The 60,948-nt window shown below is 37.5% G+C and overlaps 5 protein-coding genes across 11 annotated transcripts; 2 read left to right on the forward strand and 3 right to left on the reverse strand.

Moving 5' to 3' along the window:
* Positions 1–6,343: 6,343 nt before the first annotated feature.
* Positions 6,344–7,811, forward strand: LOC131332880 (uncharacterized). Its single transcript, XM_058367189.1, has 3 exons — positions 6,344–6,858; positions 7,012–7,192; positions 7,624–7,811. Exons 1-3 carry the CDS (start codon positions 6,655–6,657, stop codon positions 7,809–7,811), a joined length of 573 nt encoding a protein of 190 aa, XP_058223172.1. The 5' UTR covers positions 6,344–6,654.
* Positions 7,812–9,092: 1,281 nt separating this feature from the next.
* LOC131332214 (histidine kinase 5) lies at positions 9,093–21,250 on the reverse strand. Its single transcript, XM_058366296.1, has 13 exons — positions 21,045–21,250; positions 18,984–19,730; positions 17,449–17,505; positions 17,085–17,312; positions 16,269–16,362; positions 15,961–16,167; positions 14,912–15,042; positions 14,333–14,382; positions 13,081–13,406; positions 12,885–12,988; positions 11,556–12,371; positions 9,535–9,711; positions 9,093–9,351 (listed from the first exon to the last, which is right to left on the reverse strand). Exons 2-13 carry the CDS (start codon positions 19,698–19,700, stop codon positions 9,229–9,231), a joined length of 3,030 nt encoding a protein of 1,009 aa, XP_058222279.1. The 5' UTR covers positions 19,701–19,730; positions 21,045–21,250; the 3' UTR covers positions 9,093–9,228.
* Positions 21,251–38,897: 17,647 nt separating this feature from the next.
* LOC131332218 (uncharacterized) lies at positions 38,898–39,644 on the forward strand. The gene is made up of 3 exons (XM_058366302.1): positions 38,898–39,023; positions 39,122–39,337; positions 39,428–39,644. Exons 1-3 carry the CDS (start codon positions 38,940–38,942, stop codon positions 39,611–39,613), a joined length of 486 nt encoding a protein of 161 aa, XP_058222285.1. The 5' UTR covers positions 38,898–38,939; the 3' UTR covers positions 39,614–39,644.
* Positions 39,645–44,088: 4,444 nt separating this feature from the next.
* On the reverse strand, positions 44,089–46,045 carry LOC131332881 (uncharacterized). The gene is made up of 2 exons (XM_058367191.1): positions 45,724–46,045; positions 44,089–45,148 (listed from the first exon to the last, which is right to left on the reverse strand). Exons 1-2 carry the CDS (start codon positions 46,043–46,045, stop codon positions 44,745–44,747), a joined length of 726 nt encoding a protein of 241 aa, XP_058223174.1. The 3' UTR covers positions 44,089–44,744.
* Positions 46,046–48,617: 2,572 nt separating this feature from the next.
* LOC131332216 (histidine kinase 5) lies at positions 48,618–60,672 on the reverse strand. 7 transcript variants are annotated; one of them, XR_009201619.1, is made up of 7 exons: positions 59,844–60,672; positions 55,756–55,827; positions 53,531–54,248; positions 52,065–52,127; positions 51,638–51,849; positions 49,999–50,092; positions 49,500–49,542 (listed from the first exon to the last, which is right to left on the reverse strand). XR_009201619.1 is itself a non-coding variant. In XM_058366300.1 (6 exons), the coding sequence occupies exons 1-6, from the start codon at positions 59,861–59,863 to the stop codon at positions 49,505–49,507; spliced, it is 999 nt and encodes a 332-aa protein (XP_058222283.1). In that variant the 5' UTR covers positions 59,864–60,672; the 3' UTR covers positions 48,618–49,504. The 7 variants fall into 7 exon arrangements, 4 of the variants coding, with proteins under 4 accessions (XP_058222283.1, XP_058222282.1, XP_058222281.1 ...); XM_058366300.1 differs by lacking the exon at positions 51,638–51,849 and having other exon boundaries at positions 48,618–49,542; positions 52,071–52,127; XM_058366299.1 differs by lacking the exon at positions 51,638–51,849 and having other exon boundaries at positions 48,618–49,542; positions 49,924–50,092; positions 52,071–52,127.
* Between the last annotated feature and the right edge of the window lie 276 nt (positions 60,673–60,948).

The raw sequence follows: 60,948 nt of genomic DNA on the forward strand, positions 1-60,948 counted from the left end.
TATTAGTATGAAATATTGCTAGGTGTATACTTGCTTGAGAGCAATGGACAAAATATTGGATAAAACTCATTCTTATAAAGAATGAAGCAAAAGAATAAGGTGGTGGATAGAATTGAAGTGGTACATTTACCGTTTGGTGGAACTTTTTGTCTATCGTGGTAGTTCACCAAATCACTACACCTTATTTGCTTCAAAACTATGGAGTTGTTAAAAGGCTAAATCTTGCCTCAGAGGCTATGATTGATGCTATGTTGATGGAGTGAAGCATTTCTCTCTACATATGAGGGCCTTAATGAGGTACCATGCAAGAAAGTTGATAAAACCCTAAAGTTATGGGGGTCAATCCCTTCCTATAAATTCTCACGAATGTGGGGGTGTCTTGCAAAAATTGGTTGTACCTACACCGAAGAAGGTGAGAATAGGCCTAACGATTGTTGATTGTGTGCGCACAATAGCAACTTGTATTATGTCTTAATGTGAGTATTAGATATTCACAAGAATAAGACCATGGAATCTAGGAATGTGTTGTTCTTTGAACACATATTTTCAGATAGATTCATAAAGGAGTCGAGTTCGGTTAAGCGAACTTTGAAGACTGTTGGTGAAAGCAGTCAAGATCAAGAGGAAGAAGTTGATGTTGAGCCTAGCTAAAACTTCAACATCCTTTGGTCCAGACTTCTGAATTTTTATGTTAGAAAGTAAGCCTCAGACATTCAAAACAATAGCGAGCTCTCCTGAGGGTCCTTTGTGAAAGGAGGCTATTAAGAGTAAAATTGACTCCATTCTGCAGTAAACCAATGAGCTACGTATGAGTCAGATGGATGTCAAGTACCTTTCCTAAATGGCGATTTAGATGAAGGAATCTACATGTAACAACCTGAGGGTTTTTCCGCGCCATGTTAAGTAAGGAAAGTATGTAGGCTTGTTAGATCTCTGTATGGTCTAAAGCAAACACCGAAACAATGACATGAGAAATTTGACAATGCTATGTTGTCGAGTGGGTTCAAAATCAACGAATATGACAAGTGTGTTTATGTCAAGGACACAAACGAAGGGTACGTCATTTTGTGTCTCTACGTTGATGACATGCTCATTGTTGGTAGTAATGAAAGGGTCATTCAGTCTACCGAGGATATGTTAAACTCAAAATTTGACATGACGGATATGGGCCTTGCATATGTCATTCTGGGTGTCAAGATCACCAGAACATATGTCGGACTTGTGTTGTCTCAGACTCATTATGTTGACAAGATTTTTGAGAAGTTCAACCCGTGTGTTTCAAGTGTCGCAAGAACCCCTGTGGATTTAAATCTCCATTTATCCAAGAATTGGGGGGGGGGGGGGGGGGGGGGGGGGGGGGGGGAGGCGTATCTCAATTAGAGTATTCTCGGATAATTGGGAGCCTAATGTACTTGATGAGTTGTACAAGGCCCGATATAGCTTATTCAGTCAGCAGACTGAGCAGATACACGAGTAATCCAAGTCATGATCACTGGAAAGCAATAGTCAGGGTTCTGCACTATTTGAGGTATACTCGTGATCTGGGGTTGCACTACATTAGATATCCAGCAGTACTTGAAGGGTATTGTGATGCAAACTGATATCAGTTATGAAATACTCAAAATTCATAAGTGGATATGTCTTTATACTTGGTGGTGCAACTGTTTCTTGGAAATCTTCCAAACAGACATGTATAGCACGTTCTATGATGGAATCAGAGTTTATTGCTCTAGATAAAACATGTGAGGAGGCCGAGTGGCTACGTTAGTTTTTGGAGGATATTCCAAGATGGCAGAAACTTATGCCAGCGATTAGTATCCATTGCGACAGTCAATCTGTGATTGGTAGGGCACAAAGTAATATATATAATGGTAAGTCTAGATATATTCGACATAGACATAATACCATTAGGCAACTACTCTCGAGTGGGGTTGTCGCTATTGACTATGTAAGGTCAAAAGACAATATTGTGGATCCGCTAACCAAAGGGTTAAACCGAGAGCTAGTTGAGCAAGCATCGAAAGGGATGGGGCTAAAGCCACTACGCTCATAGTTACCGCGGGGGTAGCCAACCTAGCTGACTGGAGATCCCAAGATCTAGGTTCAATAAGACTATCTTTCGCGAGTACCAGAGAACAATCACTGAGGAGACTCGGTCTCCTGCTCATTCTTATGGTGTAGAACAGTGAAACCTGCAAATGGGAAGAGGTTAAACATTGCTTTTAATGACTCCTATGCGTTGGGTTGCCAGGCGGGGTATAGCAGGATACCCTTTATAAGAAGGTCACCTATGTTAGTATGAAGTGGGGCCACTTCTTTGAGAATGGTGGTAAAATTCTCGAGAAAATACTTGCAGAACCAGGAAGGGGGTGTCATGGCTAAAATGAACCCAACAGTGAGAACTGAACTACGTCAGGAGAAGTCCTGTGTGACGTATGTTGTCTCGGTTTACATTGGTGGTGGAACAGTTCAAAGCGGGACTGCACACTGGTCTGCCAGTAAACCCGATAGGCTAACACAATGGAAGGTTCTAGGCCAAAAGCCACCTATCCTATGCAGGGATTATCCGTTGTCTCTCTATCCGGGTCAGCTTTGTACTCTGCGTTAGTATGTCTGCCAATTTCATTCATGGGGGGATTGTTGGAAATTTTTCAGGAAAATCAGATGAATAAAATCGAGGCATACGGAGGGTCTCTCGAGGCAACCGATAGGCCTCTATTTGGTTCAACGAATCTGGACGTATGTTAAGGACCAGGAGTTACAACCTGGTTTACTCCTCCCCATTATGAGGTTAATGGCAGATTTGAATTCTCAAATTCATTGTGGGAGTTACATGCAATTCAATTCCCGAATTCATTATAGGAGGTTTCCTTCCTTTATATTGGTGAATCATGTCTTGGTAGAGAGTACTAGAGATTCCTATTGTTCCATATACTCTGAATATTGTTCTTGTGAGAGAAAGACAGACGGTTGTTCAGTTCGCCAAGACAGTCGACGGTGGTGTTCTGACAGCTTGCGGTTTAGCCGAGCCAACCCTAGGAGAAAGACGCCAACACATCCTACAACACCCACGGTAGGCGGTGAATCTTTCTTAAGGAGACTGTGGTATCACACAGGACTCGGTTCTTGATCCGAAAATTCTGTTTGTATCTCGTACTTACGATTTGTCTACTGTTATGTACTTTGTAACTTGATTCATTCATGTAATCATGTTGTAAGCAATGAGATTGTTCTCTAGAATTTCTGTTATTGCCGAATTCTTCCCAACACATAGTACTGTGGCCGCTGCAGGTAATACGGTGGAGGGTCTTGGTAATAGCTACACGAGTGTTGGTTGAAATACTGGAGGTGTGGAACACCATTCATGGGGATCTCTCTATGAGGTTGATCTTCGAAGCCACGGCCTCAATGTTGTTTTTGTGCTAAAGCCATGACCTCATGATTGTTTAGGTAGCCATGCAATCAGCTTCACGTTAGATTCTAGAAGCTGGTTTTTTTTATGATCTGGCAGTTTTTTTAAATCGACAACATAACTTATATTAAGGCAAAAGGAGTACAAGAGTGTTAGGCAACAAGAGGAACTATTGTTCCTCCCTTCTGAGACAAAGTTGATAACAAAAAATCGGGAGCAAAACTATGCAAAACAAAACCATCCTGAGAAATTGCTGCATGCTTGGCTAACAAGCCAACTACACCGTTAGTCTCCTGATAGCAAAAAGTTACCTACACCGAGGAGAAATCAGAAAGCAGAACCTGAACGTCTTAGAGCATTCTCCTGAGATGACCCGTTTGGACCTACTTCCTACGTAAGGCATTATACACAAAGACAGAGTCAGTCTCGATAATGAGATGAGGAAACCCGAAACCAACGAGCACCCCATAATCCATAGCGTACAGCCCCCACAGTTCTGCCATTAATTATGTTGGAATTGACATGAAGAGCTCGCTCATAGCCCAAAACAAACTCACCCATCCAATTACGGAATACATCACCCAAACCAGCATAACCAGGATTTTGAAAGGAAGAACCATCTACATTTAATTTAAAATAACCATAACATGGAGGAGACCAAGAGACCCGTATCAGGAATTAATGGAGGAGGACTGGAGCAGGGGCTGCTCGGTGCCTCTTCGAACAAAGCCGAGGCAAATGCAGAAGCTACGCACGCAGCCTTTTGAGGGAGCACTGGTGCGCGCGTTATTGAAAATTACATCATTGTAGCCTCGCCACATGAACCACAATAATGCAACCAGTTTGAGATACGCATATGTTCATCCAACAAAGGCCACACCTTAGCCAAAGAAACCAGAATATGTTGGTTCGGATTCATGAGAGACAAATTTATACATCGCCGGATGCTACCCCAAGTTGGACATTCCCATACAAAATATGCTGCTAAGATTCTGTTGTGTCTCCGCCCAATACATACCTTGCCGATCGAATTAAGAATGTGTTAGGTGATGCAAAAACTCGTTAGTTGGCAAGGCGTTGTGGCAAATCAAGCAAAGGAATAACTTTAATTTTGGTGGTAGCTTCAGACGCCAGATCAAATGCCAAGGGAGACTAGGCATGCATTTGAGGGTTGAGTGTGTGATGCCTGCTCTTATGATCCGGCAGTTGCCTGCTCTTATCCCATATATCCTTTATTTGTTTATTGTTTTCGTCGCCAAAAGAGGTTGAATCAAAATGTCCGTGCATAATTAATTTCTTATAAACATCCAAAGGCACTAAATAGAAAAATATAGCGCACCTTTTGGGTTGGGGCGAATAGAGGTGCCTAACACTTGCCCTACCCCTACTCCCAACTTTAATTAAGAATTTCAATATGGTTTCTTTGTTCCTTAAACCAAGTGGCGACTGCAAAACTAAAAGATACACCGTGCTAACTCGTAAGGAGTGATAAAAAAGCCGCACAGGACCATACGCCGCAGCGGATGTGTATCCACACTATCAATTTTCAACAATAGAGAGGCTATAACCCAAACAGTATTTGTGATCAAATAGTAAAAGACATTGGGGACATAGTATTTTCTTGGACTAATATAGGGAAGAAGTTTTTTTTTTTTGTTCAACTGGTAAGGTTATGTTAATAGAGACCATTGTATTAGTGCATGAGTATTTTTTAGGGCAGAGTCCACTTTCATCCCTGTGGTTATCGCCATATGCGGATACCTCCCTCATGATTTCAAACTGACCACATAATCTACCTGTGGTTTCGAAAATGTGCGGATAGACCCCCTGCAGTCATGTTTTCCATCCATATTAATGGAGGTGTATCTCACACGTCTTTAGAATGTAATATGAGTCATTCATAATGTATTAAATAAAGAATAAAGTATCTTTGTAAAAAATCATCTCGATTAGGCATCAATAACTCAGTAATCTAACTTTTAGTAAATTCAAATTTGAAAATTTAATTTCATAACAAAATCGATTCGACCATGAGTTTTCCATTTTTTGATTGATTTGAATTTTGGTATCGATGTAGTACTCGTCAAAATTTACAATATCCACACTATCAATGTAATACTCCTCAAAATTTACAATATCAATGGTTTGAATTCAATTTTTGGTATAGGAGATAGTGTGGTTAAATTTAAAAAAGACGAAGAATCAAGGGACATGATAAGAGTATATCAGTCTTTTAATGTTATGTCCATTAATATGGATGAAAAACATGACGGCAGGGAGTCTATTCGCACATTTTCAAAATCACGAGTAGGTTATGTGGTCAATTTTGAACCATGAAGGGAATATCGACATTTGGCGATAACCATATGAGTCAAAATGGACTTTGCCCTATATCATAGAGGATCCCAAAGAGATAGCTTTTGGTCTATATTAGCAGATTGATTTAGTTTTTTGCTTCTGATGTGGTGCTGTGCTTGTTCTTATTTGTTGGTAATAACATCAATCTTTACCACAAAATTTTTTAAAAAGGTTAATGTTATGAAATTAAATGAGGAAAAAATATTTTTATTTTGTCATATTTTTTGGTAATGTTCAAAACATAATCCATTTTCAATGTAAGGTCGTATAGATATTCTTGGAAGGTGGTAAAATACAACTCAATTACTTAGAAAAGTTCGATTAAATAAACTAAAAACTAGTTAGACTTTAGTTAACAATAGCGATCGGAACACTCATTTGTACATCAAATTATCCATTTGCAATGCCAACTCATTGTCACAATAAAATTAGATTGTCTGACAAAGTCTATCCTTTTCATACATCTTCAATTGAGCGACCGTAAGTCATCTCTCTCGATTCACATTTCCAAAGAGAGAGATATATATACCCTCTCATTCGCTTCTAAATTTCATTCTTTCACCAAACAAGAAAGATGTGCCGTGAAATTTTGCCCTCCCCCTCTCCCATAGGGTACATCCCGGTCGGAAACCACCGACATCGATTCTGCCACCGACCAAGCCACCGTGGGGTTCCCCACCGCGAAAGCCGCCGCCACCATTACGGTAGAAGCCCCGCACCTTGAACCTTCCACCTCCTTTCCAACCCAACCACCATTGTCCCAACCGCCCCAATCTCGACCCATCGCCGAGCAAGAGCCGGACTTCTTGTCTGTAATTGTTGGTCTCTTGCTATTGGTTGGAGCTTCTGTCATCATATATAAGGCTTTGGGCGCTCTAACCTAGATGATGACATATGGATTCGATCCCTACGTCCCAGAAATCAACGTCCAATCGGTTTCGTTCTCCGTCCAAAATATCTCCTCAGCTCACATAACTACGGAAGGAGAAATCAAATTCAACATTACAAAGGCTGCAGATTGCGCAGTTTCGATATATGACGACATTGTGGTGTCGATTTTTTACAAGGAAAAACCTCTTTCCATGACAGTAATGGAACCCTTTACCCAGAAGGGAATGAACCATACAATGGTGAAAGCAATGTTCCCGTCGATAGTTTCCCCGATCGATTCCCGGGTTTCGAAAAGAATGGCTCTGTATTTTATTCAGAATTCTTCTTTTGAGTATTCATTTGACGTGAAGGCGAAGGGGAGGCTGTGGCCGAACGAGTGGATGGGACCGGAGGATTTGGCCGATGCGCAGACGCTAAATATCTGGTGCCCCAATGTGAAAGTTGAGATTGTCGCAAAAACAGGGCTGGGGACAATGGCCGGGGGGGGGGGGGGGGGGGGGGGGGGGGGGTTGGGGGCCATTGAAATGCAAAGTTCGGGCCCAGAATAGGATATGATTGCTTCAAGGAAATCACATAAATGATGTTCTATGGTTTTACTATCAAAAGTTTTACTCGCATGAATGTTTCAAAAGTAAATTGTACGGTGTGGTTTAAAAGAAGATACTTAGTATTACTCATTTGTTATACTTTGGAGCATTTATGATAAGATTGATTAAAATGAAGCCCAATCTTCGGGCTGTTGTCTAACTTCTTCATGCACAAACAAAAAGAGACTCAAATACCTTCAGATTTTGCGAGCCTTCGCAAAATCTACGCAAAGTATGCATAGTTTCACATGATTCAAACCTGTGACATCCAGGTCACAATAGAGCAACTTTACCATTGCGCCAAGCCCGCCCTTATTTAGACCCCGCAATGATGAGAGCCTCGTGCACTGGATTTACCCTTTGTTGTTTACATAGTACCAGATGGTGGGAAATGGCATACTCCACAATGGCCTACGTTACAATTGCCAGTTGTGTCACACTATTACTCACCTCACAGCCATGTGATGTTGTTCCCTCCCTTCGCGGCGAAGGTGGGTGCAACACTTTTTAGACCCAAGCGGTTGATTGCAGAAGTGAAGGCTCGGATTGCTATCCGAGTGTGATAGGAGGCACGAGTGCCTTGATCTGACTTCTAATTCAAGGTACGTGTGTGCTGCCTTTGGGTTAGACCACAATTGGTTCTTCTGTTGCCCCAATGAGGTAGACTTCTAATTTCAACTGTTGTTGAAAAATGCAAAATATACTGAGTGGCTAAAAAGCAACTACGGAGTTGCCATTTAACCGGAAGAAACAACTTCATTGCTGTAGCAAGAACAAAGTTGAAACAGAAATGATATGGAAATTACATAAAAGAAACTAAGTGCTGGGTAGACTAGGCTTTCATAGAAATGAAAACTCAATTAGATTGAGTACAAAATGAGAGAATTGTAAGACCGACGTGCTGCACCAAATGAAAGATAACGAATGCTAGATTCATGGCGTGGGAGCCCGAAAAATGTCTTCAGAACTTGTATTTATAGGCACAAAGCAGTGATTCGGGACTTAAAACAGGTTCTGGGCCTGCCTTACGTGTTGACACCAGCTCCATGATCTTCTTTGAATGTAGGCACTCCTCAATGATCCCAGATCGCGGGCTTTGGAAACTGGTTGACTATCGCCTGAAAATGGATCGCCTCAATAGGGGCTTCAGCAAGTTTCTCTTGAGCAACAAAGGCCCGCCAAGTGCCCCTTGTAACGGCCCATGTTATGTATTATTCAGGACCAGATCAACCACCTCCTGTTATTCAGGGTATGCTTCCACTTTTGTAGTAAACACCAAATATCTCCCCAACAAGCTCATCCATCCGATGAAATGATCCGTGTGGGGAATAATGCAGTGTACCGTGTCCTTATCGAACTTCAAACTTTGGAAGCTTGATCAGGCCTGAATTCGAACCTTCCTTTCGGAAATAATCTCTTCCACGTGGCAGCCCCTGGTTGGGTGTCATTTTTTGGTGGAAATATAGCCCCAAGACCTTGATCCCTTTTCCTTTAAGATTAAGTTCTGAGTCTTCCAGATCTTGATCTCTCTTTTTCCTCTCTTTTATTTTCCTACCTTTCTATTCCTTTTCTTTTTATCACTTCTTTTTTTCGCAGTTATAGATAGCAAGTTGTATACCGCATATTGTATTTATCAACTCAAATGAATTGTACGCAAAGCCCATCCATGAACCTCAACAAAAGCTATTTTCTTTCCCTCCTAAACTCGATTTTTACTTTTGGTTTTCTTTTCATATGTCCTTTCTTTTTTTGGCATCTGAAATGTGAGTAAGCGTTTTTCTCCTCTGTCGTATCTTTAGAAAGATAACAAACTATGGTAAATTCCTTAGGAAAGGGGAAAAAAATGCAGCAAAATATGGCATTTATATACACAAGTTAACAGAGACTCTAATCTGAGCAGAAGATGTTACATTGATTACAAAACTTTCCTAACACACATTTCCTTTTTTATACAGATGCAAACATTTACAGGAGATCATATCATGTTACATATTGTTCAAGGCATTCTTTCAACTTTTGAAACGTAACAGGTTTCGATACAAAAGAGTCCATACCATTTGCAAAACACTCATCTGCACTCTCTGACAATGCGTTTGCGGTCATCTGCATTTATTTCCAACAAGTTTCATCAGTAGATACACTTGCACATGCATGCATACATGTTCACGTATTAGGAAAAGAAAGATCTACTTGTTTACTTGTTTTTTTCAGATGTGCATTGACATGAAACAGAATATCAGAGGCAAAGGAGAGAAGAATAAAAGACTGTAAGACTCAAAAGCTCACAGCAATAATAGGGATCCTGTTTCGCGACGAGTTAAATTGTGGATCATTTGATGCTGAATTCTGTGGCATTTGGTGTTCAATTCCAGCTTCAACAGCAGCGTCCCAATTTCCCGTTTCCTCGAAAGAACGAATGAGTCTTGTTGCTTGAAGGCCATCCATTACTGGCATGCATACATCCTGCACATGGAACAGAGTTCCAGCACGTTTAATCACTCTCAAAACCAAAACCAATCCGAGCCTTAAGTTCCAAATTTAATCATTACATGAAAAGATAAAAGCTATTACGACATTTTTTCTGCTTCTCACTTTCTTCCACACACACACACAGAGAATAAAAGAAAATACATTTAATCATTTGTGTGCTTGTTTCTGGACTGTTTTGCACAATGAGCATGAAAGAATATTGTCAACCTAGCAAAACCTGGATCATCTGTGCGTTCACACACACTTTCACACTACATAGTTCAACGGGGAATATGCAAGAGAAGGCAAAGTGAACAACTGACTTAAAGGATTCCTTTCATTGCCTTAGCAGGTGGGGTTTTAGGCTGGTGCTATGGCTCCAAGTCATGCTAGAGAGAACATGTTTCCATGCACCATGATAACAAATTTTCGATCAAATATCACCAAATGCAGATAGGAAAACAAGTGAAACTGCAGTTCAGTGTACAAAATTGGAGACGGAGGGAAGTATGATCACGGGGGAGGTGGCAGATGGTGTTTTGAGGGCTGTTGTTACCTGTTGACAACGCAGATGTACTTGATCATACACATCACTTACGGAAAAGAGCAAATAGACATATCAGTGCACATAAAACTGAGAACCTATGGATTCAAAGCATAACTCCCTCGGAATGTCCAAGAGAAGGGCCGTCTATGATTTGCATATGATATAGTTTTCGTTGACAAAACAAGAGGGGTAAAATTAAAGCTAGAATGGAGGAGAGACACTTCAAAATCTATCTACTTTGGTTTAGTCAGGGCAAAGACAGATATTTTTTGTGTACTTCAGCTAAACTTGAAGTAGGGATGACGACAAAGGAAAACTCGATAGGCAAGAGCAGAGTGTACAGGCCCAGAGGGTCAAGTACACTCAATTTCTGAAAATTACTGTTGCAGCTACAGTTTGCAAGATATCTTTCAACTTGATGTTTATTATTTAGTATTTAGTATTTGTGCACCTAACTGTTTGAATTTATCCTTTCTCTCGTTTCAACAAACATCTTTCAGTTTACCCTTCAGAGTGTACTTTGCTATAATGTTCAATATACGTGTCACCTTCCACATAGACTATCAACAGATACAATCCTTTATACCCCTTCGATTAAAATCAGAAGAAATTTTATGTAGATACATACTAAAATTATGGGCACTTCCACCATATAATTGGTAAGAAGTTAGGTTAATGAGCTAAGTCTAAGTAGCTTGTAACTTTGCATGTTCTTGCTTTCAGTGCATAGCTTCACCATTATAAAATCCCACTCTAAATTCGATTCCTGACTCAACCACTGCAAAATCAATACATAATACCAATACTTTTCAATAATCTCAGGCCTGTTAATCCCAAAGAGGGAAATACTGTGGTTGATGTGACCCATAGAATTAGAGCAAGATGGACGAAATGGAAGACTGCATTAGGATCCACCAGAATCCTAATAATTTACAGGCAAACACTTGTAGGACTACTGGAGGATGTGCGAATTGAGGTCATTTCTCTTAAGGAAAAACATTAGTAGAAATGATTGTAGCTGAAATGAGATTGTTGTGATGGATGATCAACGTTACAAGAACGTTAAACAAGGAATGAATCTGGTAGGACAAGTTAGAAGTGGTTCCAATCAAAAACTAATTGGAGGGAAAATAGACACATATGGTATGATGATAGACATTGTACTAACAAGAACAGTAAAAATGCAAACAATACGATGATTCTACATAACTAGAGCCTACAATAATTTTACGAAAAGATAGCACATCGAGTCATGAAAATTGACAGCTAAATCATTTATAACAAAACTCACCATCAGAATGAGATCATAACTACAGGACTGAACTGCACGCACAGCTTCAACTCCGTTATTCACGACATCTATGTTGTGACCAAATCGAGTCATCATTGACTGTGCCACCATCACATTAATCTTGTTATCTTCCACAAGAAGGATCTTAGGTTTCAACTTTGATCTGATAATTTCTTGACCTTTGCTAGAAGAGCACTGAGAACTTCTCTCAGATCTCTCCTGCATCTCTACTTCTTCTTGAGAGTCTTTTGGCCTTACTTTTTCACTTGCTTCTTCACTTTCCACCCTTGAGGAACAAGTGGAAACCATGAAAGGGTCCTGGAATTGACCGTTTTCTTTATGCTGAGACTGTATCTCACTACAATTCGTGACTTTGGAATTAGAATCTGAGCTTTGTCTAATTGAAGTTTCCTGTTGACATGGTGTCTCGGCACCATCAACAGCTGAACATGCATCCTCTAATGATGTCACCTCTCTTGATGACATGCAACTACCGGGAAATGGATTGGGATCTTCTGAAAACCCATTAAGTTTGTGAGAGCCATTAAGAGCAACACAGTTCGGTAAGAAGTTTTGAGCTCTGCTAGAGCTACTTGAAGAGAAAAGAGAACCTAAAGTGCGTGGTCCAAATATGAAAACCCCAGAACTTATATCTTCGTCATGGGGGTCCACTACATGACCATCCATATCTGAGAACTCGTCTGGATCATCTGAATTATCGGATTCAGGTGAAACCTTGTATGGTAGACTAAATGTAAATGTGGAACCATGGTGTTCTCGGCTGGACACTGTCAGCTGACCTCCCATGAGCTCGACCTGTTCCATAAGCATACAAATATCATGAGTTTACATGACAAATCCAAACTGTACATCAGATTAACATTTCTTATAAGGAATGAGACAAAATCATAGTTGATCAAAATTTCCATACTACCAAGTGTCCTAATTCTAAATTAATTCTGACTTGGAAGAAGAGGCAGATTACAAAATGATTCATCGCTTGGATGCCCATTTCAGTATTATTTCACTTGTAAACTAGCTACTGTCCTATACATTTAGGATTTCTAGGAACTTCTCAGAGCAGGGACTAGTGTTGCACGAAGGAGAATATTGTCGAGTGGAACGGACTTTAAGCACATGTATTTAAGTACTTGTCAGTCACATTATTGACCCAAATATTCCTTCCAATGCATTTTGCATTTTCAGCTTGAAAACCAGAGTAGTAAATAACCCCAAAAACATCAGTATCCCTCGTTTGTACTCAGTAATGGGTGTCTGGGAGGACAATTAAAAAGACAAAAAAGGAATATGATGGATAAAAATTATCACCAGCTGTTTGCAGATCGCTAGGCCGAGTCCAGTCCCACCATACTTCCGTGCTGTGTCTGCACTTACTTGCATGTATTTTTTAAATAGAGTTGGCAAAGCATTCTCTGTCGCAACACAATGGAAAGTGTGATTACTTCAACTGGAATTCAATTAGCTAGGTAATGTAAAATTAAAGCACCTGAAAAAAAAAAGATACCAGGTATTCCGATCCCCGTATCATAAACATCACAGCGTATCCACACGGTTGTTTCACTTGCATGAGGATGGTTCTCTTCACCTCCATCCATCGAGGTTCCATTTTCAACTGGGGTTTTTGCCTCATCAATAAGTGAATTTTTGCAAGGACCTTCCGGATGTATTGGCTCGTGATACACGTTCAGATCACTTTCACTTTGTGACAAAGATGAGCTTTTATCTGGTTCCTGTAACTCTTTAGATCCTTCTCCCAACCCACGGGATACTGCTGGTACCACATAGAGCTTTATTCCAACCTTCCCTTCATGGGTGAATTTGATTGCATTGCTGGAGATAATGAGATAATTAATACTACTAAGCATAATCGAACATTTTTGTTAGCTAATGCAAGTAAGGCAATAACACAGAAAAGCAGGTCACATATTCATTTTAGTATCGAGATAACCCAGCCGCTAAATCAATATTTCCTTCGGGGAGGCATTTGACCATCACTTACAAATCCAATTCAAATGGGAATTCCTAGAGAAACAGCTAGGGACACAATATGCTGCATATGGATCATATTGCTGGAAAGAAAAAAGCATTTGCACGAGGCTCTGGATAAGTCCACAAAGGCATGGATAGATGTAAAAGGTGAATTATCAATCGAAGGCATATTTGTAAAAACATAAACATTAGTAATTCCTCAGTGGCTGAGAATTGAAGGTCGCGCATCTATCATGGAAAAGTTATTAAAATGGGTTCAGTACCACAACCGAAGGGTGATTTTTGGTTTCCTGAAATCCAAACTTTTGGATCTCTGCCCTTATGATGAATGATCGCACAGTAATGATGGAAGATCGTTTATACATGGACATGATCCTGCAGGTTACCATGCGTAAAGTGCTCACAGAAATAACCCCAATAGTTTTCAAAAAAAATTGTCCATGCAATATGTATCAATGATTCAATTTCCTACTGCATATGGAAAAACCTCAAAACAGATTTTTCAAAAAATCTGATGCTTTATGAAAAAATAATTCAATTCCTACTGCAGATGGTTACAACTGTTTTGCCTCTGTATAGAAACTGTTAAGGCCCTCACGGCCTCACCAAAAAAGAAGAATGTGATGATAGCTGTTGAAAAACAAAATTACTTAGGTACTAGCTTGGCAGAAAAAAGTTAATTTATCTTGCACCTCTACTGCATAAAAAATAGAAGGAACCACCAAAATAATTGACAAGGAGATTCTGAGTCCTGTGGAACACAGTACCTAATCAAGTTGGTGAGAATTTGTCGAATCCTTAAAACATCTCCAATAACCTGAAAATGATAGATATTGGTTAGAATGAAGTGCATAGTTTGGAAAATGGGAATTGTTAAATGAAACAAGACATAACGTTATGAGGACTTCTAAACTTTAAGAAACCATTAGAACTTATCCGAAGTGCTTCAAAACTGCACATTGATAGTGTCATTAGTTACATCTTACATGTCAAGCTAGACACTGACCAGGCTTTTGTCCAATCTACATTAGCATAGGAATCACTACCTGAATGTCAACTGAGATACTGCCTCGTTGAGTTCTTTCATCTGAGCGGCTTATCACATATCTATGATTAGTAATATAGTACATAATCATCAAATATTATTTAAGGACAAATCCATGACATTGCTTGTTCATAGGTTATGTTTATCATGTCAAAAGTCTATCATCATAGAAAAGAAGGAATATTACTTATTCTTATCAGCAGAAAGGAAGGAACATTGCCAACAATACAGCATTCAGCATGCATCTAGACCTTGTTATAGTTTGTAAACAAAGGTAACAATATGCGGTAAAAGCTATCACCTCCACAGGAACATCGTCAGCTACATGACCTTCCAAGATTAGTACCCTTTGCAATGACGCTGCAGCAGTCTGAAGTACATGCCTTACTACCTCTCTTGGCCTAAATTTTGTAGCTTCCAACTTCATAACTCCTAAAAAAAATGGGTAAAATTAGTTGTTAAATCATCCAACTCAAAATCAATTAGAAATGGGTGGAGAGGCCGCCGAAACTTGTATTCTAGCTTTGGAGGTTACATCTAACCAATGTGGGACAACCACTAACACTCTCTGCACGTGCGACCCCTCACCCGCACATGGAGAGGTAAACAAAGGATTCATAACATAGGGATTGCAATGAACAATGGTGCGCTTAAAGTACAAACAATGGGGCAATCAATTAAAAGACTCCTGTCCAAAAGCCCCCGAAAACCTAGCTCCGATACCATGTTAAAGCATACAATCCAAAATCAATTGGCAATGAATGGAAAGGTTGCCCAGGCTCATATACTAGTTTTGGAGGTTATAATTAACCAATGTGGGACAAGCTCTAACATTAAAAATCCTAAGTAATGAAAATCAAAGGAAATGAGATTGTTTGAACTTCATGGCGATTATAATCAAACAAGGAATAAATATTAAACAATAGATAAAAACGAAAAACAAATAATTTCACAAGAATGGACGTAGGGTGCATATTGTATGACCAAGACACCACTTTTACATAGACTAAAGACAGAGTGGCCCCTGTTGCGCAGACAGAAGCCACAGGACTATCACCCTCACTCTCTCACTCACATGCAACCCCCTCTTGCTTGTAGAGTGGTAGCCTAATACACAAACTGCACGAATATGCTCAGAACATAGTGAAAGTAGCATATGTATTGACAAGAAACAAAGAAGATAAAAGCTAAACTTAGACCCAAAAACCTAAGCTTTTGACACCTCTCAGTTTACCAATCAAAAGAAAAGCATTAGCTGCTTAAACTGGGCGCAACAATGTAAATCAAGCTCTCACATAATGGTTTGAACAAGGACTTCAAATGTAAACATTAAAGGATGAAACATCAAACCTGACTCTACTTTAGAAAGGTCAAGAATGTCATTTATAAGTTGAAGAACTAAATCTCCTGAAGATAGCATGACTTTCAATAGTTGTCGTTGCTCCTTTTCAAGTTTTGTGGTGGATAGAATTTCCGCCATGCTTACGACTCCTGCTAGTGGAGATCTTATCTCATGAGACATGGTTGCAAGCATTTGTTTTGCTCGCATTGTTTCCTCTACAAGAAACACAAAAAGATAAAAAGTGAATAACCTTTATTTTCTGAAGCTAATTCATGACACATTTACAATCCACCAAGAGTTGAGCAAAGAGATAGACCTGTTATATGAATGGTCTTGTTAAGTTCTGTCTCCCTTGCTTTTTGAACTGCTATTTCCTCTCGAAGTTTTACCATCTTTTCCCGTTTCCTCACCTGTTACGTAACATGAACAAGTTTTATCATTTCTTCTCATATTTTCTAAAGAACTAAAGGATTACTCAAAACTAAAACAAAAAGCAAAATAGTAATCGGTGGGAGTGGGAAAGGAAGCAGAGAACAAGTATAATTCTATAGTGACAGATCGGGCTGAAAGAGCTCAGCGGTGGATTTATTGAGATGGTGATCTGCTTAGTCCTTATGGCTGAAGATGGAGAATTCCCTAGTTTTGGGGCCAGCTTCGAATGGGACCTTTGCGGTAGCATCCTTTGTTTTTCTCTCTTAACCTATTAGCGAGTTCCGTCCTGTTTTACAAGTGCTTCATACCCATTGCTGATTGTTTTACCCACCAAACGGGTTTGGTGTTCTAAGGCCTCTCCAAGGTGGCTTTCTCTGCTTTGACAGCTACTATGGAGGACATTCTTACCATTGACCTTTCGAGGAAGTGAGAAAAGTTCTTGTTGGATTGGTGTTTTATGTGGAAAGGTGCAGGGGAGCGAGTGAATCATTTGCTGTTGCTCTGTCCGATGGTATCTCATCTTTGGGTTTAGTTCTTGAAACTTTTAGGCTTACTCATGTCATTCTTCTCTGTTCTAATATATATTCCTTTGATTAATATAAAAGAATTTAACAAAATCCATGATCAGTTTGCAATAAAAAAAACACGGTTAATGTTTTGTACAGAACAGCTATGGCACAAGATAGCCGATTTTGCTCACCTGATCAGTTACTTCCATCCCCATGTAATTCACACCAATTTTATCTCCTGCTTTGCTGAACACGGGTTCCACATATATCAAAAATGTCTTTGAGCCAAAAAGTTCTGTCTCAAAAGTAAATTCCCTTTTTGCTGGTAATCCTCTTTCCAGAACTTCTCTTTTGAAGTCTTGAATTTCCTTAACACCAGCGCCAGTGAATATCTCCACGTCTGTTTTTCCTATAATTTCCTGAAAATTCATAAAATTGAGGAACCCCTGAGGTAGATTGTGTGAACAGTGCCTTGAAGAAGCAAAATGATTAAGAAAGCAAAAACTTTAATACGAATAATCAACCCTGGAACAAAAATTTTATTTGCAGAATTACCTCCTCATGCAAACTCGGATAGGGATTATAGATGAAACGATACCGCAAGTCTTTATCCTGACGGAAAACAAAATGGAAGACTGAGATATGAATGATTAATGCATCAAGAGAATCATTGTACACGATAAGGAAGCATTATTAATGACTGTCACAAAGTGGAGAGAAATGTACTCATATACTGTAACAACTAAGTTAGTGCAAGGAGTGAAGTGTATAGACTATAGAACAGTTTCAGAGTTCAATCCTGAATTACTGCCTAGTATATAATCTTTCCGACCAACTTGCTTTTTTTCTGCACTGATGCATCACGACATTGTACCAATACCAGAATGCTCCAAGAACTGTTCAACTATAACTACAAAGACCCTACTCCAGTTCATTTTTCTTCAACGAAAGAATCTAGGTGGTTTCGCAACAACGGTTGGGATTCTTGGGGATGATTTTGGTTTGCTGACTTGGTATAGCTAGTTATTTGATTTCAGGAATGGTGACAAGACTTAAGAGTGAAATTGTACAAGTTAAAGGAGTTAAAATAAGAAAAGGTTAAACTTGAAGTGGTATACCATCAATAGAACAAATAAGATGGGAGCGCAACTTGTCGCAATGGTCAGCATTATACAACTTCCACGTCATTTGCAAGACTCGAGTATAAAGTTGCATGAGAGTATGTTGAAGCTGTCTCTACTACAATCAGATACTCTTTAGATTCACAAAAGCCATCCCTAGTACGATCAGCTTCCTCATCCACATTCCTTTTGGCGAAATTCAGGTCATCTTATGTTTCTAGCTTATAACAAAGTCTGATCTTAGGTAACGGTAGAACCTATATAGAAGGAAATATGTTGCACTAGATCCAAATAGAGAACTGAGAATGAAAAGGTAGAAAATTAACAGCACTGCATCATATGAAGCATGTTTAGGTGTACGGCTATGAGTATGAGTACTGGTACAATACAGGTATGATAATTTGGAAAAACCTAAAACACTGTGAGGTACATGAACGTCTGGGGTGCTGCTAAAAATTAGTATAGCAAGCCTGAGTAACGTATGACTTTGTATAGCTAATCCATCATAATTCGGAGTAATGGATGACATAAATAAAGGACATTTTGGATGACTTAGGGGTCTAAGAATCCATCATAGAAACAATAATTTAACGCCAAATTTGAGGTACAAACCAGAGTTTAGACATCATATTAAAGACTTAAGAGGCCAAATCTCAATTCTATGATCATGATAAGCACAGGAAAAACATCTTATCAATCTAGCTTCTAGTCCTTATAAAATACAATTCTATGTTGATTGGATACAGCTTGAATATACATTGGGGTTCTTTTGGAGTATAGAGAAAAATATAAAGGAAAATATTGGTTCATACTTCCCGTATGCGGTTCCTTGCAGAAGCAGCATGCAAAGTACTCATACCCAGTGCATTATGGTTGCAAGTACAACATGGTTTTAGAAGTACCCATGCTTCATAGACAGAAGCAAAGCAGCAAACGAAAGGATGTAGTATGACATGTGGCATATATTACCTGGTGACCCATGACTACCGGTGCAGTTTGAAGAATAAAATGCAAGTAATGATCAGCTCTTTTCAAAATCTGGGACAATTCTTCGACTGGTGAGGACTGCCTTTCCAAATTCACTATGCTTTCCTGCAACTTTTCCATGAGTATCTGCTCCCTCTGGATGCTAGCCTCCAATAATCCCTCAAAATGCCTGGCGCGCTGCTTCCAGTAAATTATGGTATCATACTCGGCTTCTATTTCTAGTCCTTTGTTTTCAACCACTACATCCTTTATCTTCCGAGGAAAATCTGGCAATATATCATACACCTCATCCAATACAGATATTGGACGTTTATCACCACCATAACTACCGTCCTCAAAACGATGTTCCTCCAAAATCTCCAAGTGCTTGAGCTCAACTTCCTGCTTTTGTTTGCTGAGGTTGTCAAGCTCTTCTTTGAGAAGTCTCACAGCATTAGCCTGTCTATATTCCCAGTTCTTTACGAGGTATGCTAACTGAGAGGAGCCCTTCTCGCTGTAATTTGTTAGCTCTACGAGGCACTTGAAATCAACAGCTCTAGGCTCCTCAGTGATTATAATTTCCTTCAACATATCTTGATCTGCTCCTGGCTTTTCTATGTGTAATTGCTTTCTAGCGTCGTTTATATCTTCAGGCCACATTGAAGAGAGGCCTTCAATGTCCATCTCTTCCACATTGTCGTTCTCCATTTCACAAACCATTGAGGTCAATATCACGTTCACTTCAGATACCTGTGACGCAGATGGGAATCAAAACGTAATTCACTATCTTGTCTGAAGTTGCGGTTATCGCTAAGTAACATTTTGCTCATCAAAAGAGTCAACCGAAAAATAGCCATATATTTGGAAGTGGGAGAGAAGTTTCAAATTTGATTGAAGGCAGAACAACATGGCAAAGGAAAAAAATCATATATATTTAAGCAGAAGTTGGAAATCTGGTAATACATCATAGACAAATTGCACTTAGGTGACTAACAAAGGTCAACATCAAATGAGAACAGCAGGCTTTGGGATTCTTTCCTTAACAGGGTCTCAGAACCAACCTACATACTAATTACTAAGAACCTTCCTTATCGAACCAGTGCTCGTTTTATTTGCAGTAATGCTTCTGGCTGTCTTGTGCCTCTATGTGGGTAGGTTTATGTACTTCAACTTCATTGAGGAGTAGAGTTTTCGGTAGGCCGAAAAAGGAACCTCATTGTGGATGGGTATGTAGTATGCACATATATGTTCTTGTCACATCCGCTAAAGTGCACATCGAAAACTAGTAGATGTCACAGATGCTAGATTAAAACCACCATGTCCACGAATTGACATAGGAAGACTCTTATGACAAAAAGAAAGTTCAGTGTCCAATTTGCCCTTAGTTCAAATCAATAAAGTTTTTGGGGTTGCCTTTTAGTGGAAAAACCAGCCCGACTTAAGGAAGTTCTCTTTTGTCTCATCTGCATCAACCTTCGGAGTACTCTTTTACATTGACAACAGTAAAATCGCTGCAGAGCTACCATAACAAACTTGAGACGTAGCTGATCATAAAGTAGCTTCAAATCTTTCCAATTGTGAACAAATATTGAAAAATTCAGCTATTTAAACCAGTTCCATATATTCTACAAAATCAACAGAAAATTCCCACACAAAAAAGGTGACAAAATTTCTTGAAAAAATATGTTCTCATAGTGAGGTACTCATTTAAAATTCGTCAATTGGAATATGAGAAAAAGCTAGGTAGCCACATTCATTGAATGAGAATATCATAAGTCATGGAATCCCTAAAATCAGTACATTCAACAGACCATTCCTGATCGGAAAACCAAAAAAAAAAAAAAAAGACCATTCGAACGTATAAAAGCAAACTCCGATAGAATTTGAAAAGAAAGGATTGAAACCGAAGCCGAATTCGAAGCCATATAGGAAATGCTCAGGAACCAAAACGAACTAAAATTCATCGATTACGGGTGATGAACCAACCATAATGCAGTTGCTAAAGAGATGTTCGACAAAATAACCCAAAAAACAAAAACATTGCAAAGCCAGAGGAAAGCTAACCTGGGTAATGGAAAGACTGTTGGGCTCTCTGTTGTTACAGCAATAATGGATTTGTGATTCAGCTTTCTTCTTTTTACACTGTAGATCTGAAAGAATCTCTTGAGAAAGTGGTCGGTCAATGAAGGAAAATAACTAGCAAAGTTTTGGGCGATAACACACTTGCGTTTTGTATAATTTTGTATAATGAGAGAGAGAGAGAGAGAGAGAGAGAGAGAGAGAGAGAGAGAGAGGGGGAATGCATGTGAGGGAAAAGGAAAACAAATGGAGAGGAGAGGAAACTCAACTCAAGGAGCCATGTGCGTTGGAGGTCAAAATTTTATTAAACTGTAATCCAATGCTGGTGGCCTCTTTGTTGCTTCAGAAAAACACCTTTTTAATTATATTTCTCTTTGTTTTTACAGGTTAGATTCACTCTCTCTCTCTCTCTCTCTCTCTCTCTCTCTCTCTCTCAATATTGTTGTAGTCTGTGTCTATATACACCTTATGCTTCCTTCACAGTTCACAGAGCTTCTCTCTCTCTCTCTCTCTCTCTCTCTCTCTCTCTCTCTCTCTCCAAATGATACTAGACGGGGGGGGGTTTTAAAAGGAGTTGCTCCCCGCCATTTACGAGGTCGTGAATATTTTGTCTGCGCGTGAGACGACGCGCAAGGCATGTGAGTTTTGTTTCTTTACAACCCCTCAAGTTTCGCAAGGGAAAATTATTGAGTGCATCCTACCTGCATGCTCTCTCTCTCTCTCAAGTCTCAACCATATATTGGTGGTCTAGGGCTCACAATAAATGCTTCAGTCTTTACGGCCTCTCTCCATCACTCATGTGTGGTGAAGAGAGAGCGGAGATCATTGAATAATGGAGTATCTCTTAATGTTTCCTTGGTCCTAAAATGGATGATAATTTTTGCACGGAATGGGATCGGATTCGGGGAGGTCTGAACAAGACCTCGTTGAAATATTATGTATGCAGAAAATTATGTTAATCGGATATCGTTTGATGTGTTTTCAAAATATATTTATGTCAAGATGAATGGATCTTTAATTAATTAGCTAGTGTTGCAATGTTTTCTAAATCTATGTTTTGGAGATATTGTCCTGAAAATATATTAAACGACATCCGATTCATATGAAGTTTGGCTTGCCCAATGTTCTTAACGAGGTCTAAAGTATCAACGGTCTTGATTATCAAAAACGAGCTCAAAGAGTACCTGGAAACGACCCGGACAATAGATGGCTGGCCTTTTCCGCATTTGTGTCTCCCACATATTTTTCTATATTTTAGTTTGGGGCGGTTCAAGGGACACCAAAAAAAAAACACCTAAAAAAACACCCTAAATCTCAATCTCATAGTTTCCGATCAAATTTTTATGATCCGAACCGTTCAATGTGTGCAGAATGTGATTTTAAGGGTGCCGAAAGAAATTAGCAAAAAAATGACCGGAAAATGCTTGATTTGAGCAGTTTTTATTTGAACCGTTCAATAAAAAACTGTTCGGATCAAGCCCTTTCCGGTCATTTTTTTTGCTGATTTCTCGCGAGAACCCTAAAAAATCATGTTCTGATCACTTTGAACGGCTTGGATCATCAAAATTTGATCGGGAACTATGAGGTGTTTTTTTAGGTGTTTTTTTTGGTGTCTCCGGAACCGCCCCGATTTTAGTTATTTAATTATGATGTCTTTAATCAATTTAAAAACTTTGACTAGTATAATCGATTGACGTAAATCAAAGAAACTCCCAATTGTATATAAAAGTATAGTGTAAATTACGAATCTATAACATTTTGAAATGGCCGAAATAGTGAAATTTTGTCATCCATTGTGGGAGGGAATGTAGAGATGTTTTCCAGTTTGGATATTTCTAATATTTATATATGGATGTTTGGTGTCATTCTGGTGTAATTCAAAGCAGTGTTGGTTGTTCGGCATAATTTTGCTCTAGTTTTATGGGCCAATAATTATAAAATGTTTTTTTTTTAAAGTAACTTTTGAAGCTCTATTCCAGCAGGCTGTTTTTTGCCTCTACTTTCGAATAATAAACTTTCATTAGAAAAAATGCAACTACAATTCAATACCCCCAAAAGTAATGTGTAGAATCTTTAGATTTTGCATGTAAGTATATATCTAGTTAACTCCAAGTGGTTGGTCAAGTGGTTTTGGCCAACCGGCCACTTGGATCAGGACTTAGGTGTGGCTCCATCCTAAGGTATTACGTTTGAATAATACAATACCCCAAAAAGTAATGTGTAGAATCTTTAGATTTTGTAAGTATATATCTAGTTGGCCAAGTGGTTTTGGCCCGACTGGCCACTTGGATCAAGACTTAGGTACTTACTTCATCTTAAGGTATCAGGTTTGATTCTTCTCAATCATCAACAATTCTTAGGGCCACCTCACCCTCACGTGAAACGGCTATAGGAGCGGCTGTAGGGATTAATCTGAGATACGCGCATTCTGACCTGAGACACCCTGCATTACCAAAAAAAATAACATGATGGTTACTATGATAGTTGAGTACTACGGGTTATTTGGTAGAATCACACATGCACTACCTAGTACATTTGCCTCCCTCCTATGGATCGAAAAGATGAGCATATATAATGCAAGAAATGAAATCTCGTAATGTGGCCTACATATATATCACTTTCTATTTATAATTATTTGATGTTATTATGAGTGATAAATAAATTGCCCGATTATATCAAGTACATGTCTAATTGTGAAAAGGTGTCTTATAATGGAAGGATATACATATACATACATATATATGCGTGTGTGTGTGTGAAAAGGTATCCTATGTACGAAAGGGAAACCAAATATACATGCATCAAAGAATCATAGTATATATTTATTGTTTAGGAAAAGAGACACATCAAGAGATATACCTTTTCAAGACAACGTATCTTCTTGGATGGTAGAAAATATGCTGTCTTAGGTTAGGAAGATCAAGCCGGCGTTTCCATTCGTTACTTTACTTGGGTCTTAGGTTAGAAAGATATATCCCTCTCATTTGTTCCATCACATGAGCAAATTATGCATGGCTCAAGGATATCTTTCACATGACACATTCTTTCTAGTTCCTTGACTGGTTTAATTTTTCCCTCCGTCTTTAAAGAGACCTGCTATTGGCATGACACCGACAAGTGGGATACATACGGTGTCCATATTTTGTGTGGAGCTCATTACGGATCTCACATGCACAAATGATTGAATCAGTTGATAAATTTTAGAATAGTTTTTTAAGTAGGCCCGTAAAAAGTCAACTTAATTGAATATGTGTAAGTACTTAATCCAATCTTCTAACTTTTCATTCAGAATCTAATTCTGAATGAAAAGTTAGAAGATTGGATCAAGTACTTACACATATTCAATTAAGCTGATTTTTTAAAGGACCACTTGAAAAAATATTTTGAAATTAATTTTATTAATGGATCAAATCATTTACTATGGGACCCGTCATGCGTGTACATCGTATGTATCCAAATTGGTCGGTAGCCACAACATTAAGGGTCTTTAAAATAGCAAACCAAAGTAAACTAAGCTTCTTCTTTTTTTTACAAAAGTGAGAAGTTGTATTGATGTAAGCCTAATGGCACTTACAATACGGATTTTATTACAAATACTTTGGATAAAATCAAACTAATCATCTAACTGATGCAAAACGAGAAAAATACAATGCGATTGATGTCTTTCACCCTAACCCAAGCATCGCCTGACACACATTCTACTGAAATTTCATATTTTTTAACAATCTCAAAAAGAGATAAAATTGTAGCCAAGAAAAAAAACAACAAATACCCAGACGATCAGACGAATTCCAACCAAGTGTGAACACGAGCCAATGAACTCCCAAAATTACAGATCTAGCAAGCCACCATGAGTTGTTCCAACAATACATCATACTGGGGTAGTAGACCATTGTTGACATGGATGCCGTTGTGAAGCAACATCATCTGAAAGAACCCGATCTGTAGACGTAATATTTGCCCAAAGACGAAACTATAAAAAAAACTCTCACAAAAAGGAGAGACAAAACTCTCACAGATCAAATGATAAGTCATTAATATGAAAATATGCAATTGAGAAAAATAAACCACAAACTAGAAAACAAAAAGGGAGATTGAGAACTAATATCATGACCTTCCCCTCCTACTGCCGTATTAGGACTGTGAAACCCTAGGGGGGAGGGGATGGGAGAACAAAGGTATATGTGGTGAGTAGGGTTTCAGGAGAGAGAGAGAGAGAGAGAGAGAGAGAGAGGTAGAAATAACTAAGCTATTGTTTACTTTGTCTAAGAGCATCCGTAGTGGAATAAGCAAGAGTGAATAATCAAAACTTGTCATATCAGATTTTGATTATACATTTAGAAGTTGTTAAAGTTAGCAATGTCAAGTTCCACATTGGTTATTTTTTGCCTATAATCAAAATGAGTTGGCAAAAATTCAAATCTAACGATCAGTTTTTTCTTTTTCAATGATCTAATGGTTTACATTAAATGGCATTCTAGTAAAATTTTAAGTGAAAGTAGAGAGTATTTGTTAAAACTTATAAAGTGATCAATATTGTTAAATGCACAATCACTTGCCAAAGTGGAAAGTGAGTTTCACCTACCAATCGATAAAACATTTGTTTTATGGAGAGCGAGTTTCACTTTCCTATGATGGTTGTACTTCATTAAAAAAATGTGGGGTCTAACAAATTTGGTTATTGGTAAAAAGTTGCTAATTTTGATTAGGCTTTTGATTTTGGTGCCTCACTTTTATACGCATGCGCTCCACTTTTAACGTGAAGTAACTTCACGTACAAAGTGGAGCATCTGCGTACAAATGTGGAACGTGAAAATCAATTTTTTTTTATTATCCAAGGGCCAAAATTTAATGAGTTGCTAAGTTTGATTATTCTAATATGAGCTCTTTTTTTAGCAAATATTGCTAATTTTTGCAACCTTTTGATTTTGGTTATTCTACTGCGGATGCTCTGAAATCCTTTTTTTGTTATTATTATTCTTTGTTCCTGTGTGATTCTTCACATTTTTCTTGCCTAAACATTTTATTTTTAGATTCTTCTTTAATGGGAGAATCAAAAATGTAAAAATATAAAACAACATTCAAAAAAATAACGTCCATGGACCACCAATTAGATAGGCAATTTTCCATTTATATTCCCTTTTCCATTTTCTCTTTGGTGTGTTTTATTTTTCAAATAGATTCTCCTTTATAAACGTTCCCTGAAGTGATCAAAGTTACCGAGAAAAAAAGAGAAAAACACTTGTGTCACCATAAGTTTCTACTTCTAGAATGAAAGTATTTCCCAAACTGTTCTAGTTCCAAAGTACTTTTACTCATTTTAGTCCAACAGGCATTGAGTGCCAGTATTCCAGTCTACAGTATTTCAGAGCTGGCTGGCTATATATCTTTGATTAAAATATGAAAATTGATATCTACACTCTTTTTATAATATTCACACTTCCTTTTTTGTTTTTAATGTTGAAAGTGTATGTGTTTTGTTGCTAAATACCAAAAAAAGGGTGTGGATATAAAAAAATTGGATTGTGAAAATCAATTCCCTAAATATCTATCAGCTCATGGTTATTTATAGATCTTTGATTAAAATATATATCTGTCAACTGGTTATTTATAAATATATATATATATATATATATATATATAAGGAATTGATTTTCACACTCTCTTTTTTTATATTCACACTCCTTTTTTGTCATTTAGCAAAAAAAAACACACTTTCAATACTAAAAAAAGAGTGGATATCAAAAAAAAAAGTGTGAAAATTAATTCCATATACATACACATACACATAATACATATTTAAAGGCAATTTGCTCTGGTCAAAGCCTACTTGGGGGTTAATTTGCTTCCACCAAGATTTCAGGTTAGAAACTTCTCATATTGAAGAGGGGAAAAACTCTCATCATGAATATGGGAAAGTTATTGGCTTGGGCATGCCAAATAACCCCCAGACCATTCACATTTCCAACACTTTTGCCCCTATGATTAACAAAGAGCCCCCACTAGGTTATATTTCTAGATTCATCCCTGGAGCTAGTTCACACAGATCTTTGTCCCGACATTAATTGAGACCCCAGCAAGTTAGGGATTAATACTCAGGATTAGTCTAAATACACGTAAACTGTCCCGAAGTTATAAAAAAAATAAAAATTATATGCATCTGCTCTGTCATCTCCTGTACTACGTGCTACTCTGTAGCTTCTTGTAGCTTGCCACCAATGCCCAAGAGAATACTATAGTCGAGCCTAGTTAGTTGGCCGGTTTACGTGAAATCATAAATGTAGAGAGAATTTCAAAAGAATCCCTAAATTTTACTCAAATGTCTCATAAGGATCCGAACTTAGAAAAACTTCAAGCCTTATAAAAAATGAGACCAGTTTCAAAATCGTCCTTAAGTTTTCCCGGTATTAATTTAATCCACTTTTAAAATCACGGTTCAATGTGGTCCTTGTCGCCGTCATTTAGAGACGATTTTACTGATGTGTCTAACGGTAAATTGGAAGGCAATGACGTGTTGCCATTTTGTGCAAATCCATCATTGCCTTCCAAACAAGCATTTATATTGGAAGAGCCCAAAGCATCTATTACTCCATACAAATGAGTTGTAGAGTCTCGAAATTAATAATCCCTACTATTTTTGTTTTATATGTTTTGCTAAAAGAGTATTTTTCGTCCAATAAATTAAGGTACATGTACTCTAGGTATAGTAACATTAAGGAAGTAAGTGAAACTAAAATTATTTAGTCTCTTTTTTTTTTTTTGCCTAAACGGAAAGGAAAATTAATTAATCCTTCACCCCTTAAAAAAGTAACCACTAATACTTCATTTGTCCTCATGGTTCGGCTTTTACTTTTTTTTATTTTGTTTTACGGAATTGTTTCAATTTTATCAAAATTCGATTCATCAAGAAAAAATAAAGTAAAAAAAAAAAATCCTTATAAAAGAAGAAGTTATTCCCTTTAGTTTTCCTTATTTTGTTTTATTAATTATTGTCTCGTTCTATTGACTCTCTTTTTATCTTTGAACTAACTAACTATCTATCTATCTATCTATCCTGGTGATTTGTACAGTAGTTAACTCGGATCTGGTGCCCAGGTGGGTTCTCTGGCCCACGCGCTAGAAAATACAGTACTCCACTTGCTTAATTTGCCTTTAGGCTCTTTCTCTTTATCAACTGTTTCTCACGTCACGTGGATGAGGCCAATTTTTTACTACAACTCAACTACACCATATTATACAGCATATTATAGTAATGTTATTATTATTAAGAGAAATAGAAAAATCACTTCTTGGAGTAATTATTTCGTGTGAGCGGTTGCTTCTCTGATGCCCCAAATGTTACTACGCGATTGGTGTATCTTGTGGCTCCGTGTACTTAATTTTGTGTTGGCGGTTTAAAAGGCAATGAATGACACATGCTCTGTGAATGGTGCGGAACAATGCTTCAAGAGCACCAAATACTTTGTCGTTGAGGAGAAATTTTTGGGTGCTGGGCCTGGGTGGGTACCATGTCACCCAGCCGACGTGGTGTCTGAGCAACACATTCGGGCCGTCCAAAAATGTATTGGACGGTCCAAATTAAAACGCTTTCTCTCTTTTTTCTCTCTTCAAATCCGGATAGTCCAAAACCGAAATGAACGGTCCAGATGCTATCTTCTCGTCGTTGAGAATAACGTCCTGATTTTACCTAACAGGGGATGACCTAAGAGGGTCCTACCACGGGAGAATAATGTTCGTGATTATGTTTTTCATTTTTTTCTTTTTCTTTTTTAATATAACAATTAAGAGTTTTCGGACTAACTACTAGTAACACCATTATATGTTTAGGTTCTTAAAAACATGTTCTTAGGCCATCCACAGTGGTATAATCAAAAGTCAATTATTTTTAAAGTTAACAATGTTTGTGCAAAAGATGGCTCACAATGGTATAATCTAACTTAGCAACATCCTTAGAAATAATCAAATTTTGGGTTTTGGATAACCAAAACTAGCAACATTTTTTCAATAATCAAAATTTGTTGACCCCACGTTGCATAAGTTAACTAGTTCCAAAATTTGTATATATGCATGTTTTAATTTGTATTTTCTTCTTCTCTTCTTCACCAACTCTATATCTTCTCCACTTTACCCACAAACTATTTCTTTTTCGTTCCCTCCAAAAGTGAAGTTCATAACTCTCGATCATCTGCAATTCAACTCATCGTCGCCGAATTAAGGTATTTCACTCTTGTTTTCTGTTTCTATCCCCCCCAAAAAAAAATTAATAATAATAATAAAAAATAAAAATTCATAATAGGAAAGAAAGAAGTCACCGATTTTTCTCAAAATTAAGAGAGAGAATCGATATATTTTTGCCCCAAAAAAACGTAAATGAAGAGAAGTGAATGACGGGAAACAGAGGGGGAGAGAGAGAGTGAAATTATTGTGAACCATTTATTTTGGTTATGAACTAGAAGCGACCATTGTGAACCTCAATATTGGTAAGTTTAACAACTTCTTAAATGAATAATCAAAAGCCAATGTGTCAACTTTTGGTTATTCATTTTTTATTATACCATTGTAGATGGCCTTACTTCCCTGCTCGTGTGAAAACTCATTTCTATTTCGATAAATCTTTATTCAAAAGAGATATGGCATGTTTTGAATAAAAGAAGACACCACAATACTATCTACAACAATGAATGAATAAAGGGAAGAAATTACCACCACCACTCCACTACAGCTACAATTACTACCATTACCGCTACCACCGTTGTCGCCACCAGCACACCATCTCTGCTACACTCACCACAACAACACCACCAATTGCCCCCATCTGATCTTCACCTCCACACAGTCACCATCTCTCCACAACCACGACCATAAATACATCTATCTTTAAATAAAAGTAGATCGAAGAAAAAAATCAAAATAATTTAATCAAAAATAGCTCTTGATATTTTTAGCACCTTAATTTTTGAATGTTTAGCACTCAACTTTCAAACTAAAAAAGTTTAGTTCAACTTTCAGTTTTAATTTTAAGTTTTATGAAACAACACCTTAATTTTTGAATGTAAAGAGTGGTTGAATGTATCATTAGGAATTGCATTCATATTGCAGTTTGAGCCAAACGTAGGAATTATGGGCATATGGTATCATATTCTCATTCCTACTTTAAGATTTCTAACATTCAAACTAAGCCATCGTAATCCTAGATTCTTAGCTTAATCCATAAGAAACGAAAAAATTTTAAACATCAAAAAATAATTTTATTAATATTTAAAAATTACAAAAATTAAAAGGACTCTGAGCACGAAGCATCACTATGGAGCATGAGCAACCCACAAGGATACCAACACCCACCATGACGAACACAATCATACGCTAACGCCACTATCCAAATTAAAGAGATACAACATTAATTCGAGGACAGCAAGCAGCCAAAACAAAAGAAAGGAAAATGTCGATTCAAGTAAGTTTCCAAAATACCAAATGACTTGTAGGCTCTGTTTGTTTGGGGTAAAATGTTTTACCTATTTTCCGGTGTTTGGTTGCATAAAAAATTTAAAAAATATTTTACATATAAAATATTTTCCATCAATTTAATGAAAAATGACCTACTTTTAAATCTTTCGTAAGTTATTATCCAAAATGAACCCGCTGCCTTCTACTGCATTTCTCACTGCTCAGTTTTCTTGATCATCAATCCTGACCCACGTGACCCACGTTCAATTCCAATATTCTCATATCTCTCCATCCTTTAAGCGCCCCCCACCCCCACACTATTTTGTTTATTTCTGAACATATTTTCAAGTGTCAACTAAATACCGAAAAATAAAAGTTTAAAATTTGTTTTCTGAAAAAATATTTTACCTGAAAAATATTTTACATTGTAAAACATTTTACATCGAAACAAACGGACCCATAATCATCGGATTGTATTATTCAGGTTTTGAGCTACTATATATTACGAACCTGATGCGTAAAAATCAGATTTTACTGTTACGCAAGAGCATATAAACATAACCTACAACTACGTGAGAGGTGGCCTTGGGGCCGTGGGATTTTCCAACCGTTAGATTGTGTGATTTGTTTTTAATGTTTTAAATTAATTTAACGACCGAAAAATCTATCGGTACAGAAATTTTCGGCACAAAAGATGCTGTCTCGGAGCGTGGGGCCTTTGGGGATTAGAAAATGTCCATTTCCATATGTAATTAGTAATAAGTGGAAAGCAGCACTCCGGGGTTTCTGCTGCGTATTAGCAGGTGTGGCTTGTGATTGCACCTTATTTTACGCATAAAAGTTGCTCCTACGTTTCCCAGGCTGATTTGAAAGGTTCCGAAAACAAACTAGGTTACGTTAAATGGCGGGACCAAGTAAATTTGGAATTATTACAGTGGAGGGGGCGTCGGGTGCTCTGTTGTGCCTTGCCGTGCACAAGGGCCGGCTTTGGGCACACGTCAAGAATGCGATCGCGATTGCATCAGGTTTCTTTTTTTTTTTTTTCTATTTTTAAGAGTCCCAAATTTGTTACGCCATTATATATAAGTACTAGGGTTTGCTAATGCATTTTGAACACAACTAAAATAAATTACGAAACTATTGACCACCCCCGCTAACGAAACTAGTTTATATAGGAAGATTTTTTCTTAAATTAGGTTCCAACAAAGTTTCTTCTAGGGCTATGAATTTAAAGGCCCCGCTTTGTATGAAAATTACAAACACAAAGAAAACGAAGGTGTAGTTTAAAGATGCTCCACATTTTGGTATTCAAGTCCCGTTAATCTTTTCTCAACTCTACGAAGCTACCAAAAGAAAGCTAGAAGATACCCATGGATTTTCCTTTTCATTGCCTACATGTGTTGTCTTCCATTTCCTAGCCATTGTTTGTATTTTTGGTTAAGAAATACGTAAAATGTATTAAGGGTAATACGGTTTGCAATTGAAACTTTTTTATTAGTATGGAGTCATACCTCATGCATATGGATGACATTGTGGTCTCGCTCATCACGGATTACAATTCCAATATTTCTATCTTGAAGATTTGTGCAGAGAAATGTGTGTTAAGCCAACGGTGAATATTTGTGTAGGAGAAATGTGTGGGCCACCACACCGTCGAGATTTATATTATAAATTTCTGAACTTGCATAATCCTATACCATTGGGAATTTTTTTAGTCATGAGATTTTTGGTTTTGGTCTCCTACTTTGTCATGGAAAAATTACTTTGGAATGTATTTGTTATAATATTAAGCCCAAAAGATTGCGATTTAGTTATTAAAATGCATAGGGCATATTTTTTCACGAGCATGGCAAAAGAGATGCTTCTTTTAAACCTTTACATTTTATTTGCTCAACACATGTAAAAAATAATAATTAACAAAATTTACATAGTTTCTCCTCATTGCGTTTCCAAAGATTTTGGTAAGCAGCAAGAAAAAAAATATTGAAAAAATCCGAGGATCGATCCAACCGTCTCGAGCCATTCGTTCTTTTTTTTTTTGTTCTCTTTCCCCTTTACTCGAATCCTGGATCAAAATACAGGCTTAGTCAATCTTTTAACCTAACAAATCGGAAGTAAACCATTTCGGTGGAATAAGGTGTTTGTGCAATATAAACTGGCCCATATTGGAGGAAGCAGCTTGGACTTGGACTTGATCCAAAAAAAAAGCTTCGAGTTGGACTACCAAATTTCTTGGACGGCCAAAATTGAATGAAATGTTGGCATGTGGTCCTCGTCATTTTTCCTTTTTCCCAAAAAGCCCACTTGATCACAGGTCGATGAATAGAGAATTGGAGAGAGTTAGAGCAATCCCCATTGTAATAAGTACATGAGTATGAATAAGCAAAATTTAATAACAATGCTCAAAAAATACCCCACATTGTAATCATCTCATCGAGATGAATAATTTGGTGTGGTCAAGTACGTGATTGGAACTCATTTGCGATTGGACAACTGTGCATTATGTATTGTGGAGATTTTTTTGATTAGAGATGCAAAAATAACCAATGTAGAGGTAGATGTTAAATTTGATTTTGAACTAAATGGATAATCAAATGCTAACGTGACATATTTTGGTTATTGATTTTGATTATTACCATTGTGGATGCTCTTACACCATCCGTCTCAATTTGTTTTTTTGATTTAGAAAATCCAACTTCTTTAGTGAAGATAATCATTACACTTTAAAAAGTTTTAACTTTCAACAAATGCCCTTCAATTCAAATTGTAGTTGTCATTTCAAATCAAGAAAGAAGGGTAAAATGGTACTTTTGTATAACTTTTTCCTAAGTCTTTTCAAAAGAGAGCCTTCTTGGATTGACAATGGCCCAATAGGTCCTGCACAAAGTTGAGCCCGTATATCATAGCCCAATAGGTCCTGCCAAGTATTTTCATGACAAAACTACCCCTCGGATGAAAAAAAAAAACAACGCGATACAGAAGTGATACATCTCTCATCAAAAGAGAGGCAATACAGAGGCGATACGGAAGAGAGAGAGGGCGATCAAGGAAGACGATCGAGAAGGCGATTAAGGAAAACGACCGACAAGACGATCTAGGAAGACCGCTGGTGGATTGCAAGCACAATGACCCGGTTTAAAGGTACGTATTTCAAAAAATATTTTCTGTAATTTTACCAAGTTGCATAGTTCTTTGAGTGCTTGTCATTTGCCAAAAGACTTGTGCAATGTCGTCATTTTCTTTAATTTTACCAAGTTGCATAGCTCTTTGAGTACGTATTTTCAGATTTGTGAGGATTTGTAACAGTATTAACATTTTTTCAAAGAACATAGACAAAATAAACGAGGAATTACACCATAGACTTATGAACCTCCTTCCCTAAATCCAGATTTAGTTCTTGACCACAAGCCTTGAGAACAGATGGGTATGTGAAAGTATCAGGTCTAATTCCTACATTCACCATTTGCCCTTAGGTGGATAGAGCCTCATGCGTTCACCATTTACTACGAATTGCAACCCAAGGTCAGATGCTTTAGTCTCGATGTATGCCAGGTGTGGGGAAGTGGATAATGCTTGGAAGTTGTTTGATGAAATGCCCAAAAAGGATGTATGTTCCCATATGGGTTCACTGATACTGGGGAAGGAGATTTACTGATACTACGAAATTGTAAAATGACTTTTTGTAAGGAAAATCATGAGCCCTTACGTTAATTTGCACCTTGCGTTATTTGTAGCACTGTCATAAGCCCTTACCTGAAATTCGACAGGGCATGGGATCAATTCATGGATTTTTTTAACTGAGTTATGTTATGTTTCACCACTGATTGTATTTGTGCATGCAGACTTTTTATTATGCTCTCATAACATATCCTTTAAAATTATGCAGAGCGGGCAAGGAGAGATATACATTCAAACAGTAAAAAACCGGCAGAAGCATCAGAAACACAAGAATATGACTCAAACTTAGATACACCCGATGAGGTCAAAACCCCAACAGCACAAGCACATGTGCATGAGTTGAGACAAACAAGGAGTACGCAGCAAGGCAAAATAGTTGAAATAAGTTGTGCTCAAGCAAACCGGGAAAAGTCTAGAGCAAGAGGAGAGACACAAACTCAGTATCAACTTAGACCAAGATCAGAAAAACAATTAGCAACCAACTCCGAAGAAGATGAACTGATAACCAGATCACAGCCGGTGAAAAAAAGGTCAAAAAAAGTGGCTGAAAAAGAGAGCACACAACAACGAGTAAGCTTGAATAGGTCCAACCTGCAGGGCATGATTAGGTTGATCAAAGATACCGAACTCAATCCCAAACATATAGCTTGCCTCAAAAAAACACCTTTTTGGTTATTGATTGAAGCAATTGTGAACAAGAAGTTGGTAAGTGATCATTGTAGAAAGGTTGATGAAGTTATTGTGAAAGTTATAAAGTCCTATGATGAACGTACAAAAAGTTTTCGATTGGGTGACAAGAAAGTGAAGCTCAAGGATAATCATGTGAAGTTGATTTTGGGAATATGCTGTGGAAATGAAGAGATGGTAGACACAAACATCAGCAAAGGAAACACTGCATTAGCTAAGAGGTTGTGCATCAAAGAACCAAGGTTAACAACTACAATAATGAAGGAAAAGATAAAAGAACTAAAGAGTAGCAACAAGCAAGAGGATATTGAAGACGTTGTCAGATTGTTGTGTCTTTTCCTTTGTGTCACATTGCTGTTTTCGACGAGTGGAACAACAGTGAATTGGTCGTTTGTTTATTATATGGAAGACCTAGCAAAGGTAAAACAGTACAATTGGGCAGGAGCTATTACAGATTATTTGATGAAGTCCATTCACAAAAATCATAAGGAGCTCAATGAATTGCATGGATGTTCTTTAATGGTATGTGCTGATCTTTTACGATTTCATTATTATTATGGATGGTGCTATGTGATATCTGAACATGCATTACTAAATAATTTTCTTTTAGCTCTTGCTACTAGACTGCAGTTTTATTCAGACCAAAAAAGTATTAGACTGTAGTTTTATTCAGACTGAAAAAGTTGGCAAATATGATTTATTCTTCCTTGCCTAATGTACTTTGATTATTGGAGCCCTTCTATTTGTAAAGTGTATTAGAATATATTTTTTTAAGGTCATTTCTGTGATTCTGAATAATGCAGTTTTAAAATTTAAAACTTTCAGCTATTATGGATTTCTCAGTGCTAAAGTATGACATTTCTTTTGGCAGTTTTGGCTTTGTGAGCAGACTAAAGTTCTACAACAAAAGAATGCAGATGCAGTTCCAAGATTACTTAAATGGAACATTTCAGAGCTTCGGGACGTACTTAGGGATTTTGATCAATTGAACCAACTTCCGGCTGATCAAGTAATACTTAGTTATTAATCATTATGTTATCACCATTAATTGTTAATTGTCAATATTAACTCCTTTTTTGTCTAAAAACACTTAAAATTCTCTTTGACACAAGTTAGAATGCCAAATTGTGTTTCACAGGTAAGTGATACCAAGTTACGAGAAACAGATAAAGAATAAAAGATCTACAGCAATCTTGGAAGTGAACAAGAAGGTGGAGAAATAGAAGCTCTTGAACTGGAGGCTGAAAAAGTAAGAATGAGTGTTCATGGTGAATCTCCTGAACAAGCTAAAGGTTCTAGAGAAGCAAGGGTTGAAAAAGGGGAAACACAACTCAAACAAGATGTCACATCAAAAATTGAAAAAGAACAAAGGACTGAAGTACTCCTCCGTGCGGAACAAGCTGAAATTTATGAAACTCAAAGAGGAGAAAGCACTAGAGGAGAGTGTGCTAGAGTGGGCTTCATGGCTGAACAAGGAAATGGACAAGGGCTAGATGATTTTAACACTCCCTCCAACCCGTCATTGAAAGTTGATTCGCCAAGGTACAAGTCCACTATGGTGCATGACAGCATTGGCCTTGAATCACGAGAAGATCATTTGTCACAAACAGATTCCGGTTCAACATTAGTTCCGAATACCTATAATGAGATATCGTTGGATAATATTTGTGGAACAATATTGCACCAATCAAAAAAGGATGCAATTGCAGTTATTGATGAACTGAACAAAAGAATTGAACTCTTGGAGAAGGAAAAAAAGAGCATGAAGAATGAAATCTTGGAAGTTCATGATGAAAAGCAAAAAACTCTTCAACATCAAAAGGAGGAAATTGAAATTCTGAAGCGGGAACTTGAAGAGAAAGATTTGTACATCTTCAAATTATGCAAGGAAAACGAAGCCCTTGAAAAACTTTACAAGCAGTATGAGGAACAAGTTCAACATTATGAAACACATGAGTTAACACAAGAATATAATGTTGAAACGGAAAGACAAGTGCATCAAGTGACACAGAAGGCCACATTTGACACTATAAAGGAACTGCAGGAAGAGAGAGATCAGTTGGAGGGGGAACTGATAAACATTAAAGTTCATGAAGTAACACAAAAAGTAAGGGCTGAAAAAGTGGTTCAAAACTTGAAGAGGAAAAGTCCACCATCAAAGGTTAAGAGAGTGAAAGAAAGAGATGATAGAAAGATGAATTTGTACAAGGACTATGTGTATGGAAAATTAAAGAGGAAAAGTCCACAACTAGAGTTTGTTGATGTAGACAACTTCGAAGAAACTTCTTTGGCAATTCAAGAGCAAAAACCAACGAAGAAACTGAAGAACTTGAAGAAGTGCAACACTGAGATGTCAAAACTCATCCGTACAGAAACTTGGTTGCCAATTCAACTTTGGAAGACAGGAAATATTAGGTAATTTTACCTTTAAAACTGTTGCAAGGTAAATATTAGGTAAATTTACCTTTAACATGATATAAACTGTTGAAATATTAACATGTTTATATCATGTTAATTGACAACATGACATGGTCTTTCAAACCTGACATGGAGTCAAGCATGAATTGATAGCCCTTTTTTGAGATGATTGCCATCCTAGCACTTCTAAAATAGAGGAACTTTTCAGAGGACAATGTAATATCCTACATTCCTCTTACTTGGCCGCCTAACAATCAGGATTCAGGAGCATCCTTCCACAAATTTCAGTTCTGATGGTGTTTCTTGTTTAGATCATTAACTTTTGAGCTTTAGTGAAATGGTGTCTATATTATTCATCGACGCTTATTATCTTCTTCAATGCTTGTAGTTGATAGTAATGTCGAACATGGAACAAATACCAGTGGTAAATCTTTAATTTTGGTTGGGTTATTTTGAATAATATTGTTTTATGCTGTTATAGATTAAAATGTTGTGGACAGAAATGAATTAGTATTAAGTACTGCTATTGTAGTAGGTAGAAATATTGTGGTAATTTTGAAAATCCTTGACATGGACTGTATGAGTTTCAAGGAATTTGTTTGCATTTTACTTTCTAAGTACTTTGGGTTTCCTTTTCACACCACCTTCTCGTCCTACAATTTTCTTCCAAGTTGGATCATTTTAGAAATTTCATCTTGCTATTTTCTTACTATATGCCATCTTTCATTTATTGCATGCAATAGTTATTCATAGATATATGCAATATATAATAAAGAACTGTATGAATTCCTTTGGTTCTTCATCCACAGGCACAAACAGAGATTATAACACCTAATTCCAGCATTTAGTACTTACTTCTTCATGTGGCATGTTCTACATGCAGTCCTTAATGTGTTTGGGGTATTATACAATGGTCTTTCTGATACTTTCTCATGCGTGCTGTTAACTGTTTCGGAAATAACTAACAGTAACAGTGCACTGCAATCAATTTTCATGGTGCTTCCCAACCTAACCACATTAGGCACATTTATCAACAAGGGTGATGTCTGCATCCTAGGAGAAGTTGAGTGGTAATATCATCCTTGCATTGTTTTGACGCTTCATCATTTCTCAAATAGAGGGCCTGTTAGTTCTTGATGAGGGTATTGGGAGTTGGGAAAATGTTTGGTAAATTTACCTTTAAAACTGTTGCATGTTTTTAATATGAAATGTTTATATCATGTTAATTGACAACATGAATGGTCTTTCAAACCTGACATGGAGTCAAGCTTGAATTGATAGCCCTTTTTTAAGATGATTGCCATCTTCTCTTTTGTAGCATTTGGGATTGTATTGCTTGTAGTTTCTGTTAAATCTTCAACATTTTTTTTTTCAAAACTCATCATTAACTTTTGAAAACACTTTGCGATATCCAGTGTTGTAATATGGAGTTTTGAAGCCGACATGCTATACATTGAAGTTGAAGACATACAAAACCTGTTGTTTGAAGATTCAATATCTAATCGGGTAAAAATGTTAAGACACTCTTGTTTTTGTGTGTAGACTGTTTGCCTGAACTTGCCCTCCTTTACAATGCTAGATGTAAATTGTTTTAATCGTGTTTCACTGATAAAAAATTAAAAACAGTGTGTAGATGCATATGCAAATGTCCTCATGAAACACCATTCTGACGTTGTGCCGAAATTTGACTTGAATACTCCAGTACCGAAATCATTTATCTTCACCAACTTCTTCCTGGTAACAAATTAAAACTTTTTATTAAAAATTGTATTTTCACGTACACATTGAATACTCCAGTACTGAAATCATTTCTGTTTGTTTTGGTGTGCAAATAGGACACGATCCAAAACAAAAGACAAAACAAAGTGAAGGCAATGCTTGGAAAAGTAATGACAAAATCAGTCGGGGCAAGATTTCTTCTTTTTTCAATACTCATTCGATTCCATTGGACATTGCTTGTTCTTGATAAAGACGAAGGATGTTGGAAGTTCTATAACTCTCTTAAACCTAGAAGTGGAAAAGATGAATATTGTAATGCAACAAATCTCTTGGTAAGCAAAACCTGTTAATGAAATATCATACTCTTAACTCTAAAAGCACTTTTTTAAGAGCTGCACATTGTTTGTTTCCTTCTAAAATAGAGGCAAGTTGTTGCGGCATATGTCAACATTGACCAAAGAGAACCCTGCAAAAGAAATATTACTGACAAAGTGGAGATTCAGAAAAATTGCCCCCAACAACCGACGGGAAGGAAAGTATTGTTTATAATTTTTTATCAAAAGAAACTCCAACTACTATTAATTCGCAATGTTAGTTCTCAATCTTAATTGACTGAATTCTAAATTCTTGCAGTGTTAATTGTGCGATTGTCGTCTTTTCAATAATCAAGAAGTATTTGTCAAATGAAGAGCAAACAAGTCAAATAACACAAGCAGAATGCAGGAAAATCAGAGCAGACTTGATACATTTATTCGTGCACTGTTGATAATATTGCGTATTCTACTAGTGTATTAAGTCTCATTAGCCCATACTCTGACTGTTAATTCTTAGAACTTGCAACTGTTAGCAAGGTTAGAAAGGTTAACAAGGTTTAATTTCTGAAACTTTAGACTATTAGCATGTGCACCTTTCTGTTTCAGTGGAAATTTACCAAGGTTTAGTAAGGTTTCAAGTTTTGCATATACCTTGTTGTTTCAAGTATAAAATGTAATGAACTATGCTTGTGTCTGTTCCTTGCACTCATTTTGCTATGTTTGTGTCTGCTCTTTGCAATGTATGACAAAGCTAAGTTGGTACCTGTTATGTCCTGTTCTTGTGTCTTGTGTGTTACTATTGGTGTCTTGTGTGTTATTATGGTTTTTATGCCTTGGACACACCTCTCGAGGTCTAGTGGATGTTTGAAGTAGTAGAACGTGACTTGTGGGTTCTCGTTTGGATCCCGGATTCGGAGCTCCAGCTGACCGGTTGAGAAAGGACCCGCAGTCTTTTCTAGGATGACTCCCGCATGGATATCCAGGTTCAAAAGTGGGTTGATTTCGTTTGAAACCAGTGTGAAGTGCTAGGCTGTTTGCAAAATGTGAAGAAGATTAAATTCTCATTTAAACAGGGACAATCTGAACATGTGTGCATTTGCTTCAAACGTGAAATTATGTATCTTCAATAAAGTGTAGATACAAAAGTGGTGTTAGGTTATTGCAATGTAATGTACTATGCTTGTGTCTGTTCCTTGCACTCATTTTGCTATGTTTGTGTCTGCTCCTTACAATGTATGACAAAGCTAAGTTGGTACCTGTTGTATCCTGTGTCTTGTGTCTTGTGTGTCACTATTGGTGTCTAGTGTGTTATTATGGTTTTCATGCCTTGGACACACCTCTCGAGGTCTAGTGGATGTTGGAAGTAGTAATACTAGTTCTCTTTGTAAGAAGAAATTTTTACAGAGACAAAAAAAATGATTGAATTGATGTGTAAGCTTGAATGCATTTAAGTCAAACTGTGATACTTGTCGCAGTTCTAAAATCACAATTGATGTGTAAGCTTGAATTTGCTGCAAGTTTTGTTTGGATTCACTAACCACTGATTTGTAATCTTTCTTATGCTCACACATTCTGGAAAAACTATACATGAAAAAGCTTTCTTATCAGCAACTTCTTATCTGAGCACTATAGAATTAACACTGTTAATCAAAAAGAGAATGGTATATGACCATGTTGAAATACATTTACCACTGTAAATTAAAGGAGAAAGTTATATCATAATATTGATTAACAGTGTTAAATGATCAGCTTTCTTTTTGAAAGAAAGAGTTAAAAGCCTGCGGTGTTCAACCGGGGTTCCAATCGTCGTCTTCTTTGCTTTGCGAGCAAAAATCAAAAACTAGGGAAAAATACTAACTAATAGAAAAATCTTAACGAAGAAAAGGGCCATGACCAGTGCGTAAGGAAGAATAAATGAGCGCAATGCAATTAACACTGTTAATTAAAGGAGAAAGATATACCATAACATTGATTAACAGTGTTAAATGATTAGCTTTCTTTTCTAAAGAAAGGGTTAAAAGCGTGCGGTGTTCGACCAGGGTTCCAATCGTCGTTCTCTTTGCTTTGCAAGCAACATTCAAAAAGTTAGGAAAAAATAATAACTAATAGAAAACCTTAATTAAGAAAAGGGCCATGACTTGTGCGTAAGGAAGAATATTTGAAGAGCACAATGCAATTAACACTGTTGATTAAAGAGAAAGGTATATCACAATATTGATTAACAGTGTTAAATAACCAGCTTTCTTTTCTAAAGAAAGGGTTAAAAGTGTGCGGTGTTCGACCGGGGTCCCAATCGTCGTCTTCTTTGCTTTGCGAACAACTATCAAAAGCTAGCGAAAAATAATAACTAATACAAAACCTTAATGAAAAAAGGGGGCATGACTTTTCCGCAAGGAAGAATAAATGAAGAGCACAATGCAATTAACACTTTTAATTAAAGGAAAAAATTATATCACAATATTGATTAACAGTGTTAAATGACCAGCTTTCTTTTCGAAAGAAAGGGTTAAAAGCGTGCGGTGTTCGATCGGGGTTCCAATTGTAGTCTTCTTTGCTTTGCGAGCAACAATCAAAAGCTAGGGAAAAATAATAACTTAACGAAGAAAAGGGGCATAACTTGTCCGTAAGGAATAATAAATGAAGAGCGCATGCAATTAAAACTATTAATTAAAGGAGAAAGTTATATCACAATATTGATTAACAGTGTTAAATGATCAGTTTTCTTTTTGAAAGAAAGGGTTAAAAGCGGGCGGTGTTCGATCGGGGTTCCAATCATCGTTCTCTTTGCTTTACAAGCAACAATCAAAGGCTAGAGAAAAATAATAACTAATAGAAAACCTTAATGAAGAAAAGGGCAATGATTTGTGCGTAAGGAAGAATATTGGAAGAGCGCAATGCAATTAACACTGTTAATTAAAAGAGAAAGGTATATCACAATATTGATTAACAGTGTTAAATAACCAGCTTTCTTTTCGAAAGAAAGAGTTAAAAACGTGCAGTGTTCGATTGAGGTTCCAATCGTCATCTTCTTTGCTTTGCGAGCAATCATCAAAAGCTAGGAAAAAATAATAACTAATAGAAAACCTTAACGAAAAAAAGGTTCATGACTTGTCCGTAAGGAATAATAAATGAAGAGCGCATGCAATTAACACTGTTAATTAAAAGAGAGAGTTATATTACAATATTGATTAACAGTGTTAAATGACCAGCTTTCTTTTCAAAAGAAAGGGTTAAACGCGTGCGGTGTTCAATCGGGGTTCCAATCGTCATTTTTTTTGCTTTGCGAGCAACAATCAAAAGGTAGGAAAAAATAATAACTAATAGAAAACCTTAACGAAAAAAAGGGGCATGACTTGTCCGTAAGGAATAATAAATGAAGAGTGCATGCAATTAACACTGTTAATTAAAAGAGAAAGCTATATCACAATATTGATTAACAGTGTTAAATGACCAGTTTTCTTTTCGAAAGAAAGGGTTAAAATCGTGTGGTGTTCGACCGGGGTTCCAATCATCGTCATCTTTGCTTTGCGAGCAACAATCAAAGGCTACAGAAAAAATAATAATAACTAATAGAAAACCTTAATGAAGAAAAGGGCCATGATTTGTCCGTAATGAAGAATATTAGAGCGCAATGCAATTAACACTGTTAATTAAAAGAGAAAAGTATATCACAATATTGATTAACAGTGTTAAATGACCAGCTTTCTTTTCTAAAGAAAGGGTTAAAAGCTTGCGGTGTTCAACCGGGGTTCCAATTGTCGTGTTTTGCGCTTTGCTAGGAAAAAATACTCGCTACAGAAAAGCTTAACAAAAAAAAGGGGGCATGACTTGTGCGTAAGAAAGAATAACTGAAGAGCGCAATGCAATCAACGTTGTTAATTAAAGGAAAAAGCAGTTACTCTTTGATTAACAGTGTTAAATGACCCGCTTTCCTTTCGAAAGAAAGTATTAAAAGCGTGTGGTGTTCAACCAGGGTTCAATCCTCATCCTCTACACTTTGCGAGCAACAATCAAGTGCTAGGAAATATAATAGCTACAGTATCCCTTAATGAAGAAAAGAGGCATGACTGGTGTGTAAGGAAGAGTAACTGAAAAACGTAATGCAATTAACACTGTTAATTTAAGGATAAAGTTATATCATACTATTGATTAACAGTGTTAAATGACCAGCTTTCTTTTTGAAAGAAAGGGTTAATCAGAAACTCATCTTTCTTTGTGTAGTTTGAACAACCAAGCCAGAAATATATCAAACATAATAGCATATGGTAGTATACTCTTCATCCATAATTTCTAACATGAAAAGCAACACTAGGAGGATATGCACAGAATTCGCAATTAAAAGACTAACGAGATTGCAAACATGAGACACCATATCCAAAGCCTTGAAACAGGACAGCATCACAAAAGTATTACCATCAGCAATTTCAATTTCAGTAATTTCAATATAATATCATAGAACCAATTTGGGAGAGGGTTTTATTTTTCTACTGCCACCGCCAGACACAAAAGACACTAAAGTTTCAGATAAAGACTCAACAAGACTAAAGACACTAAAGTTTCGGACAAAGACTCAACAGGACTAAAGACACTAAAGTTTCGGACAAAGACTCAATAGGACTCAGACCAGACACAAAAAGACAATAAAGTTTTGGACAAAAACTCAACAGAACTCGCGAGGGCACATAATGAGACAGGACAAAGCAATATAATTCGTATCCACTTTGCATATCTTCAATCAGCAGCACTCTTCTAAACTCATATCCACTTTGCATATCTTCAATCAGCAACCCTCAAGTCTTCTTTGCAGGTCTTTCGGTTGTGTCTTCCAACCTTCCCACACCTGCTGCACTGTATTGGTCTGATCTTCTCGCCATTTGACCGAAGCCTTTTTTTTCGAGGTCGTCCAGATGGCTTCCTTGACAATGGTGGAAGAATGGTATCCTCATTGCCACCTGGTGCAGGCTTCCACAAGGTAGGTATCGGATATATTGGCAGCGAGTACACCTCACGGTATGTCTCAACCATATAGTAAGGACCGACATAGTTTTGCAAGTCCTTTCCACTATTGTAAATGGCACAAACTGCATGGCAACACGGGAAACATCTAAACTGCCACTCGAAGCACGAGCATGTCTGATTGGAGAGATTTACCATTACAGAAGGATCATAAAGGACTTCGAAGACATCAGTAGTTGAGCGCTTTACATTCCATGACTTTGAAACATGAAATGAGTTCTCCAGCTCTTTGTTCATGTTCAGGCAGATAGAAAAGTTCCATTTTGCAGCAACTTGACTTCTTTTAGCAATATTCTCCATCATTTTCACACAGATTCGGTCAATGAGCTGTGTCACCGGAAGATGACGCTCCTCCTTGATCCAATTGTTGAAGCACTCCGCCAAGTTTGAGCACATCTCTCCATACCGTTTACCAGGGAAAAAACGCACATGCCCAGTGTTCTTTTGGCAGCCTTGACAAGAACGTTATAACCCTACCCTTACCCTGGCTCTTCAAATCAGTAATGAGATCATCGAACATCTTCTCATTCGGCGCATGAGCGCACAAACTAAATAGGCTAACTAAGTGTTCCTTAAAACCACCTTTCAGACCACTCAAAGCATGTCTCAAATTCATTTTTAGATGATACAAGCAATATGAATGGGGACTCCGTGGGAATATGTTAGCAATTCCACTACATATTCCATCATTTCTATCAGAAAAGAAAACAATGTCCCTCTCATTACTCAAAATATCACGCAGCTTACCTAAAAACCAACTCCAACTAACATTTGTTTCAGCGTCAACAATAGCAAAGCAAATAGGAAACAAACCTGCAAAAAAACAAAAGAAAGACACTTAATAGAGTAGACAGCTCACAATTTATTCACTCTTTGAACGACAGAAATCCATATCCAAACTTATGAAGCATACAAAGCATGCGAATAGAAAAAAACACGAACAGAATCCTAAATAGATATTGGTGATGAAAAGATCAGGCCAAACCTTTGAACACACGATCTAGGACAAAAAAAAAAAAACTCTCATCAAGTTGTTTTGAAAGGTTAGTGACAAATGAATTATGCCAAACCTTTGTTAAACAATATTCATATTAACAACCCCAAGAGGATACTGCACTTGCAATGACACAAAACAAAATGTTTACTAAACCATGATATAAGACTTTATGCTAAAATACTACGAAAAAGTAAAGAAAAAATAAATTTACATGGGCAAAGCATACAAAGGATGGAAAGACTCGACTCTGAAAACACAGTCATTGCAACTTTCAGTTGTTCTAGCAGGTTTACATGGTTTCAGTTGTGGCCTTATTTCAGTGCATGTTTAGCAGGTATATTTCAGTCTTTCAATTGATGCATATGCATTTCTGTTTCATAAATTAACTTACCTTTGTTACCATCTTTCGCTGATGCAGCCAGCAAGCAACCCTTATGCCTCGCCTTCAAGAATGTCCCGTCAAGAAATAACATAGGTCTACAATGATTGAAACCGTAGATACTAGCTCGAAATGCAACAAACATCCTCACAAAATGCTTGGTTTGGGGATCAAAGTCGATATCGAACACACTATCTGGATTGGAACACCTAGCTGCTTCAACCCACCAACGCAATTCGTCAAATGACATGGAATAATCTCCAAACACATTAGCCTTAGACTTCTCAACACCAGTCCAAGCTCTCTTGTAACTAATTGATAGCCCACATGTCATCAAGAACATCAACTGGACGCTTTTGTGGCCGTGAACGAACCTCCTCCAAAACAAGCTTTCCAATCAAAGAAGAACTCGCACGCAAGTGTTTCACATTGAAAGCGGAAACATCACAATCATGGACATTGTTCAACTTCCTAATATAGAAAAAACAGCTTAGTTTATCCACCCTACCGTGTACGATCCATGGGCAGCCTGATCTTTTATTCCTACAAACAGCTGTGACCCTTTCTTTGTCGTTCTTGACGAAGTCATACTCAAAACCACTGTGCATCGCATATTTTGCTAACGCATCCCGAAATTCCACAACCCCACCAGCAAATTTCTGCCTCACTTCCCTAATGAGCGCACTCCATCCAGCAGATAACAAAACCGACTCTTTATGCATACAAAAACTTGGCACCCACTCAGGCTCTTGTTTATCTACATCCATCTTCCAATCCCTACGTAAAGTAGCCAACTGTTGATCACCATCAGCGCCACCACAACCACTATTAGAACCACCACCACCACCACCACTTGTACTACCAGCATCAAAGACTGATACCTTAACACGATTCAACCCACTACTGGACACCAACTCAAACATCACATCTAAATCATTATCATTCTGCAACATGCAGAAACGATCAGTTTCCAAACTATATGAAAGTCGTACTTCCCCAGCTTTCAAACCATTCCACCTAACAATGAGTTTATCCACCAATTGTGCATAGCTATTTTTATGAAAAATCCTAATTCCACAACTCTCTCCATGGTAGTTACACAACAAAATCAATGAATCCATCTGCAAAATCATTTAACTTAGTCAAGAACCAAGAGTATATCATGTAACCACGACCACGTACAATTCTTTGCATACATAATCAGACAATTAACGCAATTAACAATGTTAATTGATCACGAATACTATATATCACATAACCACATGCAATTCTTTACAAAACATAACAACTATTAGCGTTGTTAATCACACACTACAGATTGACAGTGTTAATTGACCTCATATGGATTACGTTTTATAAATAACGATGTAATTCTTTGCATACATAATCAGACTGTTAACGCATGCAATCAATCAACAAAAAACAACTGATTCAAAGGTAAAAACAAAGAACATTATCATCGAAGAAAACTCTGGCAAATCTCTCGCAAATCTTGTGGACAGGAGGAGAATGTGGTGTGCTATTCTCCACACTAGATAATCTCTAAAAAGTAAATGTGGAATACAGCTATTACACTATCTCCCAAGCACCATTACTGAGGAAGAAAACGAACAGCAACACAGATACAGATTTGACAATGTTAATTAACATCATATGGATTACGTTTTGTAAATAACGATGTAATTCTTTGCATACATAAGCACACTATTAACGCATGCAATCAATGAACCAACAAAAAATACTGATTCAAAGGTAAAATCGAAGCACATTATCATCGAAGAAATCTCTGGCAAATCTCTCACAAATCTCGTGGACAGGAGGAGAAAGTGGTGCGCTATTCTCCGCACTAGATAATCTCTAAAAAGTAGATGTGGAATACAACTATTACACTATCTCCCAAGTACCATTACTGAAGAAGAAAACGCACAGCCACACAGATACAAATTGAACTTTGAAGAGGTGTGGAGAAAAGGACAAGAAGACCAGTTCAAAGCATGAGATTGATCACCGCCGGAATGCTTCAGCCTCTGGATCGCAGGAATCGCCAGAGAAGACCAGATCAAAGCATGATTTCTCTGGATCGAAGGAATCGCCGCTCTGAGAAGACCAGTACTCTCAATGTTTTTCAGATTTGATTTAAAACCCTTAAAACCGTTCTCTGGGGTTTTATTTGTTTTTAAAAGGGGTAAAAATGTAAAATACCCCCCACAGGACCCATAAGGAATTGCACTCTGTTAAAAAAGGATCTAGTGGGCTATGAAATAGAAAAGTAGAAGCGGCCCAGAATTTCTACTTTTCAAAATGGACAAATATTTTGAGACAGTGAAAAGTCAAAAAGTGGATAAGGACGGAGGAACAAAAGCCCATATCACTTTAGATAGTTGTGTTTGAATTAAGAATTTGTAGAGAGACCTTTACAGGGGTCTAAAAAAACGTAAGAAAATAACTTGCCAGAGTGAAAATGCCAGGATTTTCTTATAATCCCTAACGTTTACATTTCTAATGAAATTTCCCCACACAAGTACAGAACCAGCCTTCAGGGTATAAGTACTTGAAAATCATTCAGACAACGAAATTTACAAGTATAACGTTCGTGAAATTAGCTAAATCGGTAAGATCAACTAGAGGAGAGCGAACAGGGAATTCAACAAGCAATTCCATGATAATATGCAAGAATTAAAGAAGAGGAGCAATGCACATACACGCACATATGTGTGGAAACCCTAGGGTATGTCCCCGAGATTAAAATCACAACCCGAACATAACTAAGCTATTTAACCGTGAATCAGAAAAGTTTGCAAGAAGTGTGAGAAAGAAATTATGACCAAGGTTCTAGATGTTGGACTAGCTAGAGTACCGCTTTTCCGACTAGTATGTTATGCACCATTATCAATGAGATACAATGTACCGTTTTGGATTAATCGCTATTGACATCGAACATAACATATATATTTATCTAATAGAAAATTAAATTTAAACAATAGTCTGGATATTGACCGATACCATACTGTAGCTATTTGAGCTGAGACATAGTTTCAGTTCTAGAGTACCAGATTTGCACAGAAACACTATGTGCCGGCCGGTACAGGATTCAAATCCTTGATTACAACCAATACTTACAGGTTCACCGCAACTTCTTCTAGCACTCCAAGCTCCTTGATCCATAGTGCGCACAAGATTTCAACTTAGACCTCAGTTCTCTAACGGCTCGTTGGCTCCAATGTAATCAGCCAAAGACTTAGAGGGAAAGGTGAAGAGTGTAGGGTACGGAATTAGAATAAAATGTGATGATAAACCTCGAGGCATGCATATGCAAAGATAGAGCGCACCTCTACAAATTTACGGGACAAAAGAGAGCGTATAATCGCTTGTCCTGACGTGCCTAGCAAGCACCACTTCGCTCACACACCCAAGAAGCGCTTACTGCACACTGGGCACCGGAAAACAGCGGTGCCTTAGCCAAATTTTCACGAAAAATACAAAAAGGACCTAAAGGGTGAGTCGAAAGTGCAAAACTAAACAGTAGAGGTGCTCAGGATAGGTCATATACGTTCAAGCAGCTAAGCGATGACTTTGAACAGTTCAATCGACCCTTGAATCAAGTGGGCAGAGACTAAACATCTACCCATGCCTACAATATAAAGACTAAAATACAGATTATAGACTCAATTGCAAACAATGGTGGTTTTGACAGGATCTAAACATCGCCAATTACCCTAGCAGTTAGAAAAGAAACATTAATTTTGAGCTTCTTGTCATCCCTTTTGATTATCTTCTTTATTGTCAACTTGGACTAGTTTTCTGGTTTGGTTTCCCTTGCTTCATCATTTCCTACCAAAAAAAAAAAGCAATGCAAAATAAATCAGAAATTCACTAGCAAACATATAACCAAAACCTTCAAAAAAAACCTAATATTGGGAATTGCCCGAGTATAGTCAGATATGGGTTTCACTGGTTGATTCCTTCAGCAGCATGTAACCATATAAATACAGCAAGAGGACCAAGCTAGGCAGCAAGATAAACATGTAAATAATACAATTCCCATCCAATACAAGAAAACATGAAATGCTATAACAATGGGTCATTGCATTTGCTTTGCTGGCATTGTTTCCTCTACAAGAAACACTAAATGCTATAACAAAGGGTTATAGCAATTGTTTTGCTTGCGTTGTTTCCTCTACAAGAAACACGAAAAGTTTAAAACTGAAAAACCTTTGCTTTCTGAAGCTGATTCACGAAACATTTACAATCCAGTGAATCCACCAAGAACTGAGCGAAGAGATAGACCTGTTGTGTGAATGGTCTTGTTAAGTTTTGTCTCCCTTGCTTTTTGAACTGCTATTTCCTCACGAAGTTTTGCCATCTTTTCCCTTTTCCTCACCTGTTATGTAACCACGAACAAGTCGTATCATTTCTTCTCATATTGTCTAAAGAATACTCAAAACCTATGTAGCACGGATATGGGAACGAAACATGGAAACAGATACGGACACAGGACACGAAATTCTACGAAAATAGGGACACAGACACGACGGGGTCACGGCAGAATATATGTACATGTGCTGAAGTACGCGTGTCGATGTGTTCGACACAAGTATCCATTTTGACACTCGGATCCTCTACTTGTTATGATTTTTACAGAAAAATCAATATCAAATTAGCTAGAAAAGCGATATTTCTAGTCTCACATGGTCATGAATAGCAAAAAACATATTTTTCTTAACCCGTTCTTATTTAAATACGTTTCTAAATATAATTTACGATACATCATCTGAACAAATTACTCAACATGTACTACAAATAAGTGTTCAAGACGTGTCCTCGTATCCATACCAAATTTTGGGACACATATCCAAGTATCATAAGATTTAAGTTTAGGAAGGTCCGATGGTTGGACTTGCACCCGCACTCGAGTACATGTAAAAAAGGATATATGTTATGTTTTAGGCTTTTTTATATATTTTTAATTACACTAAAACTCAACTCTTTACGCCATAACATGTTTACCCCCCAAAAAAATTAAAATTACTTACACATCTACCCCGCGTGTCCCTGAACGTGTCCCAACCATATTCCCCACGTGTCCATGCCATGTCCCCCTCCAAAAATCAACTAAATTTAAGGGACATGTCACGATCAATTAATTTAAGGAACACGCCATGTGGAATGTTCCATACGTATTTAGGCATGTCCCCTGCTTGTCCCCATGTCCCAATACGGGGGCAGAGACCTAGTTGGAGTTTTTGTTCTTCATAGCTCAAAACAAAAACCAAAATACTAAAAGGTGGGAGTTAAAAGGAAGCAGAGAACAAGTACAATGTTATAGTGAAACTGAAACAGATCGGTTCAAAAGAGCTTGGGGGTAGCATGGTGATCTGCTTACTCCTCACAGCTGAAGATGGAGAAATCCTTAGTTTGGGGGCCAGCTTCAAACGGGATCTGCAGTGGCGTGCTTTGTTTTTCTCTTTTCGTATTACCGAGTGCCGTCCTGATTTATAGGTGCTTAATACCAATTGCTGATTGTTTTACTCCACTAAAGGGTGTTCTAAGGCCCCTCCAAAGGTGGCTTTCTTTACTTCGGCAGCTACTAAGGACATCCTTCCTATTGACATTTTGAGGAAGCGAGAAGAGCTCATTTGTGTTTTTATGTGCAAAGGTGCAGGAGCCTCTGCATCCTTTGTTCTTTTACTAACCAATGGTATCTCATCTTTGGATTGGTGTTTTGTTCTTGCAAATCGAAAATATCTCGGACTTGTGGTTGAACAGAAAAGACTTGCTCAAATTTTTCATCTGTGTGTTCGACTATATCTTCCTTTGACCAATATATAAAAAAAATTAACAAAATATGCTGATCAGTTTATGGTAAAACAAGCATTTAATGTTTTGTACAGATAGCGATGACAGAAGATAGCCAAATTTGGCTCACCAGATCAGTTACTTCCATCCCCATGTAATTCACACCAATAGTTTTTCCTGCTTTGCTGAAGACAGGTTCTACATACATCAAAAATGTCTTTGAACCAAAAAGTTCGGTCTCAAAAGTACATTCCCTTTTCGCTGGTAATCCTCTTTCCAGAACTTCTCTTTTGAACTCTTGAAATTCCTCAACACCAGTACCAGTGAATATTTCCACATCTGCTTTTCATATAATGTCCTGATAATCATTGAATTTGAGGAATCCCTGAGCTAGATTCTATGAACAGTGCCTTGAGGAAGCAAAATGACTAAGAAACCAAAAACTTCAATAAGAATATAAAAAATGAAAGTACTTTGGATGGCAAAACTGTGGGAAGATTTCACACCATCATATACGTAGGAAATTCGAGAACATGGGAAAAATATTTCATTTGCACAATTACCTCCTCATGCAAAGTCGTATAAGGGTTATAGATGAAACAATACCGCAACTCTTTATCCTGAAAAAAAACAAAACGGAAGAGTGAGATATGAATGATGAATGCATCGAGAAAACCACTGTACACGATAAAGAAGCACTATTAATGACAGAAACAAAGTGAAGAGAAATGAACTCAGCTACTGTAAGAACAGTTGGTGCAAGGAGTGAAGTGTACAGACAATAGACCAGCTTCAGAGTTCAACCCTGAATTCCTGCCTGATATATACTCTTTCCTACCAACTTACTTTTCTTATGCACTGATGCATCACAATATCAGAATGCTCAATAACTTGTTCAAATCTAAATACAAAGACCCATCTCCAGTTCCTTTTTCTTCAACAAAAGCATCTAGGTGGTTTGGCAACAACGTTGTTAATGATTTTTGGTAGTTAACTTGGTGTAGCTAGTTAGTTGATTTCAGGAACGGTAACAATGCTTAAGAGTGAATCATACAAGTTAAAGGAGTTACAATAAGGAAAGGTTAAACTTGAAGTGGTTTACCGCCAACAGAACAAATAAGAGCAGCTAGTTTAAGTAGAAGAATGGGCATGGGAAATATAAAAGCAGGTTTATTTTCTGGTAGTAAACAAATGAAACAGAATTGGGAAAGCCGAACACCGGATGGGAAAAAACTTGTCGTAATCGTATTATGTACTTATATAAAAAATTTAAATCATTTGCAAGAATGGAAAAGTCAGGAATGTAATTTTAAGGCAAGACTCAAGAGTTTGAAGTTGCATCAGAGTACGTCGAAGCTGTCTCTAGTACGATCAGATACTCTTTAGATTCCTAAAAGCCATCTCTAGTATGATCAGCTTCCAAACCCACATTTCCTTCTAGCAAAATTCATGTGATTTTATGTTTCTAACCTAAAACCAAGCCTGATCTTACGAAATGACGGTAAATATGAGAACAATATCATCAAGATCTGAGAAAAACAGTGTACACGATTAACACTATGTGTACAAGTATGACTACGAGTACTGACACAATAAGGTACAACGATAAGGCAAACACCTAGAAAAAGTAGGGTACACGTATGGCTCTAAAAAAATATTTTTATTCTTCAGAGGACGTATGACATGTATAATTACACATAACTAAAGGAAATAGTTGAACAATTTAGGTGACTAAAAATCCATCACATAAAAAATAGTTTAATGCCAAACTTAAGGTACAAACTAGAGTTTAGAAATCATACTAAAGAACTTACTAGACAAAATCTTAATTCCACAACCATGCTTCAACTTTGTAGAGCAGAATTTGATACATACTTTGCGTATCGGGTACGTGTAGAATTAGCATGCAAAGTAGGGGCACCCAGTCCGTTAGTGTTGCGAGTTTGACATGATTTTAGAAGTACCCATGCTTTAATGACAGCAGGAAACTAAAGGATTTAAAATGACATCTGGCAAATATTACCTGGTGACCTATGACAACCGGCGCAGTCTGAAGAATAAAATGCAGGAAATGATCAGCTCTTTTCAAAATCTGGGACAATTCTTCAACTGTTGGGGACTGCCTTTCCAAATTCTTTATGCTTTCCTGCAACTTTTCCATGAGTATCTGCTCCCTCTGGATGCTAGCCTCCAACAATTCCTCAAAATGCCTGGTGCGCTGCTTCCAGTAAATTACGGTATCATACTCGGCTTCTATTTCTAGGCCTTTGTTTTCAACCACCACATCTTTTATCTTCGAAGGAAAATCTGGCAATATATCACACACTTCATCCAACATAGATATTGGACGTTTATCACTAGCATAACTACTTTTCTTCTCAAAACGATGTTCCACCAAAATCTCCAAGTGCTTGAGCTCAACTTCCTGCTTTTGTTTGCTCAGGTTGTCAAGCTCTTTTCTCAGAAGTCGCACAGCATTAGCCTGTCTATAATCCCAGTTCTTTACAAGGTAAGCTAACTGGGAGGATCCCTTCTCACTGTAATTTGTTAGCTCTACAAGGTGCTCGAAATCAACAATTTGAGGCTCCTCAATGATTTCAATTTCCTCCAGAATATCTTGATCTGCACCTGGCTTTTCTATACTGAATTGCTTTCCAGCTTCGTTTATATCATCAGGCAACGTTATAGAGAGGCCTTCAACATCCAACTCTTCCACATTGTCGTTCTCCATTTCACAAACCCTTGAGGTCAATATCATGTTTTAAGCAGAAGTTAGAAATCAGGTAATGCATCATAAATAAATTGCACTTGGGTGACTAACAAAGTTCACCATCAAATGAGGGACTAAAAATGATAGGTATCAGACTATATCACAAAATAGTTTATCATTAGCTTATCCTCTGATTGATGAGGTCCCATTAATTGATTGTCACTCAGTCTTCAACGATAACAAAACTTCAGCCAAGCATTTGGATCCGCAAACAGTACTTTTTTTTTTTGAACAGCCAAACAGAAGTTACTTTAATAGTTAATACACTTCCTCTCCCATGGTAGATTTTCTGTCTTTAATACCATCAATGATAGAAAGTTTTGTTCCTCGTCTACCCATTTCAATTATCAAGAACCCAACTAAATAAACGAAAGTGCCTTTCTTTTATAAAATTTCCTTTCAACAATGTCCTCCTCAATAGCATACTTTTTTAGAATCGCATCATACTCCCACGAAAATTCTGAGAGTTGCAAATACAGTGTTGCACTTTTCTATAGTTCAATCCCACTATTAACACCAAATCCAAAATAACAAAAAGTGACTGAATAATGTTAGATAGTGTTGGACAGAGGAAAACAGCGGGCTCCAAGATACTTTCCTTAACAAGATCTCAGAACAATCCTACATACTGAGAACCATCCTGATCAAGACAGAACAAAACATTACTATTCCGGTGGGGAGCTCACCTGCAGAGTCGTCTTTTTCCTAGAGACTACTAGAATCTCTTCTCCAGGTCGGGTTGCTTGACACTGCGGAGTGATAGCGACCTATCTCTTGCTCTTCTCCGCAGCCAGACCTTGAACACAGAACACGACTTTCTCCACCGATTTCTCTTGTTCTTGCTGTTTGTTGTTTTGAGTTATGCTTCCATCCCTGATCGAACCAGTGCTCATTCCTAATACTTCTATTAAATATCTGAGTGGAGTGGCTTTGTTACTTTCATTTTGTCTGCAGTAACACTTTTGGCGGTCTTGCAGCTCAATAAAGTAGGTCTATGTACTTCAACTTCATTGAGGGGTAGAGTTTAAGTCCCTGCCCCCCGACCCACCCCAAAAAAAAAACAAAAATATGCAGTACCGAATAAGGAACAATTTTGTGGACAGATTGAAGACTAGTAGATGGCACAGAGGGTAGATTAAAACCACCACGTCCGCGAATCGACAGAGGAAGATTATCACATTAGATCGCATATCAATGTTCCCTAAATACTAATCAATAAAGTTTTGGGGATTCGGGAAGCCTTTTAAGGAAAAACCAGCCCAACTTAAGTACTTTTTTGGCTTATCCACATCAACCTTTTGGGTTCTCTTTTACCTAGACGAGTAAAATTATCAAACCAAGCCAAAAAGCAAACACGAACTAAAATTCATCAACTATGGATGATGAACAAAACACAATGCAATTGCCAAAGGGATGTTCAATGAATTTCTCAAAAAGATCAAAAAAGAAAGACATTGCAAAGGCAAACGAAAGCTAACCTTGGTGATAGAAAGACTGTTCGACTCTCTGTTCCAACTATACAGGAAGTGTGATTCAGCTTCTTCCTTCCACTGTCGATCTAAAAGAAACTCATGAAAAAGTGATCGGTCCATGGAAAAATAACTAGCAAAGTTATGGACAATACATATGTGTATTTTTTTGTATGTAGGAGAGAGAGACAGAGAGAGGAGTGCATGTGAAGGAAAAGGAAAACAATTGGAGAGAAGAGAAACTCAAGAACCCATGTGCTTTGGAGGTCAAAAATATTAATGTATTGCAATGCTGGCCTCTTTGTTGCTTCAGAAAAACACTATTATATTTCTCTTTGTTATTACAGGTTAGACTCTCTCTCTCTCTCTCTCTCTCTCTCTCTCTCTCTCTCTCTCTCTCTCTCACACACACACACACACCCCTTATGCTTCCTTCACAGAGCCTCTCTCTCTTCAAACAATTTATCCATTAATTCAATACTAGATGCATATCCAGAGTCTTTTGAAAACAGTGTGCTCCCCGCCATTTACGAGGTGACTATTTTGTCTGCGCGTGAGAGGGCGCAACTTCACGCCCTCCCTCCATCATTGGATGTGTGGTGAAGAGAGGGCAGAGAGCATTGAATAATTTCTCTTAATACTTCCAGGGTTCTAAAATGTATGACAATTTCAGCATTTGTAACAAGTTGAAAGAAATAACCAATAGTAACAAGTCAAAAGAAATAACCAATGTACTAAAGTGAATAAGACAAAGTTACTCTTTAACAAAGCCGCGACACAAAATCAAATATGTCAAATAAAAGCTTCAAATACCCTAATAAAAGTAATGATAATTTTGACACTTTGTTTCCCCGATGGCTAAGAAAATTGAAATTTGGTTAAAGAAGTCTAAGAATCACTCAACCTCCTGAATGATCCAAACTTCTCCTTCAAAGATTTCAACCAACTAACAACAATGGGTTATGGCAGTGGGGGTTGCGAGGAAAAATCGGGAGGCCCTCCCGCTAACAGGACAGAGAAGAGAGGGAGAAAGAGGGACGGCCCTCCCGTCTTGAAAAGTTGCATGTTCAGATTAGAGAGAATCAAGCCATGGCCTCTAAAACTTCTACACCTGGAGAGGGTAAGAACATGGAAAAATAAGTAGGGGTAACTCAGTCTTCGGAATGGAGCAGCATACATATCTTTATAAACATATCCCAAAAGCAAGTAAACAAGAAAGAAGCAAACATACTCTCAATGCCAGTAAAAGGTCACAAAATCTTCAGGACAGCACATTCACTACTCCTAACAATCCTCTTCATAAACATTCCTACTCCAAATACAAGAATGGTGAAAAAGGATTCATGTAGTCAACTCTTATTGATTAGGACACAGGCCATACTTCGTTTTGGTTTGGTACTCTGGTATGATAACTAAGCTCATTTTCATTCATCAAGGATGGATGAACTTAAACAGAGCAGCTTCGGAAAGGCAAAACCTAAAGGCAGTGACAGTGTGCTCCGAAAGTCCTCATATGGGGTTGAGTTACAATGACATGATCGTTATCGAAAAATTTCAAAGTTACCTATATTTCTAAAAATCCCAAAGAAAGTTCATATGGGGTTGAATGAATAATGTGATTTTACTAAACCCTTGTGCCTTTCTAAAGCCATGAGAGAGGAAAAGAATTTGACCAAAGTCCATGAAACAATGGAAAGAAAAACAAAAAAGAATGTCATCTGATAACGCTTCAACCTGTGGGGCAAACTCGAATTCAGTGGAAAGTTGGCGGTCATGCAACATTCATTCATGTGGATGATCGAGTAAAATATATACTTTTATGAATTCGCATAAACAATAAAAATACTATTCCTATCAAATTAAGATAAAAATCACCAACTGTTTTTAACATTATTAAGATACAAATCATCAGCCATTATATAAGTGTTCATGAAATAAACATCTACGGATATTTTGAATCAGCCAAGTTTTTTATAACCAACATTTTAACTCACAATGTCTCCTTAACTTGTCCAAAAAGTTTCCCCATAGTGTCCCAGAGTGTGAATAAAATAATATAGTAAAAAGTTAGACGTGTATACTTGTTCAGCAGGTGTTCAGAGTGTTGTGTCGTATGACACATGTCCAACAAGGATACGTGAGGCCGAGACGTCTGTGATTCTTCAATATCCACAAACAATCAGACCCATTTGCAAATGAATACTCATGGAGAAAATAACGCAATGAATGAGAAATAATGATAAAAAAAAAAAGTAATATTGAGGCTTAAGATTACAGGGAGCTTCTAAATACGAAAACGAAAATGATATGAGTACCGACGCCCGGTGTAGGAAAATCGTACCGACGGCAGCGCCGGACCGTCTCCGGCCACCGGACGGCCGATCCGAGCCGTCCAAAAATTCTATAAAAAAAAGAGGGGGCCCACGCAAGAATCAACAGCATCCGATGTGTCTAGGGTGCTTGATCTATACACGAAAAATAGGGTGTTTAGATCAAGCACCCTAGACACATCGGATGCCGTTGATTCCCGGGTGGGCCCCCTCGTTTTTTTTTTTATAGAATTTTTGGACGGCTCGGATCGGCCGTCCGGTGGCCGGAGACAGCCCGGCGCGGCTATCGGTACGATTTCCCTACACCGGGCGTCAGTACCTATAGCACTACTGATACGAAAATATTGATTTTGAGATAACTAATGAATCTATTCAGGTCTTTAATTTTTCAATTCCTTGAAGGCGTAATTGACAAACTTCCACTTGTGTCCTTCCGTGCCTAATGGAATGGTATCATACATCCAAACTCATGCTATGTTACTACTTGATAGACTCAGGTGCGGGTATGTATCTAAGGGTCCACTTCATCAAATTTCTATCTCAAGGACTTGGGGATATGCAAAAATATTCAAATTCATCATACATTTCATTTACTTTCCCGGACAAATAGTGTTAACAAAGTACCTTAGGGCAAAGATTTCAAAATTATAAAAAACTTTATAGATTGTGAAATATAGACAATTTTTGAGAGGTCTCAAAAAAGAAACATGCACAATAATTTGGGACAGAGTACATAGTTTTTTGGTTACACCGGAAAGTACACGTGTGTCATTGAGTAAATATTGTTTCATATTCTTATATCTTATTGGTATCTTTAAAGCTTAAAACCTGAGAGGGTTAAGTGTAATTACACCCAAATGGACAAAAAATGTAAACAAAGTAGCAAACCAAGATTCTTACTTCTTCTATAGGTCACCTTTGGTAGATCCACTGCTTACATCTCTCGCTCAACTCTCTGTCTTTGCATCACCTGCATCTTTGTTCACCTTTACTAGATCCTTTGTTGGACTTGTGAAGGATTTATATTGCTAAAAGGTTTTGTTTAGATCTTGCTCTTGGAAATATGGAGGGAACAGAAGTTTTTTTTTTAAGAGGGAACATCCTAATCTCGATACAGAAGAAGTTGTTTGGCATAATTTTCAACAGTTCTTCAGTAGTCCAAGCCTTGAGTTGAACCAAACCCTGATTCGCGGATTGGTTTGGTATCTGGACACAGAGCTCAATTTTCTTGGAACCGTAGCAGTTCAGTCCTCGAATTTCTACAGAATCAGACAAATCTGGACTGCGTGCACCCCTAGTCAACACCAGTTACTTCAGAAATCTTTGAATGGGTGGATCTGCAAGTAGTTGGGGGGGGAGGGGGGTGCGGTTTGAGGAGCAGTGATAGTCTTAGAGAGGAAAGATATACATGAAATGAATACTAGCAGAAACTGTGCTGGTGTATGAGGTTGAGGGTACTGGCGCTTAGAGCCAGGGCCTTTTAACCAGCTTCTGTGAATTTATCGGAGATGAATAAACAAACATCAAGTTTGAGACTTAATATCACAATCGGAAGATAGAAACGCGAAGTAGAAGAATGGTTTCTTGACTTTCTTGGCGTCCGCTTTCACCGTATTCTTCAGTCTTGACTTGGACTTGTTTTCTAGATCTGGTTAGTGGTTATGCTGTGTCATTTCCGCCCAAGAATCACTATGCCCAAACAAATAAAATATACTCAGTTCTAAATACGACTGTCAATCTTTGAGAAAAGGGAAATTTGGGACTTACATGTGTACATTTGAAGACATTGTCCAGCTCGTGCTCTAGGATTTCACTATCCGATCCGTGGGACAGCAAATAACAAGCAAATAAACCAGTTAGGCAAGAATGTATCCAATGATGATCAAAAAAGAAAAAAGTAAAAAAGGTATGTATCCAATGCCAAACCCCTTCTATATCATCAACATCATCTTCAAACTCACCATGCTAGCATTACTTGTTTTTTTGTTTTTTCTCTATGCGAAAGTCAGTATTGTTAGTTGTAGTTAGTGAGGTTTGAACCCCAGTCAAATGCATGAGAGGCACCACTAGGCTACCACTCCACTTGCATGTTAGCTTTACTGTTCTATCAACTAGTTCTAACAAAAGTATACACAACCAAAGGCAAGTAAATGTCCAGAGAGTCACATACTACCATTTGCATAGCATCTAACCTCAACCGTCCCCAAATAGCTGTTTCACTCCACGCTATCAATTACAGAAACTAAACACACTGATCCTGAGCCAACTTGAGCCAAAGTCAGCAAATGACCAAGCTTCGTCTACTATTTTTTTTGTTTTAACCTTGGGAATACCATGAAGAAATACAAACTACAAACGCAGGTGACAGTATGGAAAAACATAAAACAAGTAGGGTACTGGTAAGGCTGAATACATCTGTCAAAAGAACATATTCTTGTCATTTGAAGGATACACGTTACTACTAACAGTTTTTTTTTTTTTTTTGTTTGATCAGCACATTACTAATAACAGTTAAAGAACAAATGGAAAAACTATCTAGAAATGGTTTAGTTGAATGAATTATCTAACATACAAACCACAAGTCCGCCAAAAATAAGGTACAAACAAGAGTTTAAGTTACCACAAATTCACAATATAGAACCTACATAATAAACCTTAATTTAAAAGCATTGCCAAGCTTAGACAAATGTCCTATCAAGTCAGCTTTATCTCTACATAAAAGGAAATACTCTTCCAGTCAGCATGTAGCTTGTTTATACACTGGATACCTGTGGGCGCTGGGTTAGGAAAAAAGCATAGAGAAAATTTGACAAGCATCTTCCGTACCGAGTATGCATGCAGATGTACTATGCAAAGAACTGCAACTGACAAG

The sequence above is a fragment of the Rhododendron vialii genome, chromosome 7a (genome assembly GCF_030253575.1).
Source record: "Rhododendron vialii isolate Sample 1 chromosome 7a, ASM3025357v1".
In the NCBI taxonomy this organism is placed as follows: domain Eukaryota; kingdom Viridiplantae; phylum Streptophyta; class Magnoliopsida; order Ericales; family Ericaceae; genus Rhododendron; species Rhododendron vialii.

Coding starts and splice junctions, on each gene's coding strand:
- LOC131332880 (XM_058367189.1), top strand. CDS start 6,655: ATGATGACATATGGATTCGATCCCTACGTCCCAGAAATCAACGTCCAA. Junction 6,859..7,011: donor AAAAACCTCTTTCCATGACA/GTAATGGAACCC, acceptor TTTGACGTGAAG/GCGAAGGGGAGGCTGTGGCC. Junction 7,193..7,623: donor GGGGGCCATTGAAATGCAAA/GTTCGGGCCCAG, acceptor TTGTTTACATAG/TACCAGATGGTGGGAAATGG.
- LOC131332214 (XM_058366296.1), bottom strand. CDS start 19,700: ATGGTTTGTGAAATGGAGAACGACAATGTGGAAGAGATGGACATTGAA. Junction 13,407..14,332: donor ATTCTCACCAACTTGATTAG/GTACTGTGTTCC, acceptor CATTATCTCCAG/CAATGCAATCAAATTCACCC. Junction 9,712..11,555: donor GTTATGATCTCATTCTGATG/GTGAGTTTTGTT, acceptor TTCCATGTGCAG/GATGTATGCATGCCAGTAAT.
- LOC131332218 (XM_058366302.1), top strand. CDS start 38,940: ATGAAACACCATTCTGACGTTGTGCCGAAATTTGACTTGAATACTCCA. Junction 39,024..39,121: donor TCTTCACCAACTTCTTCCTG/GTAACAAATTAA, acceptor GTGTGCAAATAG/GACACGATCCAAAACAAAAG. Junction 39,338..39,427: donor GTAATGCAACAAATCTCTTG/GTAAGCAAAACC, acceptor CTTCTAAAATAG/AGGCAAGTTGTTGCGGCATA.
- LOC131332881 (XM_058367191.1), bottom strand. CDS start 46,045: ATGACATGTGGGCTATCAATTAGTTACAAGAGAGCTTGGACTGGTGTT. Junction 45,149..45,723: donor AGCGAAAGATGGTAACAAAG/GTAAGTTAATTT, acceptor GTTTTTTTGCAG/GTTTGTTTCCTATTTGCTTT.
- LOC131332216 (XM_058366299.1), bottom strand. CDS start 59,863: ATGTCTTCAAATGTACACAT. Junction 54,249..55,755: donor ACAGTCTTTCTATCACCAAG/GTTAGCTTTCGT, acceptor ATTGACCTCAAG/GGTTTGTGAAATGGAGAACG. Junction 50,093..52,070: donor ATACGACTTTGCATGAGGAG/GTAATTGTGCAA, acceptor GTTACATAACAG/GTGAGGAAAAGGGAAAAGAT.